General features: G+C 36.3%; 3 protein-coding genes and 1 pseudogene across 4 annotated transcripts; 3 read left to right on the top strand and 1 right to left on the bottom strand.

The window, feature by feature from the left end:
• The first annotated feature begins 31,729 nt into the window (after positions 1–31,729).
• LOC149262663 (uncharacterized) lies at positions 31,730–32,761 on the top strand. The gene is made up of 2 exons (XM_089381257.1): positions 31,730–32,383; positions 32,528–32,761. Exons 1-2 carry the CDS (start codon positions 31,730–31,732, stop codon positions 32,759–32,761), a joined length of 888 nt encoding a protein of 295 aa, XP_089237383.1.
• Positions 32,762–42,925: 10,164 nt separating this feature from the next.
• On the bottom strand, positions 42,926–62,702 carry LOC149262662 (GATA transcription factor 24-like). Its single transcript, XM_089381251.1, has 3 exons — positions 62,643–62,702; positions 62,288–62,502; positions 42,926–43,304 (listed from the first exon to the last, which is right to left on the bottom strand). The coding sequence occupies exons 1-3, from the start codon at positions 62,700–62,702 to the stop codon at positions 42,926–42,928; spliced, it is 654 nt and encodes a 217-aa protein (XP_089237377.1).
• A 78-nt stretch (positions 62,703–62,780) lies between these two features.
• On the top strand, positions 62,781–63,533 carry LOC149262661 (chaperone protein dnaJ 8, chloroplastic-like). The gene is made up of 3 exons (XM_089381247.1): positions 62,781–62,990; positions 63,268–63,336; positions 63,480–63,533. The coding sequence occupies exons 1-3, from the start codon at positions 62,781–62,783 to the stop codon at positions 63,531–63,533; spliced, it is 333 nt and encodes a 110-aa protein (XP_089237373.1).
• A 1,032-nt stretch (positions 63,534–64,565) lies between these two features.
• On the top strand, positions 64,566–66,243 carry LOC149262660 (amino acid transporter AVT6A-like; annotated as a pseudogene). The gene is made up of 4 exons (XR_016248394.1): positions 64,566–64,832; positions 65,146–65,349; positions 65,465–65,930; positions 66,018–66,243. The product of XR_016248394.1 is annotated as an amino acid transporter AVT6A-like (transcript).
• The last annotated feature ends 5,846 nt before the right edge of the window (positions 66,244–72,089 follow it).

The raw sequence follows: 72,089 nt of genomic DNA, 5'->3' as shown, positions 1-72,089 counted from the left end.
TATTGACTCAAGTCCAAATCATGTAAATATTGTATAGTTTGGCCCATCCAGAACCTTAAATATCAACCCTTCTCTCCCAAAAAAACAAGAAGAACAATTGTGCAAAGTGTTGAGGCAACACCTGGATGATTTTGCTTAGGATTACAAGGAAATGAAAGGTTTGCATCACTTAGTTTGTACCCACCATATTTACATCAAGGGATATGCAAGACTATGCACCAAACCCAGAGAAGGATGAACCCAACTCTTAAGGACATTGTGAAAGAAGAACTGCAAAAACTACTGGATGTAGGGTTCATATACCCCATTTTAGATAGTGAGTGGATGTCACCTATTATGTTAGTTCCTAAGAAGAACGGGAAGTGGCGGATCTTTTTTTATTACCAAGAACTGAACAAGGCTACAAAGAAGGGCCATTTTCCTTTACCCTTCATTGACCAAGTCCTAGATGGCCTTGCAGGGAAGAAATTATTCTCTTTCTTTGATGGATTTAGTGGATACTACCAAATCTAGATCAACCCTGAAGACAAAGATAATATGATATTCACATGTCCTTGGGGTACCTTTTCTTATATATTTCTTCCATTTGGTTCGTGCAATGCCCCTGCTACTTTCCAGAGGGAAATTTTGAGTATTTTTTCTTAATTGGTTCATCAATCTGTCAAAATATATATGGATGGTTTCACTCCTTATGGATGTGAATTCCATGAAGCTCTTTTGAATCTGGGTAAGGTTTTGAGGAAATGCATTGAAATTAATCTCTCTCTAAGCCCTAAGAAATATGAGTTCTTGATGAATGAGGGGACTGTCCTTGGCCATTCCATATCCAAGAAACAGATACAAGTAGACCCAAACAAAATTTCCATCATCAAAAGGGTCCCTACCCCTCATAAGCAAAGAGATGTTAGGAGCTTCTAGGGACTAGATGGGTATTATAGGAGATTCATCAAAGAATTTAGTAAAGTGGCTTAAACCTTTTGGTTTATTGGCTAAAGATCATATTTTTGTTGGACCAACAGTTGTCAAGAGGCCCTTGAAGTGTTGAAAGAAAAGTTGACCACTGCACCCATCCTAAGAGGTCCCAACTAGGCATTGCCTTTCCATATCCATATCGATGCATCAGATAAAGATATGGTGGGAGCCTTGGGATAAGTAGAGGATAAGTTGCCTTATGATATTTATTTCATTAGTAAGAATTTGTCTAAATCTAAGCCGAATTACACTGTCACTAAGAACTCTTAGCTGTAATACATTCTTTAAACAAATTTAGGCACTATATCAATGGGTACCAAAATTTCTTTCATACTGATCATGCAACCATTAAATATTTGATGAATAAGACTGATGTTAATGCTAGGATAATTATATGGTTGTTATTATTAAAACAATTTGATTTGACTATTATTGACAAAAAGGGGAAAGAAAATGTGGTTGTAGACTTTTTTATCCAAGTTAACCTTGACTATAGGTAATGAAGATATGGTGGATGGTCAACCAGCAAATGAGCACGTCTTTTCCATCTCGGTGTATTCTCCTTGGTTTGCTGACATGGAAAACTACTTGGTTGCTGGGAGTTTCCCTCCTAATATATCATCTAGGGAGAAAAGTAATATTGTAAGGAAAAACTCTCCTTTCACTTGGATTGGGGGCAATATCTTCAAATTGGGACCAGATCACATCTTAAGGAGATGTGTAAGAGAAGAGGAGGTCTTTAACATCCTCTCAGCATTTCATGATGGGTCTTGTGGAGGTCATTTTGCTGCAAAAATGATAACCTTTAAAGTTTTACAGGTTGGTTACTATTGGCCCACTCTACATCAATATGCAAGGAGATACACCACTAGATGTGATCAATGCCAAAGGATGGAAAAACCCACACCCAGGAATGAAATTCCCCTACAAACTCAAGTTTCCTTAGAGCCATTTGACAAGTGGGGCATGGATTTCATTGGGCCAATTGATCCTCTATCAAGACAGAAAAAGTACATCATTGTGTGCACTGATTACTTAACAAAGTGGGTTGAGACAAAGGTAATCAAAGAAACAACTGAGCAGAAAGTGACAATTTTTTTAAGAGAAAACATCTTCTACAAGTTTTGGTATCCAAAGGAGGTAGTCATTGATCAAGGAGCATAGTTCACATCGAATTTGATTGAAGATCTCATGAGGCAGCACCATATCAAGCATAAGACATCCGCTGCCTATCACACTCAAGAAAATGGGAAAGTGGAGATCACAAACAAACCATTAGAGAACATCCTCACCAAGGTTGTTAGTAGCAACAGGAAAGATTGGGCAAAGATACTAGTAGAGGCCACTTGGGCCTACAACACCACTTGGAAAACCACCACTGGTTTCACTACATGTGATTTGGTTTATGGGAATAAGGCTTTTCTTTCTATTGAGTTTGAATATAACACTTTGAGAATAGCAGCCTAGTTGGACTTAAATGTCACCATAGCACAACAAGAAAGGCTTCTCCAATTGAATGGCTTAGATGAGCTCAGAATGCAACCTCTCCTACACATTGAAGTCATACAACTACAAAGGAAGGTATGACATGGTAAGAATATCAAGTAAAAGACTTTTCAAGAAGGGGATTGGGTCTTGTTATATGATTCTAGGTTTAAATATTTTGAAGGGAAGCTAATGACAAGATGGTTGGGTCCATACCTAGTAGAAATGTGCCATGAAGATGGATCTGTCTAAATCAGAACCATTGATGAGGAATGCATTACTTTACTTGTAAATGATTATAGGTTGAATTTATATAGAAGACCTCTATCCAAGGAAGAATTTATCAGTTCAGTCAACAAATAATTAAATGTGATTGGGAGTTTCATAGCCTCTAGTCCACAACATTCCTAGAAATCTGAAAAATAAATAAATAAATAAAAAGGTCTGGATGAAAACCTCTATGAGGCATCTGATTCCAACTCCAGGGTTGAAAACCTCTCTGAGGCAGCCCAAGAGCAAAATAAAAAGAGAAAAAATAATAAAGGTCCTTAGGTGAAAACCCCCCTTAAGGCACCTGGGGCAGGCATGCAGGTTGAAAACCTCCTCTGAGGCATCCAATGTGTCTCAAGAAAAAGATGAAAAAAAAGAAAAGAAAAGGAGAACAAGGAAGAAGCTTATATCATGTTTACTCCCCTTTCCTTTGTTTTGTAGGATTGTACATAGTAGTGGATTACATGGCTACAAGAAAAAAACTACAAGAGATCATCCATTCCTCCATCCATTCACCTCATATCCATCCTGTCCATTCATCCTACCATCTCTCTCCACCATCCCATCATCAAGAAATCCAAATTTCACGTCCTCTCTGTGATGTTACAAGAAGGTCTTGTATTGCTATAGGAGGCTCTGTAATGCTACAGGAGGATCTTGTAGAGCTACATAAGGGAGATACAAGGAGGAGAACGAACCAAAATACCATTCTAACTCTAAGAAATGATAAATAGGTCCGTCATATGATTTTTCTATCATCCATGCATCACCCATCCACTCCATTTCACCAAAATTTTGCTTAAATTCCCCACTTCATCCTACCTTAAAAAAAAACACAGACACTATTCTCTATTCCTACTGTGTCTACACTACTCTTTCATTAATTTAACCCTATCCTCATATCTTATCATCATCTCCCTCATTCAAATTGAAGACTTCAAGGGGAGATCAAGAGACTGCTATAGGGAGAAACTCCTCCTATAGCAATGTGTGCAACCACAACATGAATCACTGATATCATTTTTTTCCACCACCAAAAGGGATGATGAAGCTTTGTTTCAAGATATGAAAATACAACTCATTCTTAGGAAGGATTTCCACCAATAGCAACAGCTTGGACATCAGAAGAGGCACTTGCACACGCACAACAAAAACAATTGTCAAGGTATCATCAAGAATGAAGACATGCACATGAAATAAGTCAAAGAGGTCAACTCCCTTGATCATAATGAGATATGGTCCAGCTCTACCATGCAAACCTCTACAGCAGTTCAATCCACTGGTAGGCTCAGGTATGGAAGCCCTAACCTCGTCTCTACATGAAAATAACTAAAATGTGTTTTGAGCGAGAAAAGGAGTTTTAATAGGCTGGAGGTGGCCAGTGAACTTGGCCACCCTCGACTAGTAAGCTCAAGTGTGAGTTAAGTCACCCATGCAACGTCAAAATGTTAACTCAAAATGAAGTGGTGTTCTTAAAGAGTGGGGTGATAATCACGAGGAGAGAGAAATGATTACATATAATGGGGACAATGGTCCAAAAGGGGAAACTCGTGTTAATGCCAAGGCAATAGAATGCCCCAACCTTTTAACCAAAAGAGGATATTATGTGCTAACTCAACTTCATTTGCACCATCATTCATTCCAAAAAACAGGTAGAGTAAGGATGAGCTAGTGCCTTGAGCAACCTAGAGTGCCACTGAGGAGTTTTGAACCATGTTTGCAAGTGCTACAGGAGAAAGTTATAGGTTGACCTGCAATTTCTACAAGAGGGATGAGAGGATCTACAAGAGGTGTTGGGAGGAGAAAAGGGAGTCACAGTGGCTCGATACCATCTCAAAACCTTCATGAACACCCAAAATTTCTCTTATAAGAAATAAGTAACACCCTTTTTCCTTGTTTATACACCCAATTACATGAGAAGTATGCTTGAAATTAATAGCCTATAGTAGTCAATTGATCAGTAGGAGGTATTTTTGAATTTTGTTGTGGTTAAGAGAAGAAAAAATAGTTTGGTTGATATCAAATTGAGCACCCTTCTTCCTCACTATTACCAAGAAATGTACCATTGTTTCACCATTGATTCTATTTGAATTTTTTTTGAATTCCGCACCTACATAGCATCAAGGATTAATAAAGGAGATGGGGGGATGATATAATAGAAGGAAACACTCAGACACCAAGAGAATTCATCAACACCCTCCTATAGTTGACATCTTTAGAAGACACCTGTGGTTGGGTTTCTTTGAGTTGTTGAAGGGGTGCAATCATGATCTTGCCCATGAGTTTTCCATGGAATTACAATCTCAAGAGGAAGATAGTGCTATAACTATTATTAGAGGGTTGGCCATCTCTCTCAGTCCTGAAACCATCAGCAGAGTGACCACATTTCCTCTAGGAATTAGGTGGAGTAAGGAAGACAAACAAGTAAGTGTCAAAGTTAGGAAAAACTTCTTTCATTCAAAAGAGAGGCCCTTAGAAGACAATAATGGAGTGAGAAGATAAAGTTTACCTCACCCTTGGGATTAGGTAGTTTATCCTCCTCAAGTACATCTCTTGTGAAGGAAGATTAAGTGTGGTATATGCCTACCACTTCAGGTTGCTCCAAGAGATGATATTTAAGGCAAAATTACCTCTCTCTCAAAGACTTAGTGTCCCTCACTTCCTCCTACAGTCAATCATGGAGATGAGTCATAAGGTGAGGGAAGGAAAACACCAAAATTTATCTCACCATGGCCTCATCAAGTTGATAGTGGTGGATGCTCTAAACCACTTGAGAATCCCTATCATATGGAACAAATTTGTGGACATGGATAGGGAGACTTTCATATAAACACAAGCCCTCACACTAGGAGAGACTCCAACCTCTAGTATTGGAGGAAGAGAAGGAAAAACAGAGGAAGAAGAGGGAGTAAAGACAAAGGAAAAATAGGCAGTAGAGACAAAGGAAGGCGAAGCAAAGATGAAAGGAGAAGAAAGAGTAAGCCCTAAGGAGACTTCTCCACCCTAAGGAGCATAAGATACTGCACAAGAAGTAGTTGCAACATTAGCTACATTAGGCACTCCTATCAAGCCCAAGAGGAAGCAATCAAAACCAAGTCAAATGCATTTTAGAAGTAGGAAGAGAACTAGAATTAGACAATGGAAGCCACAAAATCCTATAAAGGTTCCTATAATTATTGATGAGTCACCAAGAAAAAAGGAAGAAAGAAGACCAATGAAGGAAATATTGAGGATGTCACTCCTCCTCAAACCAAACCCAAGTCACCTATAGCCCCTGTGAGTAGGCCCACCACTAGTTCTATCACCTTTAAGAAACCAAGGACACAATCTTCCTTTGAGGAAGAAGAAAAAGATAAGCTGTAGAAGGATCAAGGTTTGCTACAGGAGAGACAAGGTTTGCTACAGGAGGGACATGGTTTACAACAGGAGGGGCAGAGACTGCTACAAGTAGGACATGGGAAGCTACAGGACCATAAGAAAGAGTTACAAAAGGAATCCACCACCTCAAATATTTTTGGAAAATACCTACAAGAGCTCTAAGAACCCACAAACTAGTTTGGGGTCCTACTACCAATTCATTGAAGGAGGAAGGATTATCCTTGAAAAATTTGCAATCCCACTCCTTTATGAAATAGAGATAGAGAGAGGTAGAACCCACAGGTGGATGAAAATTGCTAAATCTAAGAATGTGGAATATGTAGGCCTCATGGAAGAGAAGTTCATTGAGATGGGAACATAGTTAAGTGATTTTAGAATGAGGAGTCTATAATGAAGAAGCAACTACAGACATAAAACATTAGGTTGAGAGTGAGGTTGCAAGAGAAAGAAACATAAGTTGCCACCATGGCAAGTCTCTCTCTGGAGGCCCTACAATGTAGGAAGCCATCAAAGCCTTTATTTATCAAGGAATAGTGGTTGTATCTCCAAATCAAAACTATGACACAATATGGATCTCTGTCTTTTTAGGACTACAAGCAGTTCATTGAATTTTGCAACCAAACCAACATGGAAGAAATGGAAAAGTTGGCTAAATTTTATATGCACAACTTCACTTTGAAAAATATGAATTTTTGGGATCCCAATTCAATATTTGGAGATATTTTGTTGATGGCTTTAACATCTTGGATAACTCATGAGGAGACAAGAGATAAGGTGGTGAAAAAGGTAACCGCAAAAGAGGAGAAGGAACCATTGCATATCAGAGCAAAGCTAGTGAGCCCTAAGGTTGTCATTAACAATCATAGCCTCATCTCCAATGATGTTGCTTTAGCACCCAAATACATTTCTACCCAAGAGCAAGCCAATCTACATTTTGATGACACATTTAGGATGTTGGGAACAAAAACTCTGCAAGCTTTCTAGAGGAGATGGCATGCCTTACCCCATATCCTATATATCAGAGAATATCCATCTCCTGAAAGGCTAAGGAACTCCTTGGAGAGAACACCATTGTACAAGAGGACCATGAACAGGATGAAAATTAGGTGGATATGACTCAAACTCATTCCACCCTTGCTGCTAGGGTTACAATAAGGAAGAGATGAAGCAAAAGAGTAGAAGGAGTGGAAAAATATATAGAGAAATGCATGTTTTTAGCCACAAGATGACACACCATCTGGGGAGCCTTGGGATGTCAAGGAGGCTACCAAGGCCATGAAAGAGCTTCACTTGGATGATTGAGTTTCTCAAAGGATGAGCAACACCTTCAGCAGGGAGGTGATGATGAGTCCCATCAATAGATAGATTTGGAATATCATTATGCCATCCTCCAACCTTAAAACTATCCCTCTCTTACATTAATTCTCATTTTTTGTTATATTATGCTTAGTAAGAGGAGTGAAAGGTGTTTTTCATAGTATGTGGCATAATGTGGTTTAATTTCAAGAAAATGAAGCATTTCTGAGGTTATTACTATGCAGGGGCTTGATGGAGACAAATAGGAGAGAATATAGGGAGTTTGTCCACCTCCTTAACTCCATAAACTCATCTTGGGATCACAATATCATCTCTCACCAGTTCAAATTCATTAGCAGCTGAGTGACTCATAGTCCAAGTGAAGACCAAGAGGGACAAGATCCACCATTTTCAAGATCAAGGAGGGAACCAATCCTACTTTCAAGGGAGATGCTTCAACTTCCCTTTTGTATAAATAAACTAGAAGAAGAGCTCATTAGGGTTCGAATTTTTGTTCACCTAGGTGTAGCTATTGAGCTTCAAGCTTGACATTATTACTTTAAACTTTTATGTGATGTATTAGACTTGCACTTTTTGATAATGAGAAGTTGGATTTCAAGTTGCATCTGAGTTAGTTTCAGAGGGCTGAGACCCTTGGGTTTGGGCCCAACCCAGAGGATTTGGTCCCTCTTTTTATACTTATATTTCTTCTTGATTCCAAGCAGTTCATAAGTTATTGCATTTTTGTAGAGATTAATCTATAAAAGACTATGGTTGCAACCTCTATATCACCTCTCTTGTGGGAGAATGAGTGGAAGGATTCACAACCACAGTCTAAAAATATCTTGTTTATGATTTCTTAGAATTATATTAGTGTTAGTTGTCCCTCTTTACATTTTCTTTGTGTAGCTTAGAAGTCAGTTTAGTATTTAGATCAGTGTTATGACATAAATTAGATGTTATTTAAATTCAACTAATTGTTTCCATCATAAGTTGTTTCATTTTGTTAATGATAAATGGATGCATGCATGTGATTGATCACAGGGATGTGTTGATCTATAGGGAAGGGCACCTTTACCACTTCCATTTTTAGCTCTTTCATATTCTCTTTCCACTTCCAAATTTTGTCCCAAAACCTTGTTTTATAAGTCATTTTTCCTAGTACATTGAGAGCACTCATCCTAGTGCAAGACAGCCTCTGAGAGGTCCTGATCTTGGATAGGGGCTCAAACCAACCTCCCTCCATTTGCTTCAATTTCCATCCACCTATCCATACCCTCAAGACATCTTTTTCACCTTCATAAGCCACTCAAATGCCCTCTTGTAGCATTACAAGCCTTCCTATAGCATTACAGACCTCACGTAGCAATTGCTTGTAGCAAACTTGTAGCATCATTTTCCTTCACCATTTTTTATACCCACTGCAACTTTGACCTAGTCTAGATGAATAATGATCCCCAAATATGATTTTGTGATCAGGGGAAGCTCCTAGGCCACTCGAACCATTCCTTTTATTCACTGCAAAAACATAATAGAGCTATTTTTTATCACAAGTATGATGCAAGTAGGTTAATGATTTACAAGCACGTGTGAACTAGGTAGATGGTACATGCAATTTTGATTGGTAGTTGGATGAGTTATGAAAGACAAAATAATTCCCTTTCTGCAAGTAGAATTGGTAGTTGGATGGATTTTTCAAGATAAAATAAGTTTCTTTCTGCAAGTAGATTAGCCTTTGTCCTTTCATGAATTGACTAGTTAGCCTTTACAAGTTGAGTCAATGGCATTTCCAATTTCACTGCTAGAAGTAATTTCCAATTGTATATTTATCAACAAGCTTTCATTCTAATTCAGTAGGAAGAATGGTCTCTAAGCACTTGATCTAATGTCATAACTGAGGGTGGCATGAGAGGAATACTATATGTTATGCATATAGGACTGTCACCTCAAAGTTTGTACGAACCCCAGATTGATAATTTGAGTTGAGGATCCCTTGGTAGTCGCAACATTCTTGGTGCAACACTAGGGCTCGCCACTATGGATGGAAATCCATACTCCTCTTTACCTGGGTTTCCATAATTTTCCACAATCCTATCCAAAACTCTCTAAGGAATTGAGTCTTGATCCAAAACAATGGATGTGGGTAGCCCAAAATGGACCCGTACATGCTAAAAGTAGATTTGAGAATTTTGCTTAGTAGTAATCTACTTTTTACATGAAATCAAGATACACATCTTGTTAAACCTATCCACTGCCACATACAAGTAATCATGAACCCTTTTCGACAAAGGAAACCAACTTACAAAATCCATGGAGATACTTTCCTAAGGATGAGAAGGAATAAGGAGTGGTGTGTACAACCGAAATTTTCTATTAGTGGGTTTATAAATAGAGCGAATCACACACCCCTTTACATATTTAGTTACAACATCTTTCATCTAAGGCCAATAACAAAACCTTTGCAAATGAGCTAGGGTTTTTTGTACCCCAAAGTGACCCGACACAAGAGAAGTGTGAGCTTCTTATATTACATGGACTCTTTCACTTGTAGGAATACATAACTTTCCAAGATGCTAGAGTAACTTATCCTACAAATGGTATTTTTCCACCTATGATCCATGGGTTAAAATCTCATAAAATTCCTTAAAATCCTCATCAACAACATATTGTTCAACATAGCTATCATGAGATAAACAAGCATTCTTAAAAAAAAAATATGAAAAAATAAGAGGTCTATAAAGCATATCTTCCACTTTGTTTCTTGTACCCTTCTTGTACTTGGTCACCAAATGAAACTATTGAGGGAATCCCATCCAACTAAAGTGACAAGCTTGTTGCAACTTGGTCTATGACTGGAGATATTGTAAGGGCTGATGGTTTGTATGTATGATGGTCTCCTTACCTATCAAGTAATGCTTCCATTTCTTAACACTTTGAACCAAGAAATACAACTCTTTTCCATGCATGGGATAATTTACAATAAATTGAGAGAAATAATCTGAATGGTAACAAACTAGTTTACGATGTTGCATCAATACTACACCCATGGAATATCCACTAAAGTTTATCTCAATCTCGAATAACTATTGAAGGTATGGCAAGATTAGTACTGGCGATGTGTTGATCGTTTCCTTTAAGGCGTCGAAATCCTTTTGTTTCTTTCCTCCCCATTGAAAGATTTTCTTCACACTGGTTAGGGCATGCAAAGGAAATGCAATGACTAAAAATTTAGCTATGAATCTTATCCAATATTGAACTGCTCCCAAGAAGCTTCTCACTTTTGTAGAATTTTTAGGTTTAGACCATTGTACAATTACATTAACATTAGAAGGATCAATCTTCAGTTAACCTCCACCAACAATATGACCCAATTACACCAAATAAGTTTTTCCAAATTCACATTTGGACAAATTTACATACAATTCATCTCTTTGCAAAATATCTAGTACTTGTTTGACATGTTTTACATGATCACCCCATGTTTTGCTAAAGAAAAGAATGCCATCTGGATATAAAAGAAAAAAATCATCTAAGAATGTTCAAAATACATGAGTCATTACTCTCATGAATGTATATGGGGCATTTCAAATCCCAAATGGCATTATCAACTGCTCGAACAATATTTGCTTGGTTTTGAAAGCAATTTTCCATACATCATTTTTTTTAATCCTGATATGATGGTAACCACAACACAAATCCAACTTAGAGAATTAAACAACATTATTAAATTTATGAAGAAAATAATCTAGCGATGGAGAGGATAGCATTTTTTTACTGTGGTCTTGTTGAGAGCCCAATAATCCAGACACATTCTCCATGTGTCATCTTTCTTCGGAACCAACCCAATGAGTGAACCACATGGGGATGAGCTAGGTTTGATGACTCCTTGGTCCAACAAGTCTTGCACCTGCTTCTTGATTTCTTCCATTTCCACAACTGACATCCTATACATGCCTACATTTGGAAAAGGGGCATCTTGTTGAAGATGGATCTCATGCTAAATTTCTCTTTTGGGAGGCAATCTACCTAGTTCTTGAAAAATATCATCATAGTTAGAGACAATATCAAACATTTCTTTCCTGTGAGAAGGATTACAACCTTTGAAACCGTCATATGTCTAAACATCTTTTGTCCTCACAACCATGGGTATGCACTTTTTGATGGAGTTGATGAGTCTCTTCATCTGTCTTGCACTTACAAGGGTTGAATTGACATTCATGCAGTGAGCCCTAACAATAGATTCCACCCTATTTTTTGTGAGATGGTACTTGTTGTCATGCTTGAAAAAGACCGCTTTCCTGTCATACATGGGATTCCAAAGACTATTCCACAAATATAAAGTGGGACAACATATAAAACAACCTCATATATCATCTTTGAAGCAATGGAAAACCTAAGCCTGCATTGTTTGGTGACATTGAGTTTTGCATTGTCACACACCCAACCAAGAGGATAGGGTTTTGGATGAGGTCTTGTTTCCAAACCCAACTTCTTAACAATTGATTCTAAGATCAAATTATTTATGGAACCTGGATCAACAATGTATATATTTTTTGTGCTTAGATACAACTCTTATATGAAACAATTCACTTCTTTTTCTTTCATCAACATAAGATTCACTTTCAAAACTTGAACTAGCATGAAATTAACTTTTACCTTGTACCCCAATGATTGTGATTTGTGTCTCATCACTAGAATCAGAACCAAGGTTTTGTTGCGTTGTAGCAATTGTTTTCTACTTCCCTTTTCCACCAAACTTCTTAGGCTTCAATTATAGATGTAGCTTCCAACAATGCTTCACATCGTGCTTTTATTTCTTGCAATGAGTGCAAGAGGTCTTCCCTTCTTATTTCTATGTTGTTGTTTCTTCTTTCACTTTCCTTTTCCTTTGAACTTGTTGTTATGAGGCTTGGATGAAGGATTCTTTGGATGATCTTCTTGTCGATGCTTTCCCTTGCTTTCAAGATGAATTTCTTTCACACTATCTTCATCTATATTAGTGGGATCAATCAACAATAATGAATGAAGAAGATAATTGTGTAGCACCAATATATTTCATCAAAGTTTCTGGTGAGTCTAAAGGAATATTCAATGTCCATGCTTTCTTCCTAAACTCCTCTGTAAAAAATTCAACATTCTAACCTTTGCCTTATCTCAAGTTTTTTCATTCCATCATGGCTTTTTTCCTATAACCCAATGGGTAAAATTTCCATTATAATGCAAAAACCAACTCATACCATGAAGAAATGATTTTACCATTATGCTAACTACCTTTTTTAATTTTGCTCTCCCACCATACAAGAGCTATGCCTCCAAGCCAAAGACATTCCAACTAAATATGTGCTTCATCCTCTTCAATCCATTGCATGCAAAAATATACTTCGATATGTCTAATACAATTGTTTAGTTTCTCTACATTAGCTTCTCCATTAAAAATGGGAAAATCAAATTTCACATCTAACTTTAAAAATGCCCTTTTAGAAGCGTTTTTTCTGATGACTATTTGAATGATGAGAATGAGGGGAAGAGGAAGAGCTTGAACTTGAAGATAGATATTCAAGAGGTTCTCCTTCACCTCCTTGGTGCACTAAAGCATTAACATCTGTTGGAGCTCCCTCCTTCTTGCCCTCTTTTGCTATTGTCTTTTCATAATATACAAACAAATTTTCCACCTGATCTTCCATTTGGTAGAAGGCCTTTTAGAAATCCCATTCATTTTATGTGCACATGTCATTTTCCTCCATTTTATTTCTTCATGTTTCATGTCCAATATAGGGGTCAAAAGACTTGATTTCCTTCACCCTTTCTGAGTTGGCCCTTGGTAAGCATCCACACTTGTAATTCACATCAAGGAAGACCACTCTGCTAGCAACATGATCCAAGATCTTTCCTTCAATGTTTTTAAACAAAATTGTTTAAATAGAATCAAAATACCATAAATACAACATCCGTTAAGAAGGAACACAAAATGAAGACACCATAAACAACACACCAAGATTTGTTAATGGAGTTCACTCACAATGTGTGAGTTGTGTCTCCTGACCCAACTTCAAAGTAGAGAGACCTATGTATTTCTCAGCAAAATAATAACAAGTACATGGAAAAATACATGGCAATACCTCACTTCTAGGAGTGACTTGAAATTATGTTGCTCAAATCCTAATTCCAATTGCACCAGAGGATTCCTTGCAAAATTTTATGAAAAATGAGTATAAACTTGAGAAACTTCTGTAACTTTCACCTCTGGGCCCCTTAGGAAATATTCAAGATGCCACAACAGTGAGGATTTTCCAAGAATATTCCTATAAAATATTCCCTAGAATACATCTCAGAATGTTTCTCAAAAAGTGCATCTTCCCGGTACAATTCCTGCTTCGCAAAGTTTTGCTCAACCCTCTCCACAACTCGACCTCTATCTCCCTTATGTTGGTCGAATGAGATCTTAAATAAATTATAATTGGTGGAAAAAAAACAACGTATCCCATTGAGTGTGTTGTTTTTCATTGCTATGCTAAGGCATACAGTTAGGGGTAGGTCTCTTGGTCAAGCTCGCGAGCCTCCCCACTTAGCTTTTCGTGTATTATATATATGTGTATGGTTCATTTGTAACATTTGTTGGCACATTGTGATTTGTTGTAACATATGTAACCATCCAACCTTTGAACATTTTTCCCCGCATACAACTTTTTGTGTGTCTGCGAGTTGGATGGGCCCTTGTTAGATGCCATTGGGGTGCCCCGTGGCACCTTTCCATTGGCCCACTTGTATGCATAGTCATCCTTTATCTGCCACGTCACACTCCTAATAGGATTCCATGTGGAGCATCTAGTGGGTGACATGTAGTGCTTCTTGAGGGTGTCACGTGGTGCTTCTCAGGTGTGCCATGTGGCACTGTTAGTGACATTCTTTTTCATGTTTACACAAAATTTGTTATGAAAACAACTCACAAAAAGATAGAAAAGATAGATCAACGCCTTAGAATTCAGCCTCTTCGAGGGGCAACCTCCTTTACATTACACAAATGAACAATTCTTGGATGATACAAATGACAAGACCTCTTTCTATATATAGGAGTCTAAGGGGTCATAATATAATCAGAGCCGACATAACAATAATAATGTAAGGGCACAATAATAACAATAGTGGGCTTCTATGGGGCACAATAATAACAATATGGGGACTACATGGGCACAACAATATAATAAGGGGGTTGTACTAATAACAATAAGGGGTTACACTAGTAGTATAGGGACCTAGCAAAATTTCAGATGAGCATAAATTTCTCATGCGAACTCAGATTGAGGTGTCGTTCACATTGTTGGAATCATCTTGATGAGATCTACGACTTGGTGCTAGTTTTTCTAAGATTTTAGGACTTCAAATTTTGAGCCTTTTGGATCCTCCTGGATCACTAAACCACATTAATCATGCTAAATTTCAAATTGTAGGTTTGTCTCTTTTATTTTGAAGTAACTATCAAGATTTAAATCTACTTGTTAAGTGAATATTGGGATCTATTCATTTGTTCTTCCTTGAAATGATCATTTATAGTAAGCAGATAATTGACTTACTCAACTGACGCATTCAAACTCATGATTGCGCTCCCTCCCTCCCTTTAATTGATTTACCAATTCTCTTTCATTTATTTCTTAATTCACCATGTCAGGATGTCAATTGCCTGGTATCTAAGGAATTGGTTTATAGCCATTCTTCTTAAACGTGTCAATTTCAGATGCTAATAATCCTTCTTTCTATTTCAACCTAAACAATGACACAAAGATTGCAGTCAGCGAGTGTGCATGCAATTTGAAATTAAAATGGAGTCCAAACAATAAGAGTTATTTACTGACACAATAAACGTAAGATGGCAAGATCGAATCCAAGCTCTTGGTCGAACTTTGTAAGTCATGCCTTATTATCTTATTAGATATTAGTTCTTTCATTTTTTGTTTTTGCAAATTCTTGTGGGTTTGTTGATTCTGGCTTACTGGACTACACCATAAGGGTTCAGATATAATTGTTGTGATACTCTTTTATGTTGTTATTCCAATTTTCTTGTATGATCTATATGGACATGTTACTCGAGATGACAGTGAAATTCAAAATATACTAAATGATAGATGTTTTACACTAGTCCCACCACAATTCAATCCTTGTGCAACGAGAATTAAGTATATAGGAAAAATGGTAATTTTAATCATCTTATTGTTCCAACTATATAACTTAAGAACCTTTGGACAATCAAGCTCCTTTAAGTAAATGATATTTGATTGCTACAACTATACATGGTAAATGCTACGCCCTAATCACTGTCATATCCCATCCTTATGCAACAAAAATTAATTGTATGGGGCGAAATGCAACCTTTAAGTCATCTAACAGTTTTCAGTTGTAATACTTAGGAACCTTTGGACAATCAACCTATATTGTGCAACCTCATGGATACTTATGACACCAAGTGATATTATAAACAAGTGTAATATGCAACTTTGTTGCTTAGTATGTGCCTCTTATGCAAAAATTAATTGATAGCATACATTATTGTAACTAGGATAAAAATAACAGTACTATTATGTGCAAAATTGTTTGTATTTATAACAAATTTTTAACACATTTTTCTAGAACACCACAAAAAATAGCCATACGAATTGTCTATATCAAACCTCTAGCCATGAGAGTTTCATGGACATCATAAAGAGAGTGTTGAAGATCCAAATGGAAAATTGGGACAGGGTTAGCTAAATGTAGGTTGCAGGGCACTGGGAATCCAATTTCAAAATCCACCATTAATTAGTTTATGGTGCAAATTAAATAGGTTAATTAAAGTATAAGTACATAGTATAGTTGTAAGTGTCACTTGGAGTTACAATATAATTTTTAGATTTTATATTTTTTAATTAAATTTTTCAATCTGATAAATACATTTTAAAGGAGATAAAATCAATCTTTTCAATGTCCTCATCCAATGACAAAATTGAAATACAATTTTCAAAAAAATGACTTTTTTTTTTTAATTATAAAAAAAAAAATTTATATTTCAAAACTATTGTAGAACCATAGTAAAACTACTACATTTAAACCAACTAATTGAAAGTCAATCTATTTTGACTCCAAATTGATTGCAATATATTCTGCCATAACTAATTGAAAGTCAATCTATTTTGATTCCAAATTAATTGCAATATATTCTGCCATAAATAATTGAAAGTCAATATATTTTGACTCCAAATTGATTGCAATATATTCTACCATAAGCAATTATAATATACTTTGCCATATGCGATTATAATATACTCTACCATAGCCTGGTATAAAAATGGAAAAGATAATATACTCTACCATAGCCAGGTATAAAAATGCAAATATAATATACTCTACCATAGCCAAGTATAAAAATGGAAAAGTCTATATGTAAAGTTATAGTCAACTCATAGAAATTGCTATATAAAATTTGTGAAAACTTCTATTGAAACAGGAAAATTATACAATCTCAAGTTTAGACGGTGAAACTAAAAATCACTTAGCACAAATTGCATTCATCCTTTTTGATAATATGGCTCTCAAAACATAATTTAAAAACTTATTTTTAACTAATTTTTTAATCGAAAAAAAAAAAAAAAAAAACAAAAACAAAAACAAAAACAAAAACAAAAACAAAAACAAAAAAACAAAAAAACAAATTTCGATAGGCACTCTACAACCCAATATGGAGGAGAAGTTGTCATATAAAGTTACATTTAAAAATAATAAAATACTTACATTAACAAATTAAAAATAATAACACACAAAATTGACGTCAACCATAAATAAAATATTCCAATTTCACTTTAATTTTACATCAATCTTATAAAGAGATAAAAAAAATTAAAAGTAAAAAAATTAATTTAAGTTTTAGTATAAATTAGATATGTAATTTCTTCTCACTTAATATGGAGTTGATAGAAAACAATACTATTGATATTACATGATGTGTAATTTATTCTATGTTCAGTTTATGATGATGATGATGGTTAACGTCCACTGAGACCAAACTTTGGTCTATCGGACCTAAAAAAAACGAATTATTTAGTTTGATTTAGGATTTTATTCCTATGCTCAAAAAGCTTGGAGAGAAGCCTTCCGAACTCACTATAATTTTGACATCGTAAAAGGCTAGGAAGGTCAATATTGCAACAAAGATTATGAAACTGAGATCTAATGTGGGGGGCATTCTAAGAGGAAGTGATTTTCATCCTCGATGTTCATATTCTCACAGAGATGGCAAATCCTTTCCATCCATGTTGTTTTAGGAACTACCCAACGACTCGTTTCACTATGGAGCTCATGAGAGTTCATTCTAATCTTGGCTATATTAATTTTTAAAATAAAAATAAATTAAAAATAAATATATTTTAATGTTTGCCATAAGTAAAATATTTGAATGTTCATATTAAACAAGTGTTGGAGGAAAACTTAGCCCATGTCACTCAAGTTAGAAATTATGTTCTACTAAAATTTGCATAAAAAATTATAACCTACATTGGTCAATGCTAATTTAATAATAGTCAATAAACAAATTGAATCCTATAGGCTTTCTTTGGCAGGAACTAATAAATTGAGAAGTGAATAGATAAAGTAGTAACCACTAGTAAAACTACACATTTACAATTTTACTCCTACATAAGTGATATTTGTTTACATCTTATTCTTATCCATTTTTTCATACAAATACTTGCTTAAATTATAGTGGAAAGTAAATGATGATAAATATATTATTCACTTGGCTCATGTTGATATAACATAGAGAATAAGAGAAGGGAGAGACATTACTCAGGATGAAAAACTTAGGTTAAGGTTGTTATAGAATCTCTTCTCCATGGAAGGACGCAAAGGAGGGAGCTCTACTCCCTCCTACAAGCAGGCTGTGGCCAGTAGGGGCAAAAAACCAATGGAAAATGTTAGAGAGCCTTCAAAAGGAAGGAAAAGAAACAATGAAGAGGAACAGGAGGGAACTAAGTCAAGGGAGCATAATGGCACAAAGGAAAATGAGGAAGAAGACAAGGAGCAAGGAACAAAAGACAAAGCACACATGGGACCATGCAAACCCAAAGCGGCGATAACTCCCAGAGTCATTTTAAATGATCTTGCGCTGCAAACGCACAGGGACCACATGCAAAGATATGCAATCATTTGTAAATTCATGGGTTTATGGCCCACTGAAAAAGCCTTACAAACGTGGATTAAATACCACTGGAAACCAAAAGGCAGCATTGACCTACATCTTGGGTCTAAGGGTTTCTTCACTGTGGTATTTGCTAATATTGAAGATAAGGACAGAGTGTTTGAAGGAGGGCCCTACTTTTGTGCTGCAGCAAGCCTCTATATGCGACCTTGGATTATGAATTTTGTTCCGGGACGCAAAACTTTTACATCGGTCCCGGTCTGGGTAATACTCTACTCTCTACCTCTTGATTATTGGCAAACGGAATCCCTATCTGCCATAGGAAATAAGTTAGGACGTTTTGTCAAAGCTTCTGAGGCCACTAGAAGGGGAAAGTATACTTCCTTTGCTAGAATATGTGTGGAGATAGATCTCTCTGGAGCTCTGCCATATGAGGTTATCTTGGAGGTTTTTGATGAAGAATGGGTTCAAATAGTAGATTATGAACATATTCCATTCAGATGTCGTAAATACCACAAGCATGGGCACCTGTTTAGAGACTGCCCTCTCAGTAAAATAGACAATAAAAGCAAAACAGACACAATGAAGGATCCAGAAAGCTTCTACAAGGTGGCACATAAAGTAAAAGGAGGAAAAAGATGGCCAAAGACACATAAATCATAAGGGCAACAAGCTAGCCAGAACATGTTTCAAGTTCTCGAAGAGGATGAAGGTATAATAGAAGAAGATCAGGCAAAAGGAGGAAGTCAAGTGGAGGAAGAGAAGGAAGAAGATAGTGAACAAACAAAATATAATAACAAATAGAAAGAAACTATGATGAGTGATGCAGAATAGGATATGGACCATGAAATGACCCAAAGTGAGATGGAAATGGAGGACCATGAACTCCAGGAAATTCTTGAGAAAGAGAACCTAGATTTGGAAGGTTTCTTGAATCAAGGAACCAAAGAAGGGATAGACTCGTTACCTACAGAGGAGTTCAATAGAGTTCAACAGTTGTTTATATGGAAAACCCAGACTAAAGGGGTGTAAAGACAAAGAAACAATGATAGGCAGGGAAGCGAAGGAGTGAAAATGATGAAAACTACATCAGGACTAGCACCCAGAAACCCGGGAAAGAAAAGAGGCAGAAAAAAGCAAAATGAGCTGCTGATGGAATGTGGAAACCTAATGATCAATTCAGGTAAGATGAAAGGCCTATCCAGTTACTCCTTTACTAATCTTTAATTTTGAAGTTCACTTCTTGGAATATCAGAGGTCTAGGTAGTAAAAAAAAACAAAGATTACTAAGTAACCGAATGAAACAAGCAGCTCCAGATGTGATCTTCATCCAGGAAACTAAGTGTTCCATTCAGAAAATAAAAGATATCCACAGTAAATGGTTCAATAGATTTGAGTTTCTAGAAGTCAAAGCAGAGAATACAGTAGGAGGTATACTCACTCTGTGGAACCCACAAAAAATTGGCTTAATAGATGCTGAGGCATATAGGGATTATTTATCTGTAGTCATTCAACCTGTGGGGGATAAAGAAACCTACCTGGTAACGAATGTGTATGGCCCCGAAAGAATGGATGATAAACTCGGATTTCTAAGCTCTCTAGAGAATCTCAGAGACAGATATGCAGGAATACCCTGGATCTTGGGGGGATTTCAACATGATCAAATCTCTTTCAGAAAAAAAAAAGGGGGAACTAGAGCTCTAGGCAAAGACTCTTTGGCATTTCAAACCTTTATCGATAAGATGAAGCTTGTGGACATTGTAACGAGTAATGGTACCCTTACTTGGAACAATAAAAGAAGAGGAGAGTCTCAGGTGGCCTCAAAATTAGATAGATTCATACTCTCAGAGGATATTATGCTCAATGACAAAGAAATGGTAGCAAGAGTTCTTCCCTTTTGAGGCTCAGATCACTAGTCGGTTCAACTGGAGTTTCAGGGCATTGGTACCCCCAAAAATGGACCCTTTTAATTTGAGAACATTTGGCTTTCCCACCCAGATTTCATCAGCAACATAGCCAAATGGTGGTCAGAAGATTTAAACATTCAGGGCACCAGAATGTTCCTTCTTCAGAAAAGACTAAAACACATCAAGCTCAAGCTTAAAGATTGTTGGAAATAACACTGAGGGGGGGGGGGGGGGGGTGAATCAGTGTTATTAAATCAATAAAACTTTTTCATTTCCATATTAAGATTCATATACGCTACTTCAGTTAAGGCAAACCACGTGTATACGCAACTGTGAGTAATGCAACAAGCGTATATCCAGTAAACTTATGATTTAGTTAGTAGATCCTTCAATGAGTGCATCAGAACATAATTAACCATATCAACAGTAAACAAGTGCAGTAAAACAGAACAAATCATCACACATAAGGAGAAAACATGAACACCATGATATAAGGTGGAAACCCAATGTAGGTGAAAGCCACCTGCTGCAATTCGTCTCTATCTTCTTTTAATAAGAAACTTCTTTTTACAATAGTACTGGTGCAGTCTTATACCAGTACGCAGGATTCTACCTATAGAAGGCTACAACCTTCTTAGCTCTTGTACTAGCCGATCCATTTACTAGTACGTAGGCGCCGGCCTACTGAAGGCTCCAACCTTCACTCATTTTCCAACTTCTCCTGGAAGGGAGCTACAACCCCCTGGCTCTTGTACTGTGCGACATGTTTACCAGTACGTAGGCACCAGCCTACTAAACTCTACGATCTTCCCGGGACCACATTTCATACATTTTCATACTGGATCTGTAAAACAATCACCATTGCAATACAATCATCAACTACACCTGCATCATCAATCTCTGAATCACCCAATACTGAAACCCTGTCAACAACACAGTCACCAGAACACAGAACAGACAACATAACTCTGCAACAACAACCAGATCCAACTGCAACTTCAAATATCATACTTCATACTATATACGCTACTCAGACGAACCCAACCTGCGTGTATACGCACTTTTACCAAAGACAACCCGCGTACAGATCTGCGAATTCTAACTTATAACTTTGCAGCTATTTCAGACATCAGAACATAACATTTACAAAATAAACATGCACCAATAATTTATATCTAGTCTCTCCATAATCAAACCATATAATCATAAACATTCCAAGCCTTAATATCTTGATCCATCATCCATCATCATCCGCATAGACGCATCCTTGATTCAGATCAAGCTAAGCATCACAAACCCATAACCAGCATACTAGATCTCACACTTCATCAGATATTCATCACCTTCTCACTACTCTCCTTGGCCTAATGATCTTCTCCTTATATAGGTTTAGGCTTCTCTCAATGCCATGGCCCAAAACCATGTTGAACCAATACCTTGGACCCAATACTCGGGGTCAAAACTTCGGACCAAATACCACGAACCAATACCATGGACCAAATGCCACGGACCAAAACTTAGTTTTCCAACATATACGCGCCTTTACTTTTGTGAACCTGCGTGTTTAAGTATACGCACCTTTTGCTCTGCTCACCTGCATGCATACGCACTTTCATCAAGTCTAACCTGCGTATAGCTTTCTTTTGACCTACTGTCATATGAGTGAGTTGCCATCACCTGTATCATACCTCTGAGTGAGTTGCCATCAAGGACAACACTTGTATCATAATGCCAACAATTTCCCCCTTTGGACTTGATGGCAACCACTACACCAAGTCACTCTCCCCCTTTGACATCAAGGGCAAAGGGAGGACCAAGATATTCTCTTCTTTGATATACATTCTGTTGTCCATACTCCCCCTGAGTACATGCTGAAGTTTCTGATTGAGCTCCCCCTTTGTATATGCCAAGATGTACCAATCCGTCCATGCTCCCTCTAAGCACATGCAAGGTCTGCAAAAGCATAACATGACTCTATACATACATCAATCTCCCAATCAAGTGGGAATACACCATTTTGACTCATCCACCCAACCAAGTGGGGATATACCAAATGTTTATACATGACTCATTACATCATCCATCCCATGCATAGTGGGGTAACAAAATATATCATATGACTCACAAAGACCAAGGACCTAAACAAGACCATGATAGTTATCAGCAGCTATCATACACCATATGATCTACATTATAAGCATCTGTCACTAGCATCCAGACTTGTAACCTGCAATCCATTCTTTTGGTCAAGCAAGATATGTCAATAAGAATCATCACCAAAGACTTCTAACCATAATGCCAACAATGCATTATTTGAAGTATATGCTCCCCCTGAACCTGTGCCATGCCATCATCAAAACAATGACTAAACCATATCAGACTTCTGTACTGCTGCTTTTCTTCAGAACATCATATATGCGATTGTGTAGCATATAACTCACGTATATACGTGACTTGTCTTCATGAAACCTGCGTATGAGATTTAGAACACTGATGTTCCACACTCTGCGATGCCACATCTTTCTGGCTGTACTTCCTTTTTCTTCCATATCTTCAACTGTGACAATGTTTTCTTCTTTTGACGCGCTTTCTTTCCCATTGTTCTACGGATCTCCTTCAAGCGATCAAGCTTCTACCAAAGGACCTGCTCTGATACCAATTGTTGGAAATAATAGTTGGGGGGGGGGGTCAATCGGTATTATTAAGTCAATAAAACTTTTTCATTTCCATATTAATATTCATATACGCTACTTTAGTTAAGGCAAACCGCGTGTATACGCAATTGTGAGTAATGCAACAAGCGTATATCTAGTAAACTTATGATTCAGTTAGTAGATCCTTCAATGAGTGCATCAGAACATTATTAACCATATTAACAGTAAACAAGTGTAGTAAAACAGAACAAATCATCACACATAAGGAGCACACATGAACACCATGATATAAGGTGGAAACCCAATGTGGGTGAAAACCACCTGTTGCAATTCGTCTCTATCTTCTTTTAATAAGAAACTTCTTTTTACAATAGTACTGGTGCAGTCTTATACCAGTACGCAGGCTTCTACCTATAGAAGGCTACAACCTTCTTAGCTCTTGTACTAGCCGATCCATTTACTAGTACGTAGGCGCCGGCCTACTGAAGGCTCCAACCTTCACTCGTTTTCCAGATGCTCCTGGAAGGGAGCTACAACCCCCTGGCTCTTGTACTGGCCGATATGTTTACCAGTATGTAGGCGCCGGCCTACTGAACTCTACAATCTTCCCGGGACCACGTTTCATACATTTTCATACTGGATCCATAAAACAATCACCATTGCAATACAATCATCAACTACACTTGCATCATCAATCTCTGAATCACCCAATACTGAAACCCTGTCAACAACACAGTCACCAGAACACAGAACAGACAACATAACTCTGCAACAACAACTAGATCCAACTGCAACTTCAAATATCATACTTCATACTGTATACGCTACTCGGATGAACCCAACCTGCGTGTATACACGCTTTTACCAAAGACAACTCACGTACAGATCTGCAAATTCTAACTTATAACTTTGCAGCTATTTCAGACATCAGAACATAACATTTACAGAATAAACATGCGCCAATAATTCAGATCTAGTCTATCCATAATCAAACCATATAATCATAAACATTCCAAGCCTTAATATCTTGATCCATCATCCATCATCATCCGCATAGGTGCATCCTTGATTCAGATCAAGCTAAGCATCACAAACCCATAACCAGCATACTAGATCTCACACTTCATCAGATATTCATCACCTTCTCACTACTCTCCTTGGCCTAATGATCTTCTCCTTATATAGGTTTAGGCTTCTCTCAATACCATGGCCCAAAACCATGTTGAACCAATACCTTGGACCCAATACTTGGGGTCAACACTTCGGACCAAATACCACGGACCAATACCATGGACCAAATACCACGGACCAAAACTTATTTTTCCAACATGTACGCGCCTTTACTTCTGTGAACCTGTGTGTGTACGTATACGTGCCTTTTTCTCTGCTTACCCGCATGTATACGCACTTTCATCAAGTCTAACCTGTGGATACCTTTATTTTGACCTGCTGTCATCTGATTAAGTTGCCATCACCTGTATCATACCTCTGAGTGAGTTTCCATCAAGGACAACACTTGTATCATAATGCCAACAAAGATTGGAACAAGAATGAATTTGGCAATATTTTTGAGGAGAAAAAATCTATTGAATGTAAAATGTAGGAACTCAACCAAGCCCTTATCACGGAGGGCTTTGATAAAGTCAGAAGTGATCAAGTCACCAATATCATCAAAACTGGGAAAATTTATGAAAACAAGAGGAAATATTTTGGAGACGAAAATCTAGAGTTCAGTGGCTAAAAGAAGGTGAACGTAATACTAGATTTTTCCACAAATCCACCATGGCAAATAGAGCTCATACCAAAATTTATTTGATCAAGGATGAAGGAGGAAATCTTCTCAATTCTCATGAAGAAATAGAAGCAGTTATAGTTCAACACTTTCGAAACATAGCACAGGAAACCTGTTATGATAGAGAACACTCCATCCAGGACTTCACTAAGCATATACCCAGGCTAGTGTCTAGAGAGGATAATTTCAACCTTTACAGGTTAGTGACTGAAGAGAAGGTTAGTGGGGTTCTTAAAGAAATGCAGAATGGTAAGGCGCCAAGCCTAGATGGTTTCAATGTTGATTTCTTCAAAGCTTGCTGGAATATTGTCAAACAGGATATTATACAGGTAGTGGAAGACTCCAAAAAGAACAGAACCATTTTGAAGGCTTTGAATACCTCTTTTTTAGCCCTGATCCCTAAACAGGAGGTGGCTCAAACCCCTGATAGGTTCAGACCCATAGCTTTGTGCAATGTAGTTTACAAGATTATATCAAAATTTGTAGCCAATAGACTCAAACCCCTCCTTCCTTCCCTAGTTTCAGGGGAACAATCCAGATATGTGGAAGGAAGGCAAATTCTTAATAACATCATCCAAGCACATGAAGTGGTGCACTCTCTAACTAGCAAGAGAAAGGCTAGTATGATCATGCAATTGGACATAGCCAAAGCTTATGATAAGCTGAATTGGATCTATATCAGGAAAGTTCTTATTACTTTCGGGTTTGATCACAATTGGGTGAGATGGATCCTGGCTTTGGTTACTTCTTTCAGTTGTTCAATTCTGGTCAATGGTTCTCCTTCAGAGACTTTTATTCCTTCTAGAGGCCTTAGGCAGGGTGACCCACTCTCTCCCTTTCTCTTCATCCTCATGATGGAAGGACTAGGTCGGTCTATCAAGCATGCAAAAGAAGTTGGTAAAATCAAAGGTCTCCAACTCTCTGACAATGGACAAGCCTTGACTCATCAACAATTTGTTGATGATACCATGCTGCAAGGAATCCCCACAGTCAAAGAAGCTCTTGCGTATAAACAAATCCTCAGTGACTTTGCCATGGCTTCAGGTATGGAAGTTAATCTCTCCAAATCTAATATTTTTTTCTTCAATACTAATATTGCTATTCAGAGGAACATATCTAGAATTCTGGGCTTTCAAAGAGATACTCTCCCCTCAAAATATTTGGGAGTTCCTCTAACTGCTAAACCATTACACAAGAGCATTTTGGAGCCAGTGATTAATAAATTGCAAGATAAAACCAGGAAATGGACTATGAGATCCTTAAACTTGGCTAGTAGGTTGGTGCTCACAAAGGTTGTACTTCAATCAATCCCAGTCTTTATGCTTTCAGCTCTCCCAGCTCCTAAAGGAGTCCTGCATCAAATCAGAAACATATAAAGAGACTTTCTTTGGGGAAAGGGGGAAGAAAAGAAGAAATGGGCCTTAGTTGCTTGGGAAAAAATCTGCAAACCAAAAAACCATAGGGGTCTTGGATTGGATGATCCTGAGATTCTTAGCAAGGTTTTAGGGGAAAAATTATGGTGGCGATGGATAAAAGAAACAAAGGCACAATGGGCTATCATTTGGAAAGAAAAATATGCTAGCTCATGGCAAGATAATGACCGCATAAGGATAGATGGTAACATAAGGGGATCACACATTTGGAATAAAGCCTGGGAAAACAGAGGCTTAATTCAAGATAACAGCTTCTGGGAAATTAGAGACGGAGACATTGCTTTATTCTGGGAGGACAGATGGCAACAAGAACCTATTCTTTTAAAAGAGGAATTGGAGGACCTCAAAGCAGAGACAAATACTAAGGGGTTTACCAAGGTTAAGGAATTTTGGGATCAAAACAATAGTATAGGGAAATGGAGGAATTGGAGGAAATTTGATTTCAGAAATGATAGCCCCCTGAAAGCTAAGGCTGAGATACTAATGAAAGTGTTAGAACAAAGGAAAATTCTAGTTTTAGGGGGGCATGACCAGCTGAGATGGGGCAACAATAATGAGGGGACCTTTAATCTCAAGGAGGCTAAACTCATACTCCTTGAATTAGATTCCCATGCTCCGGATAGGATTTGGAAAAACCTATGGAGGCATCAAGGTTGGATGAAGATTAAACTCTTCATGTGGCTGGCTTTGCACAGGAAAATTCTGACCTGGGATAACATTCGGAAGAGGGGTGTCCTGGGGCCTTCTAGATGCCAACTCTGTGAAGATCATGAGGAAACAATGGAGCACCTTCTCAACAACTACATTTTCACCTCCAGATTATGGGATTCTTTTGCCTCCATCTTCCAACAGTCTGACAGAGACAATGGGAGTATTATCAATACCCTTATCAACTGGAGAAGGAACTTTTCGGATAATGAAGTTTCGAGTTCAGCTTGGACCCTTACACCAAGCTTCATTATTTGGAATGTCTGGAAAGAAAGGAACAATAGAATCTTCAAGAATGTTAAAATATCTTCCCATTGCCTTTATGTTCTGATCCTAAAACAGCTTAAGGAGACGGTTGGTACTATAGTTCGAAATCTCCCTACGAATCCACCTTCTGCAACAGATTTGAGGATTCTCTGTCAGCTAGAGTTGCAAGGACTTATTCCTCAGGGCTTGGTTAGGAAAGCTTCAATTTTGTATCATGAGCTAGATTTCTGGCATCCTCCCCCTAAGGGTTTTCTAAAATTCAACATTGATGGTGCTTCTACAGGTAATCTGGGCACGGCCGGCTATGGAGGGGTGTTAAAGAATGAAAACGGAAGTATTATGTTCATCTTCCATTGTCATTTAGGAAGAGCCATCAACAACATGGCTGAGTTAATGGCTATGGAGCAATGTCTAGAGTTCCTAGTTCAGGAAAACCGCCAAAATGTGATCATTGAAGCTGACTCTGAGTTAATCATTAACTCGGTCAAGAGAATCAGCTGGGGAATGAAACTGGAAAGAGCCTCAAGAAACTGGAGGTTGATCCAGGTCTTTCAATGGATTCACAGTCATCTCCAGAGCTTGAGAACAGTCAGTTTTATACATGTGCGAAGAATGGCCAATAAAATGGCAGATTTTCTGGCCAATCAAGGAGTGATCTGCACAGATAATAGGGTGGCGACGAATTGGCAAGAGCTACCACAGAATAGATTAAAAGAGAAGTGTTAAGACCAAGAAAATGAAGATAAGACAGTGTTTCTACAAAGAGCCATGGAGGCGGGTATAGATGACTAGCAGTTTTTTGTTTAGCGGTTTGCTCACAGTCGGGTTTTCTGAGGGTTGCTTGCAATGGTCAACCTTCGCTTCCTAGGCTACTATGTTCACTGCAGTTTCCAGTTGCAACAGCGAGGATGATTTGGTTTTTTGGAAAACAGGTAGGATGGCGGTTGCTTCAGATCACATCGGTTCAAGAAGGGTTTACGCAGTGAGTGGTCGGAAGCCGGGAACTCTCGGAGGTCGCGTTACTAGTGGTTTTTCCTCTTGGTTCGCTTTACCGCGGCCTGAGAGGTTTTCCGGTGATCGCAGCCCTAGCAAGTGGGAAGCGGTTTTTCCCTTTCGGGAGCGATTCCACTTAGCGTGCTCCACGTGGTGGTGGGGTCGGGAGGAATACCGCCCTCATTGCGTGCTATGGTTTGCGAATGTAGGCGGGTGCGAAATGATTCTCAACCGTCAGATCTTGCAAGGCAGATTGACGGACGAGATTGATCGAGCATGTTGGTGGATCCTTACGGTAAACGGCGTACTACTTATCATAGCGATATTAGACATAGCTGTTGGATCGATCAGAGAGGTTTGACGGTTGAGATTAAAGAAACAAGTTAGGAAATGGGTGGGAAGCATTGGTTCTTGGCGTGAAGAGGCTTATCACTCTTTCCACTGATTCGCGGGTTAGGAAGTTGTGCGGATATGAAAACTTTATAGTATTGGCACTTTTGTTTCTCTTCGGTTCCGAATCCAGAATCTTGTATTTTTCTTTAGAGAGTTGTAAGGTTTGGTTGTAGGGGGCGGGGCTTTTGCCTTGGGCCCGGTTACAAGTTTTGTTGGGTTCTCTCCTTGATCAACGACCCTTCGAGATTTGTTGTATTTCATGTACTTTATTTAATGGGTAATGAAATTGGTCTGACTCTTGCATTAGCAAATATATATATATATATATATATATATATATATATATATATATATATATATATATATATATATATATATATATATCACCTGGGTATGAGTTATTCTTAAGGATTTTTTTTGAATGGTTTTCTTGCAAAGCCATGGAAAGTAAAAGGTGATAATATATTATTCACGTAAGTATGAGTTATTTTTAAGTAGAATAAAAGATCACTACAAAAATATCTAAAACTAATGCATGGATATTGCAACCATATTGATAAATTATGGATGTGTGTAAAGAGAGAGAATATTAATAATATGAAAATTAGTGTAGTTAAAATATTTTATTTGTGTATTGGTGAAAACTAGCATAGGTCCATCTAACTCGAGATCTACCAACCTACCAATCATTGTGAGGAATCAAATCTCTCGAGGTACAAAATTTTCCTCAAATTTTACACTCAACAAGAAATTTGCATCATGAAATATTTGATCCTTTCAACACTTGGTAGGAAATTAAATATATATTTTTTAACAATCTTTTTTAATTATACAAAAAAAATTAATTAATTATTAAAAATGAAATATGAAAATATTTACTTAATATATAATTTAATACATATTTAAGAGACAAAAGTTACACAATAATCATCTTAATTTTTAAAATTAATTGTAAAATATTTTGTTATATTATTAATTTACAATTTATAAAATATTTAATTTAATATATATTTTTCCTAAAACATATTAATAAGCTATATATATATTTAATGATTAAAAATAACTAAACTATGGTTAAAGAGAAAAAATATCATCAAATTAAAAATATCTTTAAAACAATCTAATATTAAGAAAATTATATTGAAACAAAAATTAATTGTAAAATATTTTGTTATATTATTAATTTACAATTTATAAAATATTTAATTTAATATATATTTTTCATAAAACATATTAATAAATTATATATATTTTTAACGATTAAAAATAACTAAACTATTATTAAAGAGAAAAATTATCATTAAATTAGAAATATCTTTAAAACAATTTAATATTAGGAAAATTATATTGAAACAAAAATGGATTATGGTTTTATCTTTTCAAATAATTAAATCCCCTTAACTTACTTACACTATATATATATATATATATATATGTGATCTTACTCCTTAACCTCTAATTATACGATGCTCCATTTTTTAATATCTTATTATGATATGCTATCAATTCCACTAAAGAACCTTTTATTAATTCCATTACGGAAAAAAAGTGATTCCCTATCTATTTTTGTTTCTTTTGGTTATTTTAGAGATGGTGTTATCTAATTATTATAAGTTTTAGAGTTTTGGTTCAAATTTGGTGATTTTTTTGGATCAAATTTTGAATTTTTTGTTTAATTTAAAATTGGGTTTTGATTCTATATATATATTCAACACTTTAAGAAACCCCTGAGGCTCTTGAGTTGTGAAGAGTTCACAACTAAAACTTGTGATTCTAAACAAAATTTACCAACAAATTAAGCTAGAAAGAAAATCCCCAAAACTTATAACAAATAGAATATAGCTTTTAAAAAAAGGTTTTTTTTAGATTTTAACCATTACATGTTTTTTAATTGCAGTTTCCTCAAAGTCCTAAATCCACTCAATCTTCGAGGGTTATTACTATATATAATTTTAGGAGATTAACCATAAAACACAATAGTTAAGGCTCAGTATTACACAAATGATTTCATATGCTTTGAATTCCTATTAAAAGTTTGTGATAATAACATAGTGAATTTTAATGTCACTGCCTTAGTAATGACATATAATGATGGGTAAGGTGTATTAGTCTCGACCGTGAGAAAATATTTAGTTTAATTTTTCGCCCTTCCTGTGTGAAACTCGGTTTTTTCCATTTCCGTTGTAATTGATGTCTCACCACCGCCGGGGTATGGCTACAGCCCCCGAGGCATGAGGTCATCTGGTATGGCCACATTAAGTTTTCATGTTGGAGTGTTAACTGCCTTGATGGCAACCAATAAATCCTATGCTATTGGGCCATTAATGCATAGGATTTATTGGTTGCCAGTACCTTATGCTTGATATAGGGTATTTAATGCTTGGTGTATGGCCTTCTTAATATGCATACCCATACATGGCCATCATTTTTCTAGCAACGTTTACGGTTTCAACTTCAGCGACTAGATTAATCGCTCTGACCCACATAGCGCCATAATTTGTACTTCTATCACATCAGTTGGTTAATGCAGTTTTAATCTCAATGCCACTGTTTACCATTTCAAACCTTCCCGTTCACTATTTCAAATTGGCAATGGCGCCCAATTTTTTTGAAATTAATTTATTTCTATTTCAAATTGGCGCGCAAATATTTTGTTATCCCTCCTCTGGTATCCACTCATATAGCAGCCTGGCTAAGGAGCTGAGCCATTCCATACCCAGAAGTTTCATCTGGCACTCCCCAGCGGATTTTTCTGTGTCTTGCTGAAATAGTCTGCATCATCTAGTTGGTGGATTAACTTCTATTCATTTTCTCTTTCATTCTCATGTTGTTGTTTATGTTTGAGATAATTTGGTGGAAAAAAGTAATTGAGACGAACGAAATACAAAGACGCCTTTTACCAGGCCAAGAGTCTGTAGGCCCAGAGGCTGAATGGCGAGTATGACATCTCGGACCACCTACTCGAACACGCATCTTCTCCTCCGAGAGTGACCGATTTTGTGGGTTCTGTGGAGATCAAGATGACCAAAGACAGCCGCTGCCGAGGACTCTACGCCACCCAAGAAATAAGGACCGGGCAGCTCTTGCTGGTAAGCAACACCGTCGCAGTTGCTTATAAGAGTGTCTCTATGGCCATGTTTCAAGTGGACAACAGGCGTAAAATGAACAACGCGTCTCAGGAAGATCTTGTGGCCGCGGTAGTCTGTGCTGCCAGGAAATCGCAGAGATTGCTCCGTCAAATTTATACTTTATTCTATTCCTCTATGCCCAGCAACCTTCAGGTTCCTGCCATAGATCTGTTTAAGACGGACGATCAAATCCTTGCTGGCCAAGAAGTAAAAAATGAAATTTTGCAGGTGGATGTTAACTGTATTCGGGAAATTGTAAGACTGAACTCATTGGATGAAGGCGTAGAGACATTTGTTTCAAAATCCAAAATAAAGGAAGCCGGACTTGGTCTGCGAGAACTGAAATATACCAGACTCTGGCTGTTGTCGTCCCTCATTAATGATTCCTGCCTGCGGAACTTGAGCTGGCTGGTAGTCGGAAATGCCATGTTTATACATGTTTCCAAGCCCATCGAGAGAGAAGAGATCATTGTTCCTTACTTTGATACCTCCTTCCCTTGTTGCAGCACCAAGCCAAGTGAAAGAACTGGGGTTTTAAGGGCAAGTGTAAGAGATGCATTCCGGAGCACTCTTTAAGGAAATATCTGGACCCTATAGTTACGGTAAGGGTTGAAAAATTGTATGACTGAAAATGAATTGATTGCAGGAAGGTCTCATCAATTTTTGAACCATATAGATCTTTTGCAACAGGCAAAATTTGTGAAGCCTTTCCCAAAAGAAGAGATCATCCAGAGTTCCCATGTTTTGAAAATGGAAGAAGAGAAGCTCTCGATTCTTGCATCATTTTTGTCTGCATACCTCCTATCCACAATGTTGAGAGGCTTCGTTCCTTCCAGTGAAAAACTTATGGAGGCTATTCATAGCACTGTGCTCGACAACGTACTAAATATGGCCATGGTAGCAGGGAAGTTAAAAAATTTCTGACATTGGATGGTGGATAAAAATGAAGGAATTAATGCACAACTTGCAGCAGACCAAGCAAGGGAGGCATGCATTAGTGTGTTTGGCAGACAAAGTGAATATGTTCTCAATGCGTTCATCCTCATGCATTCAAACGGACTCCATCGTTATGGAACCATCACAAATTTCTCAATAAATGAATGTTTCAAGAGAAATCCAAAACTTCTTTGGATAGTTTAATTATTTTGGATTGAGTTCTTTGACAATGGATTTAAAGGACAATAAATCAAAACAATGCATAGATTCTGAATGATTTGTATAAATAGTCTAAGTCAAATTCTCTCAATACTAATTTGAAAGATAGTTTATTTGGTTACTAGTTGAGAGTCACCAAAAATCTAGACTTAATAAATAAAAAATTCACAGTTAGTTGTTAATTTTTTTGCCATGAAGATCTCTAATCTAGATTAAATGAATTTTGCTTTAAAAATGACATCTCATTAACAAACACCATCGAAGTACACCCATCGAACAACATAATCTATATTCAAGATAACTCGCAATCTAGACTTTCTATATCATAGAGTTAATAAGCAATTTCATCTTTTTGGCCTTTAACTTCACTTCATATTGTAATAAGCATGTCTTTTGGATTAATCACATCAATGTTATTTGGTGACATTTCGAACCAACTAATGTGGTTTACTTCATATTCCTTGGAATTTTTCAAAACGAATTATTATCTTATAGTTATAAATATTATTGATGAGATTCTTTTCTATTTTTCAAATTTATTATTTTACGTGCTAATTTTAGATTAAATTTTAATAGTTTAAAAATGTAGATAAGAAAAGAAAGATATTTATTTATAACTAAGAGTAAAAAAAATATCATTAATCGGGTTCTTTCCTATTTTTCAGATTTATTATTTTTCTTAGTGATTTTAGATTAAATTTTCATCTTTTAATAATGTAAATAAGAATATGGAAATATATTTATATATCAGGAAAGGAAGATATTTATATTTAAGAGAAAGAAATAAAAATGAAATGTATATAATTTAGATTTGATTGTTTAACTGTTGTATGTTGAGTTCTTTGACAATGGATTTAAAGGATAGTCAATCAAAACACTACATAGATTAAAGATTTGTAAAAGAAGTCTAAGTCAAATGCTCTCAATATTGATTTGAAAGATAGTCCATTTGGTTATTAGTTGAGAGTCACCAAAAATCTAGATTTACCTAATATCTTTTCTTTTTTCTTTCACTACTTCCAATAATGACCAAAGATAGTTCCTCTGCGATGAAGATCTCTCATATGGATTAAACGAAGTTTGCTTAAAAATTGCATATTCTTAACAAACACCATTGAAGTACACCCACTAGCAACATTATCTATATTTAAGATATCTATATTTAGAATAACTCGCAGTCTGGACTTTTGGACTTTTTGTATCCTTTTTTTTTTCTCTATGTAAGGCTAATTCTATTAATAATAACAAAAATATAATTACAAATAGGCCTCGCCTCAACCGTTGGCAAAAAAACCAAACATAAATCCCGAGACCGTCACCAAAGGAAAACCATACATAAGACCTGGACCCATGTTTTAGGGAAAAAACCAGAAGAAGTTTTAACACAACACCAACTAATGCGATTGCAAAATGACAGACCCGCTAATCGTTCATACAAACATCAAAAACAACAAGTGACTGGACCAAACCCGTCAGCAACAGAAGTCTGAGTTGGCGCGTGGGTGGCGACGTATGCCACATGGCGTCATTTGTTATCATCCTGATCAGGTGTCTCCTCGATTATGAGGCAAGCATACCGGTCCCAGTCTTCATCCTCCTCCACCACGTCGCCTTTCGCTACACCACCTGGAGGCTCCCTTGCATGCTGGGTGTCACTCGAACTGCCAGCTAATTCCATCGTAATTGAAGCTCCAGCTAAGTTGCCACCAGTTTGTTGAATGTCACCAGCGTGAACTCCTTCACCATGTAGATGTCCATGCCTAACTCCCCTGCTATCATCCTTCGGGCGTTTCTCAGAACCACGACCCGCTCCCTGATTTCTCTCCTCCTGAAATGGTGCTTCAGAATTTCTCACCTGAGCATTGTTCTGCTCATTTTCTTCAGAGAAAACTATGGTCACATTGGTAGTAATGATGGGCCTATTCAGGCTACTCTGGAACCTGAACTGGGTCGAGTGAGGGACAGAGCTGGGATGCAGAGGAGAAATTGCAGTGTGGAGCCAAAAATCACTGTGCACAGCCATTGAGGCCTGCCCTTGTCCCCGTCCACTATGCGTATGGGGATAGTTTCTGTGAGGCAAACTGGGAGGAGGCGAATTCTCATGGGAATGAGGGGAGAGGCAGGAATAGAGCTCTACACTGCTTGTGGGCGAGCACTGCTACCGCAGGTGCCTCCTCTGTGACTCCTCATATGATGACGGACCATATCAGCGTGGTTGGAATGAAATTCAGCTAGACAAGAGGCCGAGAAGGAGAACAGGTTGTGAACAGGGGGCTTCTGTGTAGGATTCAAAGGGCAATGCTTGGAATGGGAGTAATGGTGCCCATTTCTGAGGTCAATACAGCAAAGAAGCCAACATCAGCTCCCGGTGGCAGTTCTGCTGCAAGAATTTCCAGCTTGAGGCGGACAGATGCTGAGGGAAGGAGGATAAACAAAGGGGTCGAGAGGCTCCATATTATTTCCAACTGCGTCTGGATCTCGGCCTGAGTGGCCATTTAATGTTGCGTGTAGGCTAGTCTGTGTTCGTCTCAGGTGAACATGGAATGAAGTGCTACCCACCGTCTGGCAGGTCCGAGCGTCGGCGGTCCGTTGGGTCGCGATTAATGATCTTGGATTTCACCCGCATCCAGGTTTTTTATATCTTAGAGTTAATAAGAAATTTGAGATTTTTGGCATTAACTTCACTTCATACTCATATTCCTTGGTTTTTTTGCAAAATGAATTATTATCTTATAAATATTATTGATGGGATTCTTTTCTATTTTTGGAATTTATTATTTCACATAGTAATTTTAGATTAAATTTTAATTTTTAATAATGTAAATAAAAATGTGAAAAAAGAAAGAGAAAGAAATATATTTATAATTAAAAGTAAAAAATAAATATCATTAATTAAATTCTTTCATATTTTTTTAGATTATTATTTTACTTAGTGATTTTAGATTAAATTCTCATATTTTAATAATGAATATAAGAAAGTGGAAATATATTTATATATCAGGAAAGGAATATATAAATGAAATGTATATATTTTAGATTTGAAGTTTTGGGTCAACAAGACTATATTATTGTATTTGACGATTCCATTTAAATCTCAAAGATCGTAAATGACATTTAGCCCAAATGAAATTGTAGTTTTTACAGTGTATTTGGATAAACTATCAAATTTTGTTAAAAGCATATACTATTATAGTTTTATAAATTAAATGATTGATAAGTATTAATAAACATCAATCCATAATAAGTATTTAAAGATTTTATAATACATCTCATGGTATAAATTCATTTTAACTAAAGATCTAGTAAGTAGGCTAGAAGGATCAAATCTCATAAGGCTCAAACTTCTTTTAGGGTACCCAATTTAAACATGCAATTCCAATAAATCTTTGATGGAATTCACACTACATTGTAATATCAACCCAACATTGATGTTTTATAATACTTTTAATTAAAATTAATCAAATATGTATTTTCATTTTTGTTTTTTCTATATTTTTTTCATTTAGAGAATATTTTATTTTTATTTTAAAAGGAACACGTGTCAACTTGTTGAGCACTAAGGGAATTATACAGTTGTTCTTGGTGCAAAAATCGTAAAAATAATTAAATTATTTTTATTATTATTATTAACCATAAAAGGAATTAACATATAACTTAAATATGTATGCATTTAAATAAACATGTAACAAAAATTTTCAAGGATTAAACGTCACTTTATCATGAAGATTTTTAATTTGTAAATAGATTTTGTTAGAATACTATGGACCAATACCATGGTTCATCAATATCATATCCCAAAAACCATAACTCATTTCATGACACTTGTTCAAATGACATTTTTATTTAATTAATCAATTCAATTAAAATGAAAAAAATGGAATAACTACTTTGAAGATCAATTTCAACTTTTGATTTGTGAATATCATTAAGAATATTCTAGAATGTTTCATGGAGGTTAAATAATTATCATTTACCTAGCAATTATTGATAATTAAAATGAAATTATGGAATCCCTATTCCAAAATAAACAAGTCTACTAATATAATTCATATCAAACTGATGAAGCCAACACATAAGAGAAAAATTTGTAATAACTTTTAAAATAAAATATCATTTGAGGCATGGAGGTTAAATGTAGAAAATGAATTCTTAAAAAACTAAAAATTAAGTGTTTCAACTTATAGTTAGATTTTAGGAGCTCTTTTTACTAATATAATTGATGAGTTTTGCAATTTTTTAATATTTACCATGTTAATATTTTTAGCTAGTGAGCTATCTCATAGGATTTTGACGAAGAACACTAACTTCATTTAACAAATAATTAAGTTATGCCTTTATTCAGTAAATAATTTATTATATAAATGAAGAACAATAGGAGTGGAGGCCCAGTAGGTGGCTTCTACTCCAACAACGACCTCTGATGACACCCACTAACTTGATCTGATAGGTCTCAGTACTGCCACTTGCTTCCATGTTTCAATGTAAGCCCCTACTTGACATACATCCATGTTTTCGTTTTCGTTTTGAGGGAAGAATGGGTTAAGTATAACCCTCCCAATCAATTAAGAATTCACCAGAGCTAAACACATTGTATGATTAACAGACAAAGTTTAAGATCCTCCCTAACGGCCGCATAATAGAGGAGTCAGTGTTACATGCATGTTATGGTAAATATTTTTACTATGGAAGAAACACTAGTCGATTACTCGGAGGACCCACTAGAGGGTAAAACCATTTTCACCTCACCGAAAACCAGTCCTCAAGGTGAGAAACAACTCACTTAGTGGCTAGGAAACAATGGATTCATTGATGGCACACTTTCCTCTCCAAGGTAGCATTTTGGATGGTCATTTTGTGACAAGAACAAACTCAGAATACCTAATTGAGGATGTTGTTGGACCGGTTCTTCCCTCGAGAACCTAAAACCTTGAAGGTGGCCAGTTCACAGTTCCCTTCCATGAATCCCCTTATGGTAACACTAGATATACCTCCTCTTCTTTATATGAAGGTACAACTCCTTTCCAGAATTTTTCATGGTCAAAGAGTTTTTTCTTTGAAAATAATTTTTTAGTGGCTCCTAGTATCCTTTGTCATGCAGGCCACCCCTTGATCTGGCCCTTTTCAGAAGATACACTGCTTGTGAGTTTCTTTGTTCAGCCGTCCCTATATCCCCTCTTCATCGACTCTAGAAATATCCCTTTAATAATTTCTTAAAATCACCCAAGTTCATTGGTCATTAGCAAAATTTGATGCATAACATAACAAGTGACCAACATATTTATCTTATCACCAACAAACCTACCGATGATCAATGAAATTTGATGAGTAGCATAATGTGCTACCCGAAATATTTCACTAGCCACTAACAAGCCTATCAACATTAGGAAAAATTCAATGGGAAACATAATGTGCAACCTAACATATTTCATCAATTTTTGACACCCTTATCAATAATTGGAGAAATTTGATGAGTAGCAAAATATGTAACCCAAAATATTTCATTGACCTCCAACTGGTCTATCAGTGCTTAACGAAATCTTTTGGGTAGCATAATGTGTGACATAATGCATTTCATCGATCACAAATAAGCCTATCAGTGTAGGTATCAGAGTGTTGCTCCATGTTGACTTCTCAACACATCCTCTTAAAATTCACTACAAAGAAATTTTAGGATACCACTTTGTTTTCTCAACTTCAACTTATTGTCCCATTTATGTTTTCTAAGTAATCATCTTGTTGAAAATTTTGATGAATAATGTTTTCTATTGTTGAGATTCATTTGAAAAATATCCAAGAAATTTCGGAAAAACACAATCAACTTTAATAATTTCTTAAAATAACTCAATTGGATATTAGAAAAACTTGATGCATAACATAACATGTGACCAACATATTTGTCTTATCACCAACAAACCTACTGATGACCAATGAAATTTGATGAGTAGCATAATGTGCCACCCGAAATTTTTCACCAACCACTGACAAGCCTATTAGCATTAGTAAAAATTCAATGGGAAACATAATGTGCAACCTAACATATTTCACCTATTTTTGAAACCCCTCTCAATGATTAGAGAAATTTGATGACTAGCAAAATGTGTCACCCAAAATATTTCATTGACCTCCAACAGCCCTATCAGTGTTGAACGAGATTTGATAGGTTACAAAATGTGTGACAACAAAATGCATTTCATCGATCATCAATAAGCTTATTAGTAACAATGAAATATCTTTGGTTGGACATGATGTAACTCAAAATAATTCATCAATGGCCAATAAATCCCATAAGTGTCTAGAAAATTGTGTTACCTAGAGGATTTCATTGATACCATAGAGTTTATCCATCACCAAAAGGTCATCAACATTCAATGACTTAATAGATATTAGTGAATTCCTAATGTTGATTTTCGATGTTAACCAAATCACTCAATAGGGCACTAATAATATTTCTCAACCATCCATTTAAAAGATGAAGTTTGATTCGAGCGAGTCCATCTTGTCATAAATTAGGTCCAACGACATCAAACCATGTAATTCCATGTCACCGTTGACACAATCAACAAATATTTAACATGAAAATGCTATTTGTGATGGTCGAAAATCAATAATTTATGGAATTTACCTAGTATAGCATCAATGTAACCATAAGGAAAACATCAAAACTCGAAATACATAACACTAATTAGCAATCCATGATGTCATCCACTAATGGGTAATCATTGACAAATGCATCCAAAATCCTTTTGAAATCACCAAATGGCAGTTTCATGTGCTTGAAACATCATACCAGCCATCAATGTTGATTCGAGCATACACTACTACATTAGGACTAGACAATTTAGAAATTTTGTCATAAATAACATAGATTGGGCGCCCAGTTGGATTTAAATTCACCTAGAATCTTGTAATGCTTCATTCCATAAAAAGAATTCAAACAAAAGTCAAACCTAGTTGGATTTAAATTCACCTAGAATCTTGTAATGTTTCATTCCATAAAAAAAATTCAAACAAAAGTGAAACAATGAAGCAACTATTGTTTCAATACATGGTGATATCACTTAATTATATTTGATTATTGTTTTATGATTTGAGATGCAACCTTCATATTTTACATTAGGTGAAATCATCCTTAGTTTAGAGTTAGTCATGGTAATTTCCAAACATTTCCCATCCTTTTTCTTTTTCTATATAAAAAATTGGATTTTTTTTTTTGCATGTAGATTCAAACAAAGAAATGCTACAAAAAGGAGTTGTAGTGTGGAAATATCCAAATAATCCAAATATGAAGGCTAAGGAAGTAGTCATAACATCTATCCCTATGACGATACATGAGGAAGAATATAAATTAGGAAGATGATCAGATGTTATTTCATTGTCAAAGAGAAATTTGGATATGAGGATCCTTTGATTTGGGGATAGAAAAGAAAGAATATGATTGTCGATGATGATTCTATCCTAGAAATACATGTATACTATGTCCAAGAACTAATAACACACATACTTCACACCATATAGTTAACAATACCAATGAAAGGTAGATTATTTTGTTTTCAATTTTATCAAGAAATCAACTTTACATTTGGTAATGGGAAGGGCATTAGCATTTCCAATGATAGAATTGATCAAATAGGTTACCAATCACACCAAGCTCAAAAGTGGTATGATCATTAGTGAAAAGGGAGAATGCATGGACAACTTCCTACCTCAAGATGTAAGCAAGTACTGTGAGTTTGCTCATTTCAATCTTTCATCCTCTCTTTGGGTGTAACCACAAGTTCAATCAGTCAAGGTGTCCCATGGGTCTAGGGAAGCCTCATTGGAATTGAACCTTTCCCAATGGTGAAAAACTCATATCTTTACACCATTGGAGTCTTGTAAAATTTTCCCCTTATATAACACATTTTGAGAAGGAGTTGTTATCATTAGGACAACCTAGAGAGTTTCAACATTCTCCTAACTTACAAGGCATTAAGTATGCACATGGTACAAACATGCTATCAAAAAAGGAGAAATACAAAGCTTAGTTAGTAGCAAAGGGCTATTCCCAGTTACAAGGAATTAAATTTGTTGATATTTTTTCTCTTGTTCCTAAGTTTACTTCTATTATATTTATTATATCTATTGTACTGCTTTTGATCTTGAAGTAGAACAAATGGATGTGAACATAACATTCCTTTTTGGGGATCTAGAAGAAGAAAACTACATGAAGCAACTGGAAGGATTTGTTGTGAAAGGAAAGAAAGAGTTGATATGCATGCTAAAAAATTCGTTGTATGGGTTAAAGAAATCATATCAAGAATTTGATACTTATATATTGTGACTTGAAACATCCCCAATTCACCCAACTAGGGTGATGCAACCGACACCGACACCATTACCATAATCATAAAATATACATATTGTTGGACACCTAATCCTAAGTGGGTTAGTGTGGAAGTCGAATGGACAAAAGCAGTCCAAGAGACCTTGGGATCTGAAACCCAAGAGTCACATATTGTACTATAAATGTATATCTGATGTTAATAAAAAAATGTACTCACTGATTTATCTTTCCTATTCTATGTTTTCCATGTGTGTTTAACATGGTATCAGAGCAGGCCTATTCCTGCCCTGCAAATTAATTTGAGCCATTTGTTTTATGGCCTCTCTATGCAGTTTATTTTCTGCCTGAAATCCGCTGCTGACTGACATCTCTGACCTCTGTCTGCCATACCAGCGCTCTCTGTACCTGCGCTCTCATTCTCTGCCACTACCTGCGCTCCCTGTCCATAAACGCCCCATTTAAAAGCGCTGCTACATCTGCGATTTACCATTATTGGTTGTCCTGACTGCCAAGCGTTTCATGATAATTAACACTGTCCTGTTGCAACATAAACCTAATATGCGTTACACCCTAGCCTGTCTGTCAGTTTGAATAATTAAATTCAGTCTCTGCCTCAGAAACGCCTGTCCACCTCTGCGCATTCCATTTTTACTACACCTCATTATTAAACGATGGTGACATTACTGTACGTTGTTCTGACATTACTGTGTACGCTGGCTATGAACGTTGTATACCCTTCAATGCTATGTGATTAAAGGCTATATATTGGTTCAAGGGCGGAAGAGGTCCCAAGCGGTGGAGAATTTTGGTACCAGAACTCTTTTTGTATAGGATTCAAGCGCGTATTCAGATGGAGACTGAAAGGCATCCGAGCTAAAGACAGGTTTTTCATCGTCATCCACATATTCATATCACTGTAGGTTGGTGTATTCTATTCGTTTTTTCCATGGTTTAAAATAGCTGAAGAACGCAAGCAGTCTCTGTGACCATGAAACCTTCAAGAATGTCACTGCGAAAAATTGAATCTTGAGTTTTTCAACAATCTTGAATGTGGCAAGGAAAGCCTCAACTCTGTTATCCTCTCTTCTTTAAGTCTGTTATCCCTTTCTGGTCTCTGTTATTCTTCAATCTGCAACTACAGCTTACTGTTAAATCAATCTTCTTTAAAAATTATCACTGAAGATTACAATTTTACAGTATACACAATCTGGGTTTCAAATGCAATGCCCTTTTGGATACCTTGTTTTCCTCCGCAATGCCACTGCTCCAGAGCTTATGATGTCCTCTGATTGGTGTTAATGGTCACCAATTTTATTAGCAGATACACATTTGCAATGGATATTTCGAATTAGGTCTAGGAGGTTTTCAGGGAAGGCACTGAAGCTGAGCAGCTACATTTTAAAGGAAGGAAGGTGCTATCTGCAATACTGAAGCGTATTTGATGAATCTGCTTCTCGTGTTCGTTGTTTGATGAAGCGTGTTTGATGAATCTTGCCAGTTTTGAAAGATGCGGTATATATTTGTTGAATTTGCAGTGAAAATGTGGCATATATGCGATATTATGGTGAATACGATGTTGTCTGCCATTGAATGCACATAAACAATTCCGCTCATTCTGGAGTTACAACTTCTTGTTGGTTACCATTACTGTCAGGGTGCCAACCTTGAGAGGGATCCCACTTTGCTGCAGATGAACCCAAATCCTCATAATTGGACTGTGTAGATGTAAATTGACCTTTGTTATGTTGCATCCTAAGAGCAACTTCTTTCCGCACACTGTAGCAGATATTCTTATCAAAACAACGCTCTTTACGCTTTTCCCGGAATCTCGTAAGTGAAGCAATTCTTTGTGGTTGATTCAAACGTTGTGGTATGTCTGCCAAAACCTTTTGATAATGATGGCCATGAATAGGCATGCCTGAGAGGCCTAGAGGTATTTCACGACCACCCAAAAGTAAAAGCACTGATTGTACCTTCTCAGGTGGCACGCTATCAAACACATAAACAATTCCGCCAGATTGTGGTACTGGGAGGTGTATGCTCTGTGAAGACCGTTTGGTATTCTATGGTATGTATGTTGCACTATATTGAACGATGATGTTTGCTTTGGTTCTTGAACTATTTTGAAGACCGTTTTACATGTGTACATTGAATAATGGTACGCTGAAAATTCATTTAAGAGGATCAAAGATTCTAAGCAGGCCACACCTCTGGTTACAAACAATTTCGAATAAATGAAATCTTGTTTAGAAGAAGTAGACATCGCATCTCCAATCACAATCCTGTAATCATCTTCTAATACAAGGAAACTATTCAATTTTTATGTTAACCCTGGATCAAGTACAAGCAATCCGCAATGCAAGCTTGTAGAATTGTCTGTCTGGCGAGTTCCTGGAATAAAGAATTTACGTAGCATCTGTCTGAAGAGTTTTCTCCCGTGCGATTCTCGATCTCCAGGGAGTTTACAAACCTAATTAATACATTCATGAACCTTTCATTATTGATATCAAAGTCAAAACGAAAATCCTAATATGGACGAAAACCAGGGAATCAAAGCTGTTGGATGACGCGGAATACGTAATTGTTTATGTATATATAAACATGAACAAATGAACAAATCAAAAGCGCGGCCATGGATCATCAATATACTATGTATGTCAAGTCAGATCTCAACCAATAACTGTAAATAATCTGGCAGCAGAAAGCCTTGTGTGTCGCATATTTACCCGAAAATGCCACGAACTTCTCACAAATCCGAACAGGACAACACCAAGAATATTTCTTGCATTATTTGATTAATTTCCAGCTATTCTATATGAAAAGTTTGCCATGATATGCATTTCTAATTGCATCAAATGGAAAGTTCCTATAGCAGGTTGTTAGCATAATTCAGTGATCGAGATTGGTCATATGGTTGATGAACTTCAAAAATAGTATAGTCCCATAAACATTGAGAGAACCGCGTATATATATATATATATATATATATATATATATATATATATATATATATATATATATATATATATATATATATATATATATATATATATATATATATATATATATATATATATAACCTGACTTCACTGTGCCAGGATTTTTGAGATCAGTGCCGTATACATCCACTTAGGGCTCGATGAATTCTATAACGTATATAATGCTCAAAAGATGCACAATCTAATCTGGGGTTCCTTGTTTACCACTGATTGCACCTTCCCTTATAGCATTGTTGTTTGCCATTACTAGAAGGTGCCACTTTGCATTATTTTTCAAAATAACCAGCATCTCCATCTGTGTCATGTCCATTGGTATTTCGAAGATTTCCATCCTCATCCATTCCGTCAAAGAACTGAGACATTTCTATTAATGTGGTCTGAGTTGTTAAAAGGGCATCCTCATCAATTGGAGTATTAATTGGAACGACAGAGTTCAAAGTTCATAAGCATTGGGGGCTATTTATATTCTTTAAAGTTGCGGTTATTTGGCATTGTATGAGATATTTGTGCAACATTGTCATTAAATGGAGCAAATTGATGATGCATTACAGTTACTAAATAGTCTAATCTTTTCCACTGTTGATGGGACAGTCAAAATCAGTAAGGATTTTCTCTCAGAAATTCAGACATGTCTACAAAATGCATAGGAAAATATTGAGTTTTTGCAGTTGGAGACAAAGCTACAGCAAGAAGAATTACAGCAGTGGAGTCATCATTCTGAACCTGTTTCTGTTCAGAACAATGAAACAGACTCCCATAAACAGCAAAACAATATTGTTGAAGTTCATTCAGATTCAGTGCCCAATAAAGCAGCAATTGTACATGCAGATCCAGAAATTCAGTCTGCACTTCCCAAGCCCATCATCAGACCTTGGGAACAGCTTGTCCACAACAAGCACAGAACTGGTCTTGGATATGACAAGGACTTGTCCTTTCATATTCCAGACTATGCCAAGCCCATTCAGTTTCAGAGTGCTGGATTCATTCATGACAGTTCACCTCCAGCTGTTCCAGATTCTGCCCCTCTTCCACAACAACAACAACAAATTATAAAATGCCAACACTGTGATCGAGTTGGCCATTTGAAAGATCACTGTTTTGATCTTCATCCATGTAAGCACTATCATAAAACTAGTCATTCTTCACACAGATGCTTCAGAAATAAACGTCCTGCAAGAACAAAGATTCATCTTGGATGGATCGCTTCTTGGCAATGGGCATCAACAGCCAAGAAGATATTCCAAACACATATCAGAACTTGTTCCAGAGTATTGAATAGTCTTGCAGTTGAGTTTTCTCCATCTTCTCACCTTGTATCTGACAGGGGGGGAAATGATGGTCATCTACAAGCTTCAAAGTCACATCAAGCGAGCCTGAGCCACAACCTGCCACACCAGTTTCAGAGTTGTAGCCAGCGACAAAGATGCCCCTGAACATGCCTTCAGTTGGCAATCTGGGACACTTCCTCTAGCAGAAGACTTCAGCTTCTTGCCAGCTTTGGAAGAGTTCCAGGAATTACAGAGTTGTTGGTCATCCTTAAACCATCACAGATTAAGAACACCTCCTCTAGCAGAAGACTCCAGCTTCTTGCCAGTTTTGGAAGAGTTCCAGGAATTGCATTAAGCATTCCAGAGTTGTTGGTTATCCTTAAACCATCAAGGGTTGAGACTTCCCTTTTCAGGTTGAAGTTTTACCTTTTATGCGGGGTGAGACCTCCCTTTATGGTTGAAGGTTTCCCTCTTTAAAACAATAGGATCACTTCCTCTAGCAGAAAACTTCAGTTTCTTGCCAGTTTTGGAAGAGTTCCGGGAACTACACTAAGCGTTCCAGTGTTGGTGGTCATCCTTAAACCACTACCCTTTATACCAACATTTCATAGAGCACATTCAGCCTAGTGCTGCCATGCATTTTTTGCACATTTTGTATTACAGCTCTCTTCTTGGACTCATACATAACCCTTCGGATTAAGGGGGGGAATGTTGGACACCTAATCCTAAGTGGGTTAGTGTGGAAGTCGAATGGACAAAAGCAGTCCAAGAGACCTTGGGATCTGAAACCCAAGAGTCACATATTGTACTATAAATGTATATCTGATGTTAATAAAAAAATGTACTCACTGATTTATCTTTCCTATTCTATGTTTTCCATGTGTGTTTAACACATATACATAACATGGCATGATAACATGAAATAAAAACCATAAAAGATAAACCATGGGAATGCATAAAATAAGTTTCAAATACTTATATGTTAAAATTTGTCGATCAAACTATGGAATTTTGGATAACATTATTTTTAGCAAACATCAATACAAGGTCATGGTCGGGCTTCACTATCAAAATATACAACTATGATCTGGAAAAGTTTCCTTGGGCGGGAAAAAAAGGAGCTTGAGCTCCTCACAAGAATTTTTAAAAGACACAACCCCCATCATATAGTTAAAGAGCATTGCAAGTATATGAAACTCTTACATCCATATGAACATTAGTCTCTCCCTAAGAACTCATGTTCCAAGACATGCTCGCATATGAAGAGTTATGGAACAAAATGCAACAGAGAGAATATTATGACTTGCTTCCTATCCACTACCCCAAAATAAGGAAAAGGGAAAAACAAAGAAAGCAATTCCCTTCAAAAGTAGAGGCCCTTTGAAAGGCCATAAATGAAGAGAAAAGGCTTAAAGCCAAGGCCCTTGAAAGGAAAATATTTCAAGCCAAAATGAGAATAGAACAACAAAGGTTGGCTGAGACCAAAGCCTTCATTGTTGATCAAGTAACTCTTCATGATGATGAATGAATGTTAGGCCCCTATACTACTAGTGTAACCCCTTATTTTTATTAGTACAACCCCCTTATTATATTTTTGTACCCATGTAGTCCCCATATTGTTACTATTGTGCCCCATAGAAGCCCATTATTATTATTATTGTGCCCTTACATTATTATTGTTATGTCAGCTCTGATTATATTATGACTCCTTAGTCTCCTATATATCGAAAGGAGGTCTTGTCATGTGTATCATCCAAGAATTGTTCATTTGTGTAATGTAAAGGATGTTCCCCCTCGAAGAGGCTAAATTATAAGGCGTTGATCTATCTTTTCTATCTTTTTGTGAGCTGCTTTCATAACATTTGGTATCAGAGCTTTGGATTCTAGGGTTTCGCTGCTCCAAATAGGTCATCGTGGCATTTTCGATATAACTTTTTTTCTGTGACATTTCGGAAGCAAAAAAAAAACCATTTGAGACAAAATTGCACTAAACCTTGGTTCCGAATTTTAGATCTTTTCACGCTATATTTGCGGAGATATGATCTGAGGAAGTTGGTCTTTTTGCAGACTCCTGAATTACATTCCAAACAGGTGACCTGGGGAAAATCGTCATAACTTTCTCTCTGAGCATCGGATTGAAATTTTGTAAGAATGTACAGAAAGAGGATGGACAATAGTTTCTTGTATATATTTTTCAGAGTCAAAGGTCGAAACAGTGACACGTGGCACTTCATACAAGTTCTCTCTTCTGAAAAGGTATATAATCAGGTCATCTTGGGAGATTGTGCATAACTCTTTCTTGGAGAATCTAAATTCGATCAAACTAGTGCCATTGGAAAGAGGATGCAGAGGGCTACTGTAGGTTGCGATTTCAGAACTGGAAGATCCGAAATTACAGAGTTACAGTCGTTTCAAGATCGAGCTCCTAAAATCAAGAAAAAGCGAGATGAGGAAGTTTGATGGCAATGATCCGGTAAATTGGATACTACAGATGGAGAAATATTTTGATCTGCATGGTGTACAACTGTTACAAAAGGTATGTATTGCATCTTTATATTTAGAACCAGATCAATTTTTATGGTATAAAGGGATTTTTTCTTGTAAACCACTTGTTACGTTGTCAATTTTCACGGAGAAAATGATAGCACATTATGAGGATACAAAGAGAAACACCTTGTTTAGCCAATTGATAAATCTCAAACAAAGTGTTCAATGGAAGAACACATTGAGGACCTTCAAAAATTGAATATAAGGGTAAATGATATTCCACAGAAGCAAAGGATTAATGTCTTCATAGGTACTTTAAAGGATAACATTCAAAATGACCTTCATCTTTGGGAACCTAATTCATTGGAGAAGGCATTCAAGTGGGCAAGAAAAATTGAAAGCGAAATTATGGAAACAACTATAATTATGGACTTTTGTCTTCTCCTAGCCTTCCACAACCTACAAGGGTGACACCACAACAATTTGAAGAAAAAAGAGAAAAAGGGCTTTGTTACAATTGTGATAGCAAATGCACTAAAGGTCATAAGTGTGCTGAGAAGAAATTATTTTACATATATTATGAAGAGGATGAAGAAAAAGATCAAGAAACATCAAAAGAAGAGTATATACACCAGGAACCAACCCCAGAGAAAGAAGAAATGAATCCGACCATATCTTGTAAAACATTGGCAAGAATTACCACTCCTCAAACTCTCAATATAGAAGGACATATCAAGAAGAAAAAGGTTCAAGAAGTGAAAGATCACATCGAGAAAGAAGAAATGAATCCAACCATATCTTGTAATGCGTTGGCTGGAATTACCACTCCTCAAATTATCAAGATAGAAGGACATATCAAGAAGAAAAATGTTCAAGAAGTGAAAGATCACATCGAGCATCAAGAAATGAATCCGACCATATCTTTTAAAGCATTGGAAGAAATTACCACTCCTCAAACCCTAAAGCTAGAAGGACATATCAAGAAGAAAAAGGTTCAAGCAGTGAAATATCACATCGAGCATCAACAACAAGTTCTCCAACTTTTAAAGGATAATGCCACTTTGGTGCAGAATCGAATGAAACAACTGGTAGATCAACATCGCAATGAAAAAGGTTTTGATGTAGGTGATTGGGTATTTTTACGGCTACATCTCAAGCAAGCTATTTATGAGAAGGAAATGTTGGAAATACTACATGCACTTAAGAAATGGCGACCTTACCCAATGGGAAGACACTTCAAGATAAAAATGGATCATGATAGTCTTAAATACTTTTTAGAACAAATATTATCTATAGAAGAACATAAAAAATGGGTCACAAATATATTGGGTTATGAGTTTTACATCATCTATAGAAAAGGGAAGCAAAATTTTGTTGCAGATGCACTCTCAAGAAAGGATGAGGATGTGGAAGCATTATTTTGTGTTATTTTTATTATCCAACCAGATTGGATAAACGAAGCAAGGGATGAATGGAAGAAGGACGAAGAAGTGTGGCCACTCATTCAAAAGTTGCAGAAGATCCCAATTCAAACAATATTGTCAGAACTTGAAGAGGAAGGAAAAATCATATTGGAACTTGGAGCAGTCACAGAAACAAGAACCTGACAGCTATGAAATCGATCAATTTCAGAGTATCTCATCAAGTGGAAGAACTTACCCGCTGAAGATTCCACATGGGAGGACAAGAATATTCTACAGAAGCATCAAGAACTACTCAAGCGTTGAGGACAACACTTTTTGAAGGAGAGGGGCATGTTAGGCCCCTATACTACTAGTGTAACCCCTTATTGTTATTAGTACAACCCCCCTATTATATTGTTGTACCCATGTAGTCCCCATATTGTTACTATTGTGCCCCATAGAATCCCATTATTGTTATTATTGTTCCCTTACATTATTATTGTTATGTCGGCTCTAATTATATTATGACTCCTTAGACTCCTATATATAGAAAGGAGGTCTTGTCATTTGTATCATCCAAGAATTGTTCATTTGTGTAATGTAAAGGAGGTTGCCCCCTCGAAGAGGCTGAATTATAAGGCGTTGATCTATCTTTTCTATCTTTTTGTGAGTTGGTTTCATAACAATGAAAAACATATACAAATGTATATAGCCTTCCAAGATTCATACTTGATACAAATGCTCAACTATGAACACATTCATTATATGTAAGCATAGTTTTGTTTGTAAGTTAAGGTCCCACCTACAATGCTCATGTTGGCTCCCAATTTTTATATACACACATATATTAAATTGCACACATATGAAAGCAAACTTTTGTATGTGTGTGACTTTTGTAATTGCACACAAATATAACAACATGCATATCTAAAAGCCACACATGTAGATATGGAAGTGCATATAGGAAAATATTTATAAAAGCTTATTGTCATATTTGTTGTTCTCCTAATACTTCAAATTTTAATAGGTACTCTATAAATGGTATCTCATGAAAAATGAGGCCATGCATGCCCACCACTTGTCATCTTATAATTGAATCTAGACCATCTCGGGATGCATTGAGGCATCTAGTAATCAAGCCCTTTGCTACGCATCACATTGGCTTAATAACTAGATATATGATACATTTGGATAATTTGTTTATATCTAGGCATCTGGGCCTCCACAAGTGCAACTGAGAAATGCTTAAGAAAACAATCGGATCTATATTTCCTTACCTTAGCCAACATGTGGACCCCAACAGAATGGTGATATAGATGGAATGACAGGTGGGTCTAGGTGGTAGAGGACATCAACGTGGCAACCAAAGGTGATGACACGTGACACTCATTTTTTTCACTTTTAGGTGGTTAATTGGATAGGCGGTAGATGACACATGGAGGTAGCAGAGAATAACACATGGAAATGTGTTGACTTGGAAGATTAGGTGGCAGTGACATCGAAGTGATGACATGGTAGTGACATGGAAGAGATGATGTGGTAGTGACATGGAAGACATGACATGGCAAGAGAACCAAGTGGAAAGTTTTGATTGGTTCTCAAAATTTCCACATGAGAACTCCCGAAGTCTCAGGACTTGCACTGGGATTTGTTTGGTAGACTTTTTCTTTTTATTTTAATTTTCTCAAGTAGGACCATACCATGCCATGCAAGAATCCTATTGTCTAGGGTTGTAAGTAGCATGGACATGAGATTGAAGTCATGATCTGAATTCATCAAAAGCAAAAGAATTTGGTTGAGGTTCCAAAAATGGTCTTGATTTCGCATGTAACAGGTTATTTGGTTATTTGGGCCTTCGGGTATAAAGAAATATAGTGTATAAAATTTTAAGCTTGGATATGAATATAAATGAATAGGTGAAATACCTATTAAATTTCTTGTCCACACTTGGTCATATGGATTCCATTAAAGCCCTTAGAAATGAAGTGTTATATGAAAGTGCATATAGGAAATTCAAATTTTTGAAAAAGAATTTGTTTTTTTATTTTATGAAAAGATGTTAATGTTTTTGACACATCATTTAACTAAATCATTCACCAATGACAAGTGGCGGACATGCATGGCATCATTTTGCATGAGATCCCATTTATAGAGTACCTATAAAAATTTGAAGTATTAGGAGAACAACAAATATGACAATAATATTTTATAAATATTTTCCTATATGCGCTTCTGCATATACATGTGTGGTTGTTAGATATGCATGTTGTTATATTTGTGTGCAATTACAAAATTCACACATATACAAAATATTTCTTTCATATACGTGCACTTTAATATATGTGTGTATATAAAAATTGGGAGCTGACATGATCGTTGTAGGTGGGACCTTAACTTAGAAATGAAACTATGCTTAAATATCAAAAAGAGATTAAATATATTGATAGTTTCATATGCAGGAATGAATGCAAATTTATGAAAGTGGATTTCTCTATATCTGCTTGCATATCTATATGCAAATACAAAAGTGCTTGCATATACATATGGCTTCTGACATTGAAAGGGGTTGAGTTTTGGGTAGTTGTTTTCGTTTGTTTCTCTTTCTTGCTAGAGACTGACGTAGGGTGAGAGGTATGGTAACAAAAAGCACATGGGTGAACTTCTCATGGGGCTTCTTACTCAAAGACATAGTAAATGGTTTGAGGCATCTCATCCACTATCCGAGTAGCAAGGAGTGTTGGTGTCACTGTTTGGATTGATGGAGGGCCTCTAATGCATCCTGTCAGGTGTATCCAACCATGTGCCACATCTCAATCTATCATCCATGTCCAACATGTATCATGATTGAGACCTGATATCATATTCCTCATTAGTCCTTTCCACTTGCCCATGGATGATCCTCAATTGTTCTTGTCAATGCAAATTTGATAAGATATGAAGGATTACTGCATTATCTTCTACTTGATTTTTCTGAGCTTTGACAAGCCTTCCTTGTGACTCAATCAACTTGTTATTGTCTGCCTTGCAACTTCTGATCTTTTGCTTCAAACTTCTCAGTGTATCTGCTAAATCAAGAGAATACTCATCTCCTTTCTACTTGGATGATCTGTAAGGAGAGTCACGTGAATTGTAATCCACCATTCTGCTCGTCATATCTAATATTTTATCGCCTGCAAACATGCCATGTTAGATAAACCAAATATAGACATAATCAAATCATACCTTAGTGTGTTTCATGGGAGGCTATCCTGTATGCAACATCAATTGGTATTAGCATAATATACATAATGACACCAACAACATCATGATGAAACAATTGCAATAATGACCACCACAATGCATGTCTAACCTACTATGCATGATAAACATAATAATCACAATGCATGCACAACCAACACATTAAAAACTAACATGCATGCAGAACAATCACATTCACTAGACTCTTCAGCCCAATGACTCTTCAGCAGACCTACCTATTAAAGGCACACCGACCACACTTTAATGGTTGTCATACAAATTCTAATTTTCCTTCCTTGGACAAGCAAGGCACCTCTTTCCCCAAGAAATTGACCTCCCTCAGATCTCTTAGTGTTGGGAAAAATACTAAGAGGGGAGGGGGAGGGGGGGCGTTGGTGAATTAGTATTTTAAACTCACTTTAAACTTTTCATTTAATATTCTTCATTTTGTACGCTACTGTCATTTATGCAAACCACGTATATACACGACTTCTATGAAGTAAAGCCACGTATATTCAATTAACTAACTTTTCGTATGTTCCATCAAATATTCATCTTTAACTAGTGCATCATTATGTCATTATTCATTTATTAAGAAGAAACCATGAGAAGTAAAGAGAAGCTAACACAAAACATAAGCAACAAACATATAACATTGAGGTTTTATGTGGAAACCCAATGTGGGACAAAACCATCATTGTCGTCATCTTTGTCTTCTTCTTTTATTACAAAGGAAAACATATTACAATCTTTTATTGACGCAGACTCATACCAGTATACAGGGACCCACCTGTAGAAGGCTACGACCTTCTTTCATTCTCCAGCACCCATTGGAAGGGAGCTCCAACCCCTTGATCTTACAACCAAGAGCCTATGGAGGCCAATAACTAATGATGATTATTAGAGAAAAGTCATAGAATAAATATGAATAACTGATATATATTTAAAAGAACGAACAATAGATTAACTGATCAATATTTTAGAAACTTTAGAATGCTTGCTACCCTTAGGTTTATGGTATTGTAAGATGAATAATTGTGAATTGAAAGAAAATCAAATAGGCCTAGATCCCTAGATAATTGGAACATAGGAAATCAAACACATAAATAACCTTAGAAGGGAACATAGGAAATAAAACACATAAATAACCTTTGAAGGATTCTATTTGAGAAAGGACAATGACTACTCACATTGGTTAAATTTTATGATCAAGAGATAATGGAGGCTTATCTAAACAATATCATTGAATGTATTTCTAAATATTTCTTCTTCTCATAAAAAAATGGATATAAATTTTGTATTTTTTTTCTTCTCCCAATAAAGTTGATGCTTAAAATATTTGATTGTTTCATAGATAAATTTAAAAAAAAAAAAAAAAGACATGGGTTAAAAATTCAATTAATTATTTGCCTAAGAATAAGGATGCCTTAATATATGTCAAATTGGTGTAAATACAATAAGTATGTGGGCCATGTTAAATGGATGGACACTCTTTGTTTGGCTCTTGGTGGAGCATAAAAGGATTGGAATGCAATCATTACCAGTTCTTCGATTCACCCCATTCTATCCAAAAATTTAGTAGCAAATGGGAGGACACTTTATGAAAGGATTTTAGATATCATCATGTTGGTATTTTTGAGTATTATTGTAAAATGTGGCTCTTTATTCTATTTTGAGAATACATATAGAATCATATTATTGATTGCTAAGTAATATGAAATGGAAACTATATCCAATTGTAATCATCCATATTCAGTTTATCACAATATTTTTCTAAAAAAATCATTATTTATTGATACTCTAACACGATTTTTTTTATTAAGAGAAATTTGAGGTTTAAAATGGGGTTTTTAAAGGAAAATAACAAAATAATAGTTAAAACAATAAAATAAGAATTATGAATTATAAATGAAAAGAAAGAAAACGTTTTTATGGTATTTTTTTTATGTATGTTTAGTCAAATATCAAGTGTAGGTTTACTCAAATATCAAGTGGGCACCTCATAGATGAGGGCACACTAGATCAGGAATTGAATTTTGCATCGAAGAAGTGCCAACTCCATTTGAGTCATTCTGTTAATACATTTTTTGTTTTAAGGTCCATTGTTGATCTCAAAATTCTCCTAATATTTATTTACTCAAATAATTATTATAAATTTAGTTGTTATTTTTAGGGATTAAACCATACAACACAATTTGTATATATTAATCTTATTTTTTGAAAGACTCCATTATCATTTTGAATATTATTTGTTCTTTTAAATTTCATTTTGTTAATACATTTTTTTTTAGGTTTATTGTTGATCTCAAAATTCCCTACTATTTATTTACTCAAATAATTATTATAAATTTAGTTGCTATTTTCATGGGATTAAACCATACAACACATTTTTTTTATATATATTAATCTTATTTCCTAAAGACTCTATTATCATTTTGAATATTATTTGTTCTTTTAAATTTTATTTTGTTAATACATTTTTTTGTTTTGAGGTTTATTGTTGATCTCAAAATGTTAGGATATTTCGACACATAGGAAATAATTAAGTACAACTTGGTCTAGTATAGAGTTAGGTATAGAGTTAGGTAAAGTGTGTTTATTTACTATGTACATTTTGTAACTTACAATCTGACGGTCACGATATGTAGTGATCCAACGGTTCATTCTCTCCTCAGTATTACCGACACTTGATCCGTGGCTTAACACCCGATTGGTCCATGATCTCTATTTAAAGAGCATGGATGGTCATTTGTAGGGTAATCCGTCTATGAGAGAAGCATATGTAAATATTCATTCTTTTATTAATAAATTGCCTGAAGTGGCCGCGTTGGCTCAGGCCGTGGACTGTTTCCCTCTTTGAGGGTTTTAACCACGTCAAAATACTGGTGTATTGATCTGTGATCTGTTTGTGAGCGGTGTCCTTTGGTGTTCTGTCTGAGGAACTTACCCTGTAAATTCCTACATGGTATCAGAGCTATTTGAGGGCCGTGTCCGTTGGTGATCCAAATCTGAAGCCGGTAGAACTGCATCCGACTACCGTTTCCTAGATCTACTGTTTCTGACTGCTTTCGGGCCGAGAGGACTGCTCTGTTGTGTTGGGAGCATCTGTTCCAGTGAGGAACCCCTTTCATTTCACGCGAAAAGGTTTCCGGTAGCCCTAGCTGCGTCATTTTTAAGATCTGGAGGTATAAAGTGTTTATTTGCAGTTTACAGTTATTTTCTCTCTGTTTATTTCAGTTTTCGGTTTATTTAGCTTTTTTTATTACCGGATCTATACCTTTCATTTCTGCGTATGCTCTTTGCCCTGTGACTCTGTGCGATCTGGGCAAATCAGAAACAGAAAGGAAGGATTTTTCTCATGCATATGCTCTTTTCTGCTGCGCCTTAGTGTGATCTCGAAAAATCAGAAACATTGAGAAAAATATTTAGTTTCCGGCTAAGCTAACTTCGAGCCGTAAGGTTCGTTTTTTTTGTATTTCCGTGTTGGGTTTTGTGTTTTTTGTCTTGTAGGGAAAAAGAGCTTTCTCAAAGCAAGCACGCAACCCAAAGCCTCAAACCCCCCCCCCCCCTCTCTCTCTCTCTCTCTCTCTCTCTAACTTTTTGTATAGCTCACTTGGTGCAAAGCTAATTTATGAGAGTAGAGGTCTTGGGTTCAAGTCTCCATTTTTTGGGGGCGGATTTTTCATTTCCGCTCTCTCTCTCTCTCTCTTTCTCTCTCTCTCTCTCTCTCCCCCCCTAACTTTTTGTATAGCTCACTTGGTGCAAAGCTAATTTATGAGAGTAGAGGTCTTAGGTTCAAGTCTCCATTTTTTGGGGCAGATTTTTCATTTCCGCACATTCCCGCATTTCGTCGGCGACTTCATCAAATTTTCTTCAAAAAGCCATAACTTCTTCATCCAGAAGCCGTTTTCAGAACCGTTTTTTTGAAACAGCCTAATTTTTCGAGATCTTTCCATTGAAACACTTAGTTTCAGCATCTATAGCTTCAGTTTTTCTTAAAATGGAAAGTCCATGCCAAGTTATTCTTGACAGCACCAACTACTTCCAATGGTGGTCCTACATTGTGGATTTACTTAGAAGTAAAGGTCTTTACAGAATAGCCACAGGCCAAGAGACCAAACCGAAAGATGAAGATAAGGCAGCTAAATGGGAAAATAGGCAAGACCAAGCACGTGGGTTGATAGGGATGTCTATTTCTCCAGATCTTAGATTCCATATTGCAGAACTTGATACTCCTGATGAAGCAATGAAACATATTACTAAAGTCTTTGGAATTAAAAATGAACTTAAAGCCCATCAACTTGAAAATGAATTGCTTACATTGGACCCCAATAATTTTTCTTGCATTTAAGATTTTTTTTCCAAGTTCAAGACCCTTAGACTTCTCTTGGAAGGTGTTAAGGTTAAGAAAGAAGATAGTAGCCTTATCTACTCCATTCTTACTAAGTTGGGACCAACCTATTCTGTGTTTGTTTCCACCTTCCATTCTACAAGAGAAGCCTTCATTTCTCAAGGACAAACCTACACGTCCCCTTCCTTTGATTCCTTTTGTGATTCTTTAATAAGAGAACAAGAAAAACTCTTACACCTTGGTCTTCTTCATCTTGGAAACTCTTCTAGGAAAGCGTTAGCCGCCCAGCAGCAACCAAATCCAAAGAATCCTAAGAAGTTGTATCCTAAAAAGAATGGTCCTAAACCTAACAAGGGTCCTAAGCAATTTTAGCCTCAAAATGAAAAATCATTTCAACAAAATGATAAGACAAATAAAAACAAAGGGAAGAAGACTGATAGACATTGCAACTTTTGCAATCGAGATGGCCACTTAGAATCCAAATGCTTTAAGAAGATGGAAGCCTTGGAAGCAGCAATGAAGAACCATAACATCCATTTGGAGCAATCTTCAACTTCAACTTCATTGTCAGGAATGGCACTTTCTGCATGTGGTTGTCAAGCATCTCGGTCTGGCTATGCACTAAATGTATCTTCATCTTCTCATTCTCATGAGTGGCTCATTGATTCTAGAGCTTCTTATCACATGGCCAAAAACAAAGCCATGTTTTCTTCTTTAAATGATTGTAACACCAAAACTATATATGTTGGTGATGATAGATCTCTTAGTGTTGTAGGGACTGGAACTGTTCATCTAGACAATGGTTAGTTTAATGATGTATTATGTGTTCCAACCTTATCCTGCAACCTTCTATCTGTATATCAGATAACCCATTCAGGTGAAGGTAAAATCGTTGAATTTTCACCTCACAATGTTGTAATTAAGGACCTAAGAGATCCTAGACAGATTTTAGCTACTGGCATTGCTGATGATTCTACAAGGTTGTATAAGTTTCACAACTTTGGGTCATCAAATCTTCCCTCAGTATTTGTTGCTCATAATGATGAAGTGAGCAAACTTTGGCATGAGCGATTTGGTCACTTAAACTATCGCTCCCTTCAGAATCTATGTAAAGAAAATATGGTGATAGGTCTTCCAATGGTATCTTGCAGAGATGGTGTTTGTTCCAGATGTGTACTCGGAAAACATCATCGAGACAGTTTTGAAAAATGTGCCTCTTGGCACGCCTCAGCCCCTTTACAGCTTGTGCATAGTGATTTATGTGGTCCACTTCCAGTTGCTTCATTCTCTGGCTACAAGTATTTCTTAACTTTCATTGATGATTTCTCCAGACGCACTTGGGTATACTTCTTAAAACTCGAGAGTGAAGTATTTAACATGTTCTTGGCCTTTAAGGCCTTTGTTGAAAAACAATCTAGACATCAAATTCTTAAGCTAAGATCTGATAATGGCGGAGAATATGTTAAAAACACATTCATCAACTTTTGCACTGAAAATGGAATTCAAATGCAACATACTGTTCCATATACTCCACAACAAAATGGTGTAGCTGAAAGGAAGAATCGCACCTTAAAGGAAATGGCTAATTGTATGCTTCAATCTAAAGGACTTAGTCTTAATTATTGGGCAGAAGCAATTAACTGTGCAAATTACATAATAAATCGCACTCCTACTAAGGTTTTAAAGAATATCACTCCAGAAGAGCATGGAGCTCAATCAAACCCGATGTAAGTCACTTTCGTGTTTTTGGAAGTGAAGCATGGGCCCATATTCCAGATGAGAAACATAAAGCTTTAGAACCTAAGAGTGAAAAATGTATTTTTGTTGGATATTCTGAAGATGTCAAAGGATATAGACTTATTCCACTTAAGTCCAAAAATGTTATCATTTGAAGAGATGTAAAGTTTGCTGAAAATATATCGGCCTACGAGCCTAGTTCGGCGGATGTGCCACCTCTCCCTATCTCTTCTACTTTTGAAAATATTTCTTCTTCAGATGATGAAAGCGAGGATGAAAATCCTCCCCCACCTTCTCAGGATCCTCCTTCAGCTCCTCAACTTCCAAAATGGGTCTGTGCTACTTGGGATGCAGCAGGTGATCTTGCCGGTGATCCTACAGATCAGCGACGTATACGTTCTCAGTTCGAGAGAGCCTCTTCTTTACTGGCTCAAGCTTCAGTGAATTATGATCCTAACACCTTTGCAGAAGCTTCAGGCCATCTAGATTGGGAAGCCGCTATGAATGAAGAATATCATTCATTATTGGAAAATGATACATGGGATCTTGTTCCTCTACCAAAGGGACGAAAACTTGTTAGATGCAAATGGGTTTACAGAACCAAGTATGGACCAGATGGGAAAGTTGATAAACATAAAGCTCATCTTGTTGCTAAGGGTTTTTCACAAGTTGAAGGCATTGACTACACTAAAACCTTCTCCCCTGTTGCCAAAATGAACTCTATCCGCCTTGTTCTTTCCCTTGCTGCTTCTTTCAAATGGGAAGTCCATCAAATGGATGTTAAATCCGCCTTCTTGCATGGGGACTTGCATGAAGAAATCTATATGGAACTACCTATTGGCTTTATACAAACAGACTCCAGCCTTGTATGTCGACTTAAGAAATCCCTTTATGGTCTCAAGCAAGCTCCTCAAGCTTGGTATGCCAAAATGGATAACTTTCTTTTAGAATCTGGCTTCTCTAGGTGTCATTCTGACAATACTGTCTACACCAAGAAAGTGGGCAAGTCTCTTATCATTCTTGTTCTTTATGTTGATGATCTTATCCTGACTAGTAGTGATCCCAACCTTATAAATCATGTGAAGTCTAGCCTTAAAAGGAAGTTTGAAATGATAGACTTAGGACACTTACATTATTTTCTCGGTCTTCAAGTCTTGCAATCCAAGGAAGGTATTTCCCTTTCTCAGTCCAAGTATTCCTGTGATATTCTACGCCATTTTCACATGGAAGACTGTAAGCCAACCCCTTCTCCCTTTCAGTCTAGAGTCAAACTTTCAGTCACTTGTACTTCTCCTGAAGTTGATGCTACCTTATACCGTCAACTTGTAGGAAAAATTTTGTATCTAACCCATACTCGTCCTGACCTTTCCTTTGCTATTGGCCTTGTTGCTCGGTTATGAAAAACCCACGTGAAAGTCATTGGAAAGCAGCTAAAAGAATACTTCGTTATGTTCGAAGTACAGTTCAGTTTGGGATTCATTACAGTGCTGAAGCATCTCCTCTATTGGTTGGTTTCACTGATTCTGATTGGGCTGGTGACCCTGATGATCAGAAGTCTACTGCAGGTTATGTGTTCACTCTTGGTTCAGGACCTATTACATGGGCTTGCAAGAAACAAGGTGCCATTTCTCTTTCTTCAGCAGAAGCAGAGTATCGTGGTGCCGTAGAAGCTAGTAAGGAAGCCTTGTGGCTTCGTCAGATCCTGTCAGAGTTTGGCTTTCAGCAGCAGCATCCAACTACACTTTGGTGTGATAATCAAAGTGCCATTCAGCTATGTAAAGATCCAGTCCAACATCAACGCAGCAAACACATTGAACTGCACATGCACTTCATCAGAAATCTCATTCACGACCATGTTCTTGAAGTGCAATATTGTTCAACAGATGATCAAGTTGTAGACATCTTTACAAAGGCTCTCACAGAGGCGAAGTTCACTAAACTTTGATTTATGGTTGGAGTTCAGGAAGTTGTCACTAAGGGGGGATAGGCTCTAGTGCCTCCTTCCTTCTCCTATTGTGTCATATTTGTAAATCCTTCAATCCTATCCCAAGTTGTTCTTAAGGGGGGATGTTAGGATATTCCGACACATAGGAAATAATTAAGTACAACTTGGTCTAGTATAGAGTTAGGTATAGAGTTAGGTAAAGTGTGTTTCTTTACTATGTACATTTTGTAACTTACAATCCGACGGTCACGATATGTAGTGATCTGACGGTTCATTCTCTCCTCGGTATTACCGACACTTGATCCGTGGCTTAACACCCGATTGGTCCATGATCTCTTTTTAAAGAGCATGGAGGGTCATTTGTAGGTTAATCCGTCTATGAGAGAAGCATATGTAAATTTTCATTCTTTTATTAATAAATTGCCTGAAGTGGCCGCGTTGGCTCAGGCCGTGGACTGTTTCCCTCTTTGAGGGTTTTAACCACGTCAAAATACTGGTGTATTGATCTGTGATCTGTTTGTGAGTGGTGTCCTTTGGTGTTCTGTCTGAGGAACTTACCCTGTAAATTCCTACACAAAATTCCCCTAATATTTATTTACTCAAATAATTATTATGAATCTAATTGTTATTTTCACGGGATTAAACCATACACCACCATTTTTATATATTAATCTTATTTTCATAAAAAAATCTTAAACAATGGATATTTAAGGAAAAAATAATATTAGACAAACAAAATGATATTTAGAGAACTATTTATATCCATATAACTTGATTTTTTTCAAAAATGTGAAATTCAAATTTATGTTATGCAAATAAAAAAAATTTCTCATTTTACATAAATAATAAAATCTAAATTAATGTTTATCTCATGTGTTATAAATAAATTAATCCTCATAATCTTTACCCCCTGCAAACTTCATTAATATAATTTTATGAAATAAAAAAATAAAACTTTTAAACTATTTCTTCTTTACTAGCATAACCTTTCAATATATCCTTCCCACACATAAGTTATTAACTAATATCTAATATTTTCATTATTTATATTTTATTAGTTTTCTACTTTTCTGTATAAAATATTTTAAAAAATTATATTTTAGCATAACCCTTGAATATATCCTTCCCACCCATAAGTTATTAACAAATATATAATATTTTCATTATTTATATTTTATTAGTTTTCTCATATTCAATATAAAATATTTAAAAATATTATATTTTTAAGGTAATGTCTTTAGTTATCTTATTTTATCTTTTATCCACGAATCACATATCTGAAGTCAAGGGGTGAGTTTTATTACCCGTAAGGCGTTTCCCTCTGAAATCAACTCCCCTCTCTGCCCACCTGTCATCCTTATAAGCCACACGATTATATGTTAGACGATTGCAAAAGTTTCAGCTGTTGGTTCAAAGTGGTTACAAATTCGTTCCCAAACGGTTTGTGAGTTTATCGAGGCTGCCATTTGGCATCCGGTCATAAGCAATGAATAGCTCCATCCTCGTTGCTGAACCAGGCTCCAGTGCTACATGCATCCCACGAACCCCTTCATTCCCTCCTTGAAATCTTTCGTTATGCATTTCACTGCGATTTCTTGGCCACTGCTGGGAGAATCCCCATATGGACCTTCCCAAATCCCCCTGGCCCAAAAAATTTTCGTCCCTGAATCTGCTGGTGGCGATGCGGATTTCTTTGCAAATGAATCTATGGGGCCAAAAAAATCCTGCTCCCATTCTTCGATCTTTTCTCTGTATTTTTTCTTTTGAGAAACACAGCAACAAACGCCAGCGAGAAGACAACCAAAGCTGCCATTGTAATGCCTGCTATGAGCCCTACGCGCAGACGCTTGGAATTCCTTTTAGCGAATGATGGTAAACTTGAGATATTGGCTTTGCTTACCTTTCCCACATTTGCAATAATATCTGCTCTGAGTATTTCACTGGATTTTGGTACACCCATTCTGTACATTTAGATAGGATTGTTTTGCACTGGGGATTCAAGCTAGGTTTGTGGATCATCCTATTTTTGTTACAGATCATGGCTGCCGCTGTTGGAAGGTTTATGGGTGCTCAGGGGACTTCGTTCTTGGGAAACAGAGAGAAGAAAAATTCGGCAGGCAGGAGGAATGTAGCAGTGATGGCCTCTGTTGCTTTCCCTAGGATGAGAGAGGAGTATGAGACTCTGAGATTGAGCCCTAGGGCTACTCAGAAAGATGTCAAGAGTGCTTTTGGTCACCTTGCTTTGCAGGTATATGGAATTTCCCTCTTGAATGTTATAAAGTTTCCATATCTTAAAGCAAAAGAGCCTGCTACAGTTCACAGATAGAAAGTAGACATGCAAGGCTCTAAAAATTAGAATGCTTGAAAGCAACAATCTCACTGATTCTAAGAATTTCCAATAAATATTTTGTTCTGGCTATGTATATGTTCATAGTAATTGTTAGGAAAAATCATGATCCATATTCAACAATAAATTTTTGGATAAATTCATAGTGTACTCCTGTGTTGATTCGATCTGTTTACAGTATCATCCGGATGTTTGCAAAGGAGATAACTATGGAGTTCAATTTCAGAAGATCAATCAAGCTCATCAAGTAACTTGCTCTGTCTCTGGACAGCTTTTGTTTATTTATTTTTTTAGTTTTAACGACATTGCTGCATGTTAGAGTGTATAACCCCTTTTTATCTCAGATGTGTTCATGTTATTGATTATGTTAGTTTTGTGATAAATGTGCAGACTGTAATGTCCAGTTTGGCACAAGAAAAGCAGCAAAATGGTTCTGAGGATTGACTAAGATGAGAAATGATCAACTTCCTTTCCAGGCAAAAGTCTTACCACGGAATTTGGATACCCGCCTACAGGCTAAAACTTGGCAGAGTAGGAGATAGTTTTTTAGTGATGTTCAAGGTATCAAATACAAAAACTAAGGTACTTTTTGTTTGGTTGCATTTTGAATGCTAAAGATCTGGATAAAGTTCTGAAATCGAGTCATCTTTCATTCCTTGTGAGTTGAAAAAGTCTTTTTATTTGATTACAAAATCATGTACTCGGAACAAATTATTTATTTCTCCTCTGTTATTTGTTTCTTTCTTCTGATGGCTTTTGAAAAACTCTCACTCCTTTTGTTGTTAGAACAACTGATCATAATCAGTATTTTTTGTCTGAGGAGACCAATTTTTTGGAAGATTATGGAAAGGGATGCAACATAAGGTGAATTACCAGTTTATCATTGCCTTTATTCAGTGATATTTCCCAAGTTGAAACTTGGTAACTATGTGATAGTCCCTTGCTTTTAAGCACTGAATCCAGTGTTTGAACTTGAGTGTGTTTCTTTTCATCTGACTTTAGATCATAATTGCATCGTGTTTAATATGTTGGAGATCAAGGAAGACCCTCGTACCTTGTGAAGAGGTTTAACTATTTGCAATCATTGATTTAGAAGCAGTCCGTTGATAGTTTTTTTACAGGCTTTTGTTAGAAAGGAATCACGATAAGATGAATTGAAAAGTAATTCAATCTAAACATTGTAGGTTATTCATTTTAGGTCGCAGGATGAATTAGCCCAGTTTTGAGGGTAATATCCAAGGATAAATAGTATATCGTGTGGGAATATTTAAGCATGTATTTTACAACTAGAGTATTTTAAAAGTACTACTTGAATTGAAACTTCAACCCAATTTTTTCATTGTGAGCAGTTTAGCAAGCTGAAACACTAACAACTTGTTTTTGTTTAACAAAGTTGAAGTGTTCTATGAAGCATACATGACTTGACATGCTTTATTAGTGTCTCTTTTTTCTTAGATTCCTTTCATTTTTGTTTGAATGGTCAATTATCTGGTGCCACTTTTATATTACTTTGGGCATGATTCCTTTCTTATATATGGCTTTGAATTAGAAATCTCTATCTCTGATGGAGGTGTTTTCTTGATTTGGGCAGGCGATGTGCTATCTAAACATCATCAAATGGCATGCATCATGCTAGTATGCTTGAAGAATAGTTTGGATTTCATTGGTGGAATGGACGTGTTCTGATCCTAGTTCTCACCATAGTCCTTATTTTAGCTCCGTTGGTGTCTTTCAAGAGAGTGGGTAAGTCTTCTTTGCTCATCCTGATAAGCATTTTTTAGCACTGATTTTCAGATATATCATATTTCATTTGGGCCTTTTCAGGGATCTAAATGTCTGGAAACTGTTGTAATTATATGAGGGGATTCAACATATCTTGGGAATGTCACATACTGATGGCATCTGCTTAACGATTTGTCTGAATTTTCATGTTGCCCTATTAGAAATGGCATATGGCATATACATTCAAGGATGTGGATCATGGGTTATTCCTTAGGAGTTGTGATGTTCAAATCTTGATGCCTATATTGATGTGTTCATTTCCATGAATTTGCAGATTCTTTGAAATTCACTTCTGCATTACCAGTTGCACTTGTTGTTGTATTTGTTGTGATTACGACTGGTATTGCGATTGTAAAGTTGTTCAGTGGCACCGTCAAAGCACCTAGATTGTTACCAGATATTGTGGATTTTACTTTGTTCTTGAAGCTTTTCACTGTGGTACCAGTTATTGTGACTGCTTACATCTGTCATTACAATTGTATGGATTATTTTCCTCCATTTCTGGTCCTGCAGTGTAGTATCTTAGAGTTCATTAGTTGAATTTGCATTTAAAATTATGTTATAATGAATTGTGATGTCTTTGCACCATGCAGTTCATTCCATATACAATGAACTTGAGGACCCTTCAGAAATGCAGCCCATTGTTCGCACATCATTGGCATTGTGCTCAATTGTATACATAAGTACAAGCTTTTTTGGCTTTCTTCTATTTGGAGACCAGACCATGGATGATGTCCTGGCCAATTTTGACACCAACTTGGGAGTTCCCTACAGTGTTGTGCTGAATGACATTGTTCGTGTGACCTATGTTGTACATCTGATGCTAGTCTTTCCTCTCATTTTTTTTGCCCTGAGACTTAATCTTGATGGGCTTGTCTTTCCAGCGAAAAAGCATCTTGTTTTGGATAATAAGAGGTTCATTTTGATCACTATTGGGTTAATTGGAATCGTTTTCCTTGGGGCATCATTCATACCAAGTATCTGGGATGCATTTCAATTCACAGGGGCCACAGCAGCAGTTTGTATTGGGTTCATCTTCCCAGCTTCCATTGCTCTCAGGTAGAAAAAAAGTTGTTTTTCATTTCTGGTTTCGTCTTTCACCTTGCTTGTATGTAACTTCTAACCTCAATTATTTTTTAATTGCAGAGACACCCATGGAATCTCAACCAGGAAGGACATATTTATTGCATTGTTCATGATTTTTCTGGCAGTAGTTTCAAGTTCAATTGCTATAGTGAGTGACATTAATTCTTTGTTCAACAAAAAGGAGGAAGGCCCTCCACGATCTTGAGAATGATTTTTTATGAGGAGCAGGTGGTGCACATACATATAAAGATTATTTGGAACAGAACCGAGAAAAGAACGTTGATTTGGGAATTTTCTTGTAGAATTGTGAAGAGTGGATAAACTTTTGTAAAGCCTTGTATCATCCTGCCATAGTCGCTTGGCCTTCTAGTTAAAGATACTACTATATTTGTAGTTGAAAACATTGAAAAGGAATATAGTTGATCTCGCATCAATGATTGAGCTATTCAACTAATCATCCATGAATAGTTGAGAGCCTGTTAAGCAGAAGATTGAAGGTCTGGTTTCTGTCAATAATACTCAACCTCACATAAGTTTGAGGTGCACCAAAATGCATCCCACTGCGTGTGATGATTCCATTGCTCTTCAATAACTTCTCACAATCTTCATCCTCCTTTCCTTCACATTTTAGCCCTGCAAAAGCTGCATTGATACAGACAGCCAGAGTAAGAGTAATTAGTCCATTTTGCCAAGTATTTTCATTTCAACCATTTAAAGTAGAGACATCAACTCAATTCCACCATTCATTGATGTCTCTACTTCAACAGACAGATATACCCATTTGAAATATACATACCTTACATGACATGCATAAGTACCAGTCAAACTCCAAGCCATTGAGTACACACATGCACACAAAAAAAAGCATACACATACAGACCCAGAGAAACAGAGTACAAGGTCTACCAACATTCAAGTTACAAGTGAGAAAGAAGAGATAGCACAACAATTATTTATTTCTCCTCTGTTATTTGTTTCCTGCTTCTGATGGCTTTTGAAAAAATCTCACTCCCTTTGTTGTTAGAACAACCGATCATAATTAGTATTTTCTGTTTGAGGAGACCAATTTGTTAGAAGGTTATGGAAACGGATGTAACATAAGGTGAATTACCAGTTTATCACTGCCTTTATTTAGTGATATTTCCCAAGTTGAATATTGGTAAATATGTGATAGTCCCTTGCTTTTAATCACTAAATCCAGTGTTTGAACTTGAGTGTGTTTCTGTTCATCTGACTTTAGATCATAATTGCATCGTGTTTAATTTGTTGGAGATCAAGGGAGACCCTCGTACCTTGTGAAGAGTTTAATTATTTGCAATCATTGATTTAGAAGCAGTCTGTTGATATTTTTTTTACAGGCTTCTGTTAGAAAGGAATCAAGATAAGATGAATTGAAAAGTAATTCAATCTGAACATTGTAGGTTATGCATTTTAGGTCGCAGGCTGAATTAGCCTAGTTTTGAGGGTAATATCCAAGGATAAATAGTATATTGTGTGGGAATATTTAAGCATGTATGTTACAACTAGAGTATTTTAAAAGTACTGCTTGAATTGAAACTTCAACCCAATTTTTGCATTATGAGCAGTTTAGCAAGTTGAAACACTAACAACTTGTTTCTGTTTAACAAAGTTGAAGTGTTCTATGAAGCATACATGACTTGACATGCTTTATTAGTGTCTCTTTTTTCTTAGATTCATTTCATTTTTGTTTGAATGGTCAATTATCTGGTGCCACTTTTATATTACTTTGGTTATGATTCCTATCTTATATATGGCTTTGAATTAGAAATCTCTATGTCTGATGGAGGTGTTTTCTTGATTTAGGCAGGCGATGTGCTATCTGGAACATCATCAAATGGCGTGCATCATGTTGTTTTACTTGAAGAATGGTTTGGATTTCATTGGTGGAATGGACGTGTTCCGATCCTAGTTCTCAACATAGTCCTTATTTTAGCTCCGTTGGTGTTTTTCAAGAGAGTGGGTAAGTCTGCTTTGCTCATCCTGATAAGCATTTTTTAGCACTGATTTTCAGATATATCGTATTTCATTTGGGCCTTTTCAGGGATTTAAATGTCTAGAAACTGTTGTAATTATATGAGGGGATTCAACAGATCTTGGGAATGTCACATACTGACGACATCTGCTTAACGATTTGTCTGAATTTTCATGTTGCCCTGTTAGAAATGGCATATGGCATATACATTCAAGGATGTGGATCATGGGTTATTCCTTAGGAGTTGTGATGTTCAAATCTTGATGCCTATATTGATGTGTTCATTTCCATGAATTTGCAAATTCTTTGAAATTCACTTTTGCATTACCAGTTGCACTTGATGTTGTATTTATTGTGATTATGACTGGTATTGCGATTGTAAAGTTGTTCAGTGGCACCGTCAAAGCACCAAGATTGTTGCCAGATATTATGGATTTTACTTCATTCTTGAAGCTTTTCACTGTGGTACCAGTTATTGTGACTGCTTACATCTGTCATTACAATGGTATGGATTATTTTCCTCCATTTCTGGTCCTGCAGTGTAGTATCTTAGAGTTCATTAGTTGAATTTGTATTTAAAATTATGTTATAATGAATTGTGATGTCTTTGCACCATGCAGTTCATTCCATATACAATGAACTTGAGGACCCTTAAGAAATGCAGCCCATTTTTCGCACATCATTGGCATTGTGCTCAATTGTATACATAAGTACATGTTTTTTTAGCTTTCTTTTGTTTGGAGACAAGACCATGGATGATGTCCTGGCCAATTTTGACACCAACTTGGGAGTTCCCTACATTGTTGAGCTGAATGACATTGTTCGTGTGACCTATGTTGTACATCTAATGCTAGTCTTTCCTCTCATTTTTTTTTCTCTGAGACTTAATCTTGATGGGCTTGTCTTTCCAGCGAAAAAGCATCTTGTTTTGGATAATAAGAGGTTCATTTTGATCACTGTTGGGTTAATTGAATCATTTTCCTTGGGGCATCATTCATACCAAGTATCTGGGATGCATTTCAATTCACAGGGGCCAAAACAGTAGTTTGTAATGGGTTCATCTTCCCAGCTTCCATTGCTCTCAGGTAGAAAAAAAAGTTGTTTTTCATTTCTGGTTTCGTCTTTCACCTTGCTTGTATGTAACTTCTAACCTCAATTATTTTTTAATTGCGGAGACACCCATGGAATCTCAACCAGGAAGGACATATTTATTGCATTGTTCATGATTTTTCTAGTAGTAGTTTCAAGTTCAATTTCTATAGTGAGTGACATTAATTCTTTGTTCAACAAAAAGCAGGAAGGCCCTCCACGATCTTGAGATTGATTTTTTATGAGGAGCAGGTGGTGCACATACATATAAAGATTATTTGGAATAGAACAGAGAAAAGAACGATGATTTGGGAATTTGCTTGTAGAATTGTGAAGAGTGGATAAACTTTTGTAAAGCCTTGTATCATCCTGCCATGGTCGCTCGGCCTTCTAGTTAAAGATACTACTATATTTGTAGTTGTAAACATTGAAAAGGAATATAGTTGATCTCGCATCAATGGTTGAGCGATTCAACTAATCATCCATGAATAGTTGAGAGTCTATCAAGTAGAAGATTGAATGTTTGGTTTTTGTCAATAATACTCAACCTCACATAAGTTTGAGGTGCACCAAAATGCATCCCTCTGCGTGTGATGATTCCATTTCTCTTCAATAACTTCTCACAATCTCCATCCTCCTTTCCTTCACATTTTAGCCCTGCAAAAGCTGCATTGATACAGACGGCCAGAGTAAGAGTAATTAGTCCATTTTGCCAAGTATTTTCATTTCAACCATTTAAAGTAGAGACATCAACTCAATTCCACCATTTATTAATGTCTCTACTTCAACAGACAGATAGACCCATTTGAAACATACATACCTTACATGACATGCATAAGTACCAGTCAAACTCCAAGCTATTGAGTACACACATGCACACAAAAACAAGCATACACATACAGACCCAGAGAAACAGAGTACAAGGTCTGCCAACATTCAAGTTACAAGTGAGAAAGAAGAGGTAGCACAGCAAATTGCATATAATTGTAAAAGAATCAACATTACTTACCCAATCCGACTTCCTGCATGACCTGTACTTTTAGATACCGTGAACAACATAAGATCTTGATCTGCAGGAGCAGTGATAGAGGTGTAATGTGGCCAGTGATAGGCTAAATCGTAGAGAAAAGTGGATGTTGGGTTCAAGCAAGCTAGTAATGGAAGAGAATAGCAAAGCTAAAAGGTTGTGAGGTAAGAGACGAATGACTGTAAAAAAAAATAGAACTAATACAAAACTAACTGACCTGAAAAAAATTCAGTGAAATCTTAGTGGGAATGCCAAGATCCATGGATTAGATCCGATGAAGTCTTTTTATTGAAACAAGGGTTCCAAATCAATTCAAAATTGAAATAGGGAGACTGAGGAGAGAGTGCCAATCTAGATCTAGGTGGGAAGGTATACTCCAAAAGAAGCAAATCTGAACTTCATTTAAAAAAAAAAAACTAGTGAGTGATCCAATTAGCTTAGAAATAAATAAAATTTAATGAAGAAACAAGTCTAAATCAATACTCTGATAAAAAATGATGTATTTCTAATCCTCTCAACAAACGAACCTAGTTGAAAAATGCAACGACCTGAAAAGAAATTAAACCAAAAACAAATGATAATTAGAGAATACAATAACATTAAGGGAAAATGACTTACTTTGTTGCAGTGGCCAAATCTAGGTTTAAATATTTTTATCTCAGGTAAGTAACAGAGATTATTTCTCCAAGAAACATTATGGTTTCATTGACAACAAAACGAGGTTGGTGAAGAAATGTATTATTTACCAATAAACGAGAAACGTGTACAGAATCACATCATTGGTAACTTAACAACCAGGTCGATGCAATGAAATTATATTGAGATCCATGTTTGATATCCAACACTCATATCGCCTCATTTTTGGTGAGTTTTGTTTTTCCACGAGTCAAAAGTTCCACTCTTTTTTATTGTTTATTTGAAAAGAGATAATCAACCAAAACTCCAAAAATAAATTCCACAGGAAAAGTTCACCTCCAATAAACAGAACTTTGACTTCCGTCATAATTCAAACTAGATTTAAGGCCAAATTTACTCAAGAAAATAGGGCAGTTTGAATACTATTTATCCTGAGCTCAACACACTTTTCCTTGACTTATAACTACCCACTGAATCTATTTAAATATATAGAGGTGCCTTGTGTGTGGTAAGAAATATGAAGAAACATGACATTGGATTGTCTAGAAAAGATTTGTAAGGCAATCTAGGAAGAAACGTGACATCGGATTTGTCTAAAGAAGATATGTTCGGCACTTATTTAAGACTGAAGAGGTGGCTTGTCTGTAGGGAAATCTGATTAGATTCAAAGCATTGTGATCAGACCAGATCTTATTAGCCATCCACAATTTTAAAGTTTGAAAGTCTGAATTGGTTAATATGTAGATATGCATGGCTTAATCTTTCAGACAAGCATATGACTATTCACAAGATTTAGAGAGATAAAATTCCGAGATTTATGAAAAGCAAACCCATGAAATCATTTTCCAAAGATGTTTCCATTAATCAAGAACATGATATTGGAAGGCTCGAAGACGATATTAGAATACAATTTAGCAAAAAAAACATGACATTGATTATATCCAAAGAAGATATGTCCAACAATTTGGGAAGAAACATGAGATTGGATTCGTTTGGAAAAGATCTGTCCAACAATTCAAGCCCTAGGGAAAAAACAATATAACTAAGATGTTTCAAGAAGATAAAACGCCAGTAGAGAAAGATTTCATCAGACATAGGTTCGAGTCAAGTAGAAAGGAGAGTAAATGTGGTGAACGACATCAATGAATGTGCCCCCACACAATGTAAAAGCCGAAGAATCAACCAAGAGGCAAGAAACAATACCAAGGTAAGTGAACAAATTAATTATGCTACTTTGCTATTTGAAGTTAGAATGTAGATGCTATTTGAATAGAATTTATAGAGTTTTAATACCCTTTTATTTACACACTCTATAGTAGTCCTTTTCTTCTTAGCTATCTGAATTTTGTTATTTATATTTTTAAAAGTTGAAGGTTGATTTTAGGTT

Source organism: Pinus tabuliformis, chromosome 6 (assembly GCF_031772625.1).
Source record: "Pinus tabuliformis cultivar Carrire ecotype Pingquan chromosome 6, CPIR1, whole genome shotgun sequence".
In the NCBI taxonomy this organism is placed as follows: Eukaryota; Viridiplantae; Streptophyta; class Pinopsida; order Pinales; family Pinaceae; genus Pinus; species Pinus tabuliformis.
This window is presented reverse-complemented; position numbering and strand designations above follow the sequence as displayed.

Coding starts and splice junctions, on each gene's coding strand:
- LOC149262663 (XM_089381257.1), top strand. CDS start 31,730: ATGACCAAAGACAGCCGCTGCCGAGGACTCTACGCCACCCAAGAAATA. Junction 32,384..32,527: donor CTGGGGTTTTAAGGGCAAGT/GTAAGAGATGCA, acceptor CTTTTGCAACAG/GCAAAATTTGTGAAGCCTTT.
- LOC149262662 (XM_089381251.1), bottom strand. CDS start 62,702: ATGGGTGTACCAAAATCCAGTGAAATACTCAGAGCAGATATTATTGCA. Junction 62,503..62,642: donor TTATTGCAAATGTGGGAAAG/GTAAGCAAAGCC, acceptor GTTTCTCAAAAG/AAAAAATACAGAGAAAAGAT. Junction 43,305..62,287: donor TTCAAGGAGGGAATGAAGGG/GTTCGTGGGATG, acceptor TGTGTTTGATAG/CGTGCCACCTGAGAAGGTAC.
- LOC149262661 (XM_089381247.1), top strand. CDS start 62,781: ATGGCTGCCGCTGTTGGAAGGTTTATGGGTGCTCAGGGGACTTCGTTC. Junction 62,991..63,267: donor TTGGTCACCTTGCTTTGCAG/GTATATGGAATT, acceptor ATCTGTTTACAG/TATCATCCGGATGTTTGCAA. Junction 63,337..63,479: donor AGATCAATCAAGCTCATCAA/GTAACTTGCTCT, acceptor ATAAATGTGCAG/ACTGTAATGTCCAGTTTGGC.